General features: G+C 32.4%; 1 protein-coding gene, 1 long non-coding RNA gene and 1 other non-coding gene across 3 annotated transcripts; 2 read left to right on the forward strand and 1 right to left on the reverse strand.

Annotated features, from left to right (window-relative positions):
• The first annotated feature begins 33,121 nt into the window (after positions 1-33,121).
• Positions 33,122-33,295, forward strand: MIR172A (microRNA MIR172a). Its single transcript, NR_120797.1, has one exon. It is a non-coding gene; the product is annotated as a microRNA MIR172a (primary transcript).
• A 17,824-nt stretch (positions 33,296-51,119) lies between these two features.
• On the forward strand, positions 51,120-56,798 carry LOC127151470 (uncharacterized). The gene is made up of 2 exons (XR_007824460.1): positions 51,120-51,649; positions 53,263-56,798. It is a non-coding gene; the product is annotated as an uncharacterized LOC127151470 (long non-coding RNA).
• A 7,858-nt stretch (positions 56,799-64,656) lies between these two features.
• LOC103500230 (probable E3 ubiquitin-protein ligase RHC2A) lies at positions 64,657-66,859 on the reverse strand. The gene has a single exon (XM_008463467.3). It carries the CDS (start codon positions 66,467-66,469, stop codon positions 65,318-65,320), a length of 1,152 nt encoding a protein of 383 aa, XP_008461689.1. The 5' UTR covers positions 66,470-66,859; the 3' UTR covers positions 64,657-65,317.
• Positions 66,860-72,089: the final 5,230 nt, after the last annotated feature.

Genomic DNA, 72,089 nt, shown 5'->3' on the forward strand with positions numbered 1-72,089 from the left:
GCAAGAAAGTAGGCTCACTGAAAGACAAGAAGCAAGAAGAAAAACAAGTTTCTACTTTAATGGGTCTATTCGAGGAGTCAGTGAGAGGGTTCGAGATCGTATGATGCGAAGTAACTCTAATTTATAAGAAGGTGATGCTCAAAGAATGATCGAAGGTAAGCACTCTGATTGGAATCAGTCTGTGACCAGCCGATGATTGAACTCTTTCATTCATAATAGAGCTTTTAAAGAAAGGGATTGTATAGATAAAGTTTGAATTGCTCAATGCAGAAAGATGTATCTGATCAAACAAAGAGTGCAAATAAAAGTTTTTCATGTCCATTCACGTGTGGTCAGTAGAGGCGCTCGGGAATTCATTTTACTCTAGGATAATTTCTTCTTATGTCTGAGCTTTTCTTTCAATCAAGAAATCAACCACGTGAGAGGAAATAGATCTCATGAAATAGCTTATCTTAAGAACCTAGGATCGATCTCACGATATAACTTTGAAAGAGAAGCATATGCAAGACGAACTGCAAAAACAAGACCAAGGGCGACTTCAGTCTCTCCTCAAATTCTTATCTAATCTGTCTATCTATAACGATTCTAACTTGCACTCATGTCTCAACCCTTGCTCATTGATTCAGCTAACGATTCTGACTTGCACTCCTGTCTCAACCCTTGCTCATTGATTCAGCTAGAATCTTAGACTCCTTTTAGTCGAGCCTCCAGACCCCTCAAATTCAATCAAGTTTTGAACGTCTTTCTTTTTTAGCTTTATAGACCAAAACCATAGATTTGAGCCTTCCCTCGCCTAATATTTGACAAGGTTAGATTTTTCTTCTTGGAATGTGAATTTGAAAGGGAAGAGAGTCGGGTTTCGACTAAGAAACTTGTTGGGAGTCAAAGAATGAAGAAATCAATAAGCAAGGACGATGGAAGCCTCAGCAGCAAAGAGCAGCAACTAAACTTGAAAAAACTGAGAATCTTCCACAACTGCTACTACAGAAAGAATCGCCATAAGAAAGGGTCCTTTCCCTTGATGACTCGTTCACTCATAACCCTATGGTCTCTTCCTCAAATTCCTCATCCCTCTTCTCACAATCGAGCCACTTTCGCCCCTCTCCTTTCATATTCACATGGATTTCTCAAATTTGTTGATAAGGAGTTTGAAATTCGTTGCTCCTCTTCTTATCATTTTAAGTCGAGCTATTTCAAAAAAAAAGGGCTCCAAAATCCTAATAAGGGATAAGGACTTTCGCCCTGAAATTTTGAGATAATTCTTTGATACTTTATGTTTTGAGTCGAGTTATTTCCAAATATAAAGGCTTCTCCACAGAATAAGGGATAAGGACTTCACTTTCAAGTCCTGACCTTTGTATCCTTTTATTTTGAGTCGAGTTATTTCATAATGCACTCCTCCTAAGAATTAGCAATTCGCTACGCCTCTCTCCTTCCAATCCTTAGTCGAGTGGCTTCGCCCCTCTCCTCTCCTTCTTAGTCGAGTTTCTTTAAACCGCCCCATGGGAGTCGAGTTATTTCATAACCTACGGATGGACGGTTATTTTTGAAAGCCACATGAATTTAAAAGGAGAAGTTCAAGGTTAGGAAGGGGAGGGTCATAACCCACAATAAAAAAGAAAGACTTATCCTTCAAAGGAGTGCAAGTCAGAACCATTAGATTTAGAGGACTTGTGAAATTCTACTAACCCGTCAAGAGGATGGAGGACGACTCAAAGAATTTGAGTCATCTCTTATTATCTTAATAGAGAGAATAGGTATATAATATATCTTGTTCTTTTTTAAGTTTTGGGATAGGGTCCAGAACGATCAAAAGCATGTCGTTATGTCGTATATTAGGTTAAGTTGTATATAAAGGATCAGAGTGACCTCGGCTCTCGCAATCTTCGCCTTCTTTCCAGAAAAAGACCGTAGCGCAAAGGTAAGCAGCAATAGGTAACTTGAAGGAGATTTAGGGGCTGAACTGATAGAGATTAAACGAGCAGGGAGGAAGAAATACTGAAATTCTACCCTAATTACAATTAATTAACAAAAAAAACTATAAACCGAAATAAGGTTAAAATTAGGGTTTTTTAGGAAAAACTTACGTTCAAATCTCCGATTGATGCTTGAACCACCACTAGAATTGACCTACTATTTTCTGGACTCAGAACCGGGTTGTGGGACCCATTGGATGAAGGAAATTGGGAGAGAAAAAAAAAGATGGAAAACAAAATGTGAAAAAAAAATTGGGTTTTTAGTTTTTAAAATCAGTAGCCCAATTTTTGTTCTTTTGAAAAAATAACCAACCTTTTTACTTAAGGCCCTAAGAGCCCAATTTATAGAGACTTTATATGCAAGGTTGCATGTGCATGTAAATATTGGATTTAAGATTATAGTATTCATTTTCTCAATAACGACTTTATTGAATAACCTGTTAATCAACATTCGTTAACTAACGGGTCATTCCACTAAAGCCTCGTAGTTGCACTCCTCTCACTATAAATATATTTGTGTCCATTTGATATAACCATGATCAGTAAGAAAAGAGATGGAATTTAGAGAGTTGAGATCTTTTAGGGTTGAGATGAAAAAAAATGTCTTAAATTAAAAAAAAAAAAAACAAAAAGTCTTTCTTAATTTGAAAAATAAGTTATTTATAAGCAAATTACATGCAAAATTACATGTAATTTCTTCATAAGATTTCAACACCTATTTTTCCACTAACCTTTAGTGAAATTACTCACCATTCCAATTTCTCTTAGTGGACTTGGTGTCATCACCATAGCCCACTAAGAGTTAGTGGGATTATTCAACAAATGTTGGATTTTCCCATTAACTTTGGTCAAGGGGCAAAATGGTCATTTGACCATTCTAGTCAAAGTCGAACTTTGACTTTTTTAAGTCAAAAGTCAACATTTTGACTTTTTATCATTTTATCCATCTTGACTAATTCCAATCTCCCAAGCACGAATCTACATTTATTTTTCTAAAATTCAAATCATATTTGAATATAAAGCTGGTCAAAGTTTGACTTTTCAAGGTCAAAAGTCAACATTTTGACTTTTTATAACTTTAACCACTTATATTAATTCTAAGCTTCCAAATATGAATATCTATTCATATTTTAATTATTTAAATCAAATCTCAGCATAAAGCTCTTGATTAAAGCTATAATCGACGACTATATCATATGTACTTGTCAGTTTCTCTTATTTACCTAATTCGAACAACTCGAATTATTTCAACATGTTGTTCTAAATTAATTTCGTATGAGCTAGCAGGGGAACGTAATGGACATATAGATCATGGGCTCCAACAGTCCGAGATGAACTGGTTAAACCCTTTTAGACCAAGCTAATCAACATTTGTTAACTAACGAGCCATTCAACTAAAGTCTCGTAGTTGCACTCCCCTCACTATAGATATATTTCTGTCCATTTGATATAACTATGATCAGTAAGTTGATCCTTCACAAGTTGTTTGTAACCTCGGCTGAGTCAAAATACCGTTTTACCCCCGAGGCTACATCTTGTTCCTTAAGTCCCACTAATTCACTATTGAACAATTGGTTTAAGGTCCAATCTATAACCCGAATCCTTCTTGGGCCAATGAGAGAGTGGGGCCCCTTGTTCAAAACTTGGATTCAGTTCTTAAGAGAACAACTTATCTACTAACCTTAAAGTGGGTAGGAGTGATTTCCGTCTTGCACCCTATGTCCCTAACTATCCATTTGGTCTTACCCCTGAAATGGAAGGCTTGTTGGGCCAGCACCATTGAGCTACCCTCACCCATGCATATTTAAGGATAATATCATTTGAACAGAAGTTCATAGTTAGCTCAAGATTAAGATTAAGTTACCTAGGTCATCATAATCGAAATAGTCAGTTTTTTATATAGTCAACGGTGTTGTAACTTAAAAGTGACTATCTTTTGGTTCCAGTCTTATATAAACTCTTTACATACGATGCCTTCACTTCCATGTCTCTACATGAACGATTTAGGATCACTTCGTTCGTACTAACTACAAAGCGGGCAGCATCCATAGGATTTCCATAATAAGGCGCTCAACCTTATTCATTCACTATAGATCGTTTGGGCTATATATTCGAACTTGATCCAAGTTTATTTCACTACATAAAGTTTAAGTATACACAAGATAACCTTTGAACCTTAGTTTATTGGGTTCAAGATTATAGTATTCTATTTTCACTAATAGATCTTTACTAAACACTTTATTGAACAAAATGTAATTTATACTACAAACTACGAGTTTTATAACATAAATACCAACAAAATCCCACTTGGACTAAAACTCCTAGTGTGAGAAAATAAGTTGAACTTTACCATGAGAGAATTACTTATATGAATACAATTAACTAGGGTATATACCCAAACATTCTCCCACTTGTCCTAGTGCACAAACTCCATAGACCTAAACTCCTTTGGTCACCTTCAAACAATTTCGCCGTGAAGGACTTTGTAAAGCGAACAACCATGATTTGCTCAACTAGTATCGAGGTTACTACAACGACACTATGATGCATAATTACCCAGATAAAGTAGTACACTTTAACTTTACACTTATTCACATTACTGCTCCTCCATTTAGAGTGAATACTAATTTTAATTCAGACTTTCTAGTATTTTTAGAAATAAAAAGCAGTGTATCCGATAAGGATCAAATCCTTAACATTATACACGAGCACATAGTCTTTTAAATTTCTATACTATTTTAGAATATACTTAACGACAATCCAACACTTTTAGAATTCTGCATTATATCTAGGCAACATTTTGTCTATATAAGATATTTGAGACTGGCTAGTATTATGTTCTTGTAGTTCCAAACAATTTGGATCTTAAGAACACATTTTGCATTTTCAAAATTCTTATTTAAAAGTGCATAGCTAGTCATTTCTAAACGCCAAATAGATAATCTACATTATTCATTGCTTTTTCATAAAGTCAATGGATCCTTTTAAACCATCATCAAGTATGACGATTTGGTTTTTGATAAAACCAGGTAATGGTCAGGCTGATAAACAATCCTCCCACTACTTCAAGGCACTCTCAACTTTTAACAAGGATGTAATAACCAGATTCCCTAGTTTTATCAACTACTTTAGTAGACGAATTAGGTTTGTCTATAACGTCTTTGGAAATCCTATTCAATACTAATATACTATGTGGTTTGATGATTTATTATAAAGCAAACCATATCCAACAAGGCTTAGTTTCTTCTTTCTGATACAACGTTCTGCTTTGGTGAACTAGATGCAGAGAGTTGTGACTAGATTTCATGTTATATCAAATAGTCTTGGAATCTTAAGTCCACATACTTTCCACCTCGATCTGATCAAAATTTCTTTATAGTTTTACCTAATTGAATCTTAACTTTAGTCTTAAATTCTCTAAACTTTTCAAGAGAATCAGACTTGTGATGCAATATGTAAACATGACCAAACCCTTGAATAATCAGCAAGAAAATTGATGAAATATTCATACCCTCTTTGAATTTTGACATTCAGTGATCCAAAGAGGTTTGAATATACAAGATCTAATTGTATTTTGGTACTGAAACCTTTTCTAGTAAAAGATCTCTTGGTCATTATTCCTTTTAAGATAAAACTCACATGAAGATAAAGAGTTATCTTCTAACTAATTTAGAAGTCTACTCTTAACTACTTCCCAATCGTATTGAGATTTATGCGGTCCAATCTTTAAGTACCATATATAGGCATTAGAAGAAACCTTTTTGTCTTTTATTGGTCTTAAAAACAAATTTTGCTTCAATCGGTCTTAACTTATAAGTACAATAGAACAAAATTGAATACTTTTTATAGAAAGATGAACATTTCAATTGAAAAAAAAATATTCTATACATTTGTTCTGAAATACAAGAAAGATATATTAAATTTCTCAACTTCTTGAGAAGCATACAAAACATCGTTAAGTATAAAATATCTATCTAAATAACTTCAAATCTCCCACTACTTCAGCCAAGACAACCTCTTTTGTTCCAAACTTTGAGGATGGTCCCGCCTTCTACAAGCTTTTCTAGAACTAGTTTCCTTGTGCTTCCTTCTCAACTTTCTTCTTAGTAAGGTACTTCGAGCAATTTCTCAACCAATGCCCGTCCTCATTGCAATCATAACATTTACCTTTAGCAACTTTCTTTCTTTTACTATTCTTGGGAGTCTTCCCCTTTTTCTTCTTCTTCAAATTTAAAGTTCCAACTCTAGTCTTAGAGGACGATCCTCCTACTAACTCTTTCTTTCTGGTAGCAACATTTGCTTCCACTTCCTTTCCCTTACCCATGGTAAGGTTCTGGAATTGTTGGAGCTCATTTAGAAAAGTGGTCAAAGTGAACTCTATTTTGTTTAGAGACGCGTTTGTTCACACAAGATTTTAGGAGAAATTTAATTCGTGGAATCGAACTTTGTATTGATTTATGTATTGTGGATACAATCTCTAATATTAACTCCTTTGATTCTTTCTCTCGAATACAAAAAGTAAAATTTAGAACTTCGTGGTCTTCGATCTTCAAGAAGTTATAACTACAAGTCAATTCGAGCTTCAATCTTCTGGAATTCAAGGAAAGTTTGATCTTCCAAGTCTTCGATCTTTCAGAAGGATGATTTCGAGGTTGATGATAACTTGCACGTCTTGAGAGTCTTCAGAAGTTTTTGTCTTCAATTCTTCAGAGCTTCGATTCTTCTCTTCAATCTCAAGGTCCCCCAAATGAATGGTAGATGTCTCTATTTATAGAGAAATTTTATGGGTTTTAGGTGGGCTTAGGCCCGTTTGGTTGGGCTTGGGCTTGGACTTATCTGTTTGGACTCAAGCTTGGCCCATTTTCTTGTTGGGCTTGGGCTTGAGCTTATCTGTCTGTTGGGCTTAGACTTGGCCCATTTGCTTATTGGGTTTGGGCTTAAGCCCACCTGGACTCTGGGCTTGGGCCCATTTGCTTGTTAGGTTCGTGCCCTGGCCCACTTGTTTGACGGGCTTGGTCCATTATTTCTTGTCCTAATTTATATTTAGGGTTTAATTAGATCGGGTACAAGAAAACTTAATTATCCAAACTTAATCGAATTACGATTATCACAATGTTTATTGTGATGACGTGGCGGAATTTAATTGGCCAAAATTTATTGCTCAACAAATGCCCCCTTTTCGAGATTCGTACACCTGCATGAGTGGATGAATTTCGAAAACAATAATCTGAGATAAAAAATACAAGCGATTTGTTCTTGATTTTGGCTCCCATTAAAAATGTCAAATTAATCACTATGCATCCGGATATGAGTGATTAAAACACTATGTGAAATTTAATTAATTAATTTATTTTTTTAAATAGTAATTGGAAGATTGAAGCTTAAAAGTAATGAAATTGGAATATTGCCAATTCATGAATGTAACCCGTTGTTTATTATTATTATTATTGACCCTATATGTTAATTTTTTTATTTTTTTTTATTTTTTTTTTGGTAAAATTAGTACTTATTTATTGAATTCCGCCATAATTTAACATTTAAGGTAAAATAAGAAAGATAAAAATGTGTATATGAATGACGATCATTCATTTATAAGTTTTTTTTTATTTTATATATATATATATATATATATATATATATATATATCTTCCTCTTTTGAATTATTATTATTTATATATAATATATAGATACATATTTAAAAAACGGAAGAAAAAAAAAGAAAGAAGAAAAAAGATAAATAAATAAATAAAATCTCAAACTTCTCCAAGATTTAAAGAAAAACTTCTTCAAGATTTAGATGAAGATCTCAACAATTTAAATGTTAAATCTCAACAATCCTAGATATTATTTATTTTTAGTACCTATAAATATTTGAGGCTATATGCAAAGAGGCACAACATTCACATTATTTATTGCCAAAGAGGGAGGAAGAAAAAAAAAGTTTTTCTTTGTTTCTTTTTTTTTTTTATTGCTGATTTTTTTTTCATCCCACTGGTCGCACGCCTCTGTTAGTCCGCGGTGAGAGAAAGAAGAAAAAAAAAAGAGAAAAAAGAAGAAGAAGAAGAAGAGGTGCAGAGAGATGTAGAGGAGAAAAAAGAAAATGGGAAAGGAGAAAGAAAGAAAAAAAAAGAAAAAAGGAAGAAGAAGCAGAGGTGCAGAGAGAAAAGAAAGGGAGAAAAGAAAGAGAGAGAAGAGAAGGGGGGCGGCGGCTGACTTTAGGGTTTTTTGTCTTTTTTTTTTAATAATATCTATTTATAATTTTTTTTACGTATTTTTTTTATAATTTCTAAAAGAAATATTTTTCTCTCTCTTTTTTTTCAACCTTTTTTTTAATGTCTTTTTTTTATTTATATATGATCTCTATAATTTTTTTTTTTACTTTTTATTTTTTTTTCATAAATGTTTATTGCTATTATTATCATTATTGTTTAAAATTAGTTTCTTCCCTTTTTGTTAACTTTCCACTTTGTTCGCCATTTTTTTAGTCTATTATTTATTTATTTATAATTCTTTTTCTTTTCTTTTCTTTTCTTTTCTTTTCTTTTTTATTTAATTTTTCTTTGTTTTCTATATATATATTTTTTTACCTTTTCTAAAAGAAAGACTTTTTCATTTATTTATTTATTTGTTTGTTTGTTAATCTCTTCTTTTTCTTTCTCTTTTTTTTTTATCCCTAGCTTACCTAAATTTTTTTTTCAGGTTCGCACCAACCAGAAGCTCTATCAAAGGTTGGTTCAATTTTTTTTGTTTACTATTAACGATTTTTTTTTCTTCTTCTCTTTTTTTTTTAAAGAAAGAAAAAAAATGGAGATCCCATGCGAGTATATATGAAGTTAGATCTCCTGGATGCCCTGCTTCTGTGATTGTCAACTTTTGGGGTTTGTTCATGATAGACAATGCAACTTTATCATGACGCCCTGCTGCTTCCTCGACGCTTGGGGTTTGTTCGTGATAGACGATGCAACTCTATCATGACGCCCTACTGATTCCTTGACATCTAGGGTTTGTTCATGATAGACGATGCAACTCTATCATGACGCCCTGCTGCTTCCTCGACGGCTGGGGTTTGTTCGTGATAGACGATGCAACTCTATCATGACGCCCTACTGATTCCTCGACGCCTGGAGTTTGTTCGTGATAGACGATGCAACTCTATCATGACGCCTTGCTGCTTCCTTGACGCCTGGGGTTTGTTCGTGATAGACGATGCAACTCAATCATGACGCCCTACTGATTCCTCGACGCCTGGGTTGTGATAGACGATGCAACTCTATCATGACGCCCTACTGATTCCTCGACGCCTGCGGTTTGTTCGTGATAGAAGATACAACTCTATCACGACGCCCTGCGGCTTCCTCGACGCCTGGGATTTGTTCGTGATAGACGATGCAACTCTATTATGACGTCTTGTTGCTTTTTCGACGCCTGGGGTTTGTTCGTGATAGACGATGCAACTCTATCATGACGCCCTGCTGCTTCCTCGACGCCTGGGGTTTGTTCGTGATAGACGATGCAACTCTATCATGATGCCCTGCGGCTTCCTCGACACCTGGGATTTGTTCGTGATAGACGATGCAACTCTATTATGACGTCTTGTTGCTTTTTCGACGCCTGGGGTTTGTTCGTGATAGACGATGCAACTCTATCATGACGCTCTGTTGCTTCTTCGACGCCTGAGGTTTGTTCGTGGTAGATGATGCAACTCTATCATGACGCTCTACTGATTCGTCGACTTTGTTTTCATATACTCTTTGTTCCAAGACAATGTCATCGACACTAACTTGCTTGTGATGATTTACTTTTACAAAACGATGGTTTACTTCACGGAATGATTCTTGTCTGGAGTTCGACATCTCATAATACTTTCTGATAGAAATCAACCCAGAGAAGATGGACTTAGTCTCATTGTGGAGAAGCCGTGGCCTGGCGCTTTTGTAGATCATTGGCCACGCTTAGACAACAACTCAGTTCTTCCCAGATTATTCGTGGAGGTACCCTTGTCCGAGGGAAAAAGCGCATGGGTCTTGCAATCTTCTATTCACAATGAGGCTCCTAATTCTGGCAAAGCTCTCACTCTTGGACAACGTTTAATTGAAGGCCAAACACGTTGGGGTACTGTGACCAAGGTCCCTGGAGAGTTTTGCTTTACTGATTGTTATTGGGAGTGGTTGGAGCTTGTAGTTGGTCGAAATACACGGCTTCTTTACAGTACTCGTTTATATGGCGCCGTAACAGCTTCTTTATACACTTATGATCACAACAGTGATGTTGTTCGAGCATTTTGTGAAGCATGGTGTCCTTCGACTAATACTCTTCATACTATGGCGGGCGAGTTATCCATTTCTTTGTGGGACTTATGGTCCTTTGGGGGTCTTCCCATTAAGGGAGATTTCTACGAGGAAAGGATCCCTTCTTTTAAAGAATTAACCTCCACATCGCGGGACAAGACGAAGTGTCTTCCGACGACCTACCAATATCTTTTCCAGGCGTATTACTCAATAGTTTGTACGCAGAGGAATGATCGCTGGGCATCTTCTAAGAATGACTTCCAAGTAACTATTGGCTCTTGGATTTCGTTTTGGTATCTTGGATCTAGGAGCTATGATAAGCCAACAACGATAAGCAAAAGAAGGCGTCGCGCTCCAAATCTACTCAAAACCCTGATGGTTCGAAGATCCAAGCTCGTTAGTGGTCTTCTAGGGAGAGCATGTTATTTGCAGAACTTGGAGTCAGGGATTATTTGAAGGATGAAACATATTTGGCTGCCTTCTTATCTTGCTGGTTGTGCCTTTTCGTATTTCCTCAGAAAGGATCGTTTCTTCGTCCTGGAGTGTTTAGGGTTGCAAGCTTAATGGCCGCTGGCACTATTTATAGTCTTGCAGTTTCAGTTTTGGCGAACATATACCATGGGCTAGGTTTGATAACCAAAGCCTCCAATCCGATAGGACGCATGAACTTTCACTTTTCCATGCATTACGTCCATGGCTGGTTAACCCATTATTTTGGCACACATTATCCACTTCCCACGGAAATTCGAGGGCCCAAGATGACTAACTTTTCAGGCGAAGGCGGGTCTATTTATTTTGGCGAATATGAGGCACGCGAATTGATCCATAATGGTGCGAGAATTCAGTGGCACGCTAATCTCCAGAACAGAAATAAACATGAACACATGGTTGATACCCATGATTCATCGTTTCTGCAAATGTCATATTTCGTAAGCATGCGTTCTTGCTACTTGTCCTCTCGTTGCGAAAATACCTGGATCATAACATCATACAGTCCATATTGATTTGGACGACAATTTGGCTTTTACCAGGACCTCCCTAATGATACAGGGGGCATGCCACCTGCGATCACACTGGATAATATATTATATCACTGGAGAATATGTACGAGGCGTAACACTTTATCCGAGTTGCCCGCCCATTCGTTAGAGCCTTGCAAGCATGTGACTCAGCGATTTACAGACTGGTGGACCACGAAGCACGGGACCTATTTTGAGGATAACAGACACCATTTGGTGAGTAGTGCCATTCCTCCCCCTTCACAGCCTAGACTACCGAAGAACCGAGGGAGCAACCTGGGTGGTAAAGAAATTCGATTAGTTGAGGCAATGGCTCCTAATCTTTAGGAGGAGGTAAAGGAGCATGAGAGCGATAGCAGTAAAAGTGATCGTCATTGGAAGAGACCTTTGAAGAAAGCGAAGGTATCAGGTGATCATCCCGACGGAAAGGGCTCAAGTGCTTTGGAAGTTCCTGATGTTCCACCACTGGTTTGCACGTTTTCCCTTCTAAAATTTTTTTGTTTTGTTCATCTTCTTCCTAAGTGACTTATTAATTGTTTACTTTTGCAGTCACCATTGAACGATCATCTTGAAGGACTTATAGAGCCAGACATTGATGAATCTTTGACGGGACCTCACGCAGTTGATTCGGCCTTTGAGGAAGTTGGTACCTCAAAAACTCCCGTCAATAAACCGGGTGAACAATCCTTACGCCCATCTGCTCTTCTCGAGGAGATTCGTCGAGACAAGATGACAGTGGGGGGAAAAGACCTTGAGAGCCCTTCATCCAAAGAAGGTGCCTGTCCTAAAGCATCGTTACAAAAAGTTAGCTCAGCACATGCTCCCCTTAAGTTTTCTGAATTACCATTAGGTGTTTCTAATAAACAGACTATGAGAAACCCTGAACCTTCTCAGTGGGTTGGTGAAAAGGTGGTTTCAAATTTCTTCCAGAAAACAGCCTTATGTATGTGGGAGGATATCCAAGATAAGATCATGCAAACTCCTTTTGAATATATCCCCAAACTTAGGCCAGAAATAGCGATGGTTCTCTCCGGGATTGAGAAGATTCATGCGGATGGCCTGACTTCTCTTGAAGAGTATCTAAATAGTTATCTTAAGAGGGTAGACAATTTTAACGATGTGCAATCTTCATATTCTGCACAGTTGTCGTCGACGGACAAAGCTCGTCAATTAAATGAGAAGACATCTGTCATCAAGGAAGCTTTGACTTTGGTGAAACAACTACGAGGAGATGCCAAAGTTATTCAAGAAAGAACCGTAGAGTTATCTTAAGAAAGGAGGGAACTGGACAAGAGACTTCAGAGCATAAATGCTGAGTCTAAACAACTGTCGATCTTATCTTGTGAAAAAGCGGAGGCCATAGACCAACAAGAACTAGAAGTTGCCAAGCTCCAGGATGAAGTCAATACCCTTGAAAGCACCCCTGCTATTACTGAGGAAGCGATTGAGGCACTAGCTACTGTTTGCCAGAGCATGGAAGCTGCACGAGAAGAATTTGAGAATTTCAAGTGGAGGCTTTGATTTATGCCCCCTTTGCCCTCCCCCCCCCCCCCCTTTTTTTTGCTGCGAACCTTTTAGATGTGAAGATTTTTGTTGAATTATAATGCAGAAGGATTTTTTTATATATATATACATTTACATTTATTTTACCATGTTTTCATATGAGCAGACAATGAAACATGACTTTTTTTTTATACATGTGACTGGACTTAAAGTGAACTTTAAGCTGCCTACGTACCCTTTTTATAATATAGGGATCAAGTCATGACGTAGTTCAAAATTTATTTATTTATTTATTTATTTTTTGTTTACATAACTGGATTAGGCATAAAACTTCTTGAGAAATTTGCCGTTGATTGGACCAATTCGTAATCCGTCTTAATCGATGATTTTGTATGCTCCATTCATGAAAACTTCTTTGACAATGTAGGGTCCGTCCCATTTAGGTGTGAACTTATTTCCCGTATGCCTTGTCGTGATAATAGGTCTTCTTACTGCGAGCACTAAATCACTAACTTAAAATGATCGGGGCCTTACCTGTTTGTCAAAGGCTTTTGACATTCATGCTTGATAACATTCGAGTGCTTGTTAAGCTTCCAGTCTCTTTTTGTCAAGTGCTTCTAACTCTTGAAGGCGTAATCTAGCATTGTCTTCAGTAGTTAGCCCTTCTTGAATCGCCATTCTCAAGGACGGAATTTCTTTTTCTAGCGGGAGTACTGCTTCAACGCCATAAACTAAGGAATAAGGTGTAACACCCGTAGGAGTACGATGGGTAGTTCTGTAGGCCCACAATGCTTCCCCAATCTTTTCTTGACAATCTCTTTTTGTCTTGGAGACCACATTTTTAAGCAGACTGCACAAAGTTTTGTTGAATGCTTCTGCCAATCCATTTGCTGCAGCATTGTACATAGAAGACTTGTACTGTTTGAAGTTAAATTTTTCACATAGTTTGTGTAACGCCCCGAAGATCGAGGTAAATTTTAGTAAATCATGTGAATTTTCGGAAATTTAAGATTTTTGTAAAACGATAAAATAATAATATAATAGTAATTATATTATTATTATTAGGTATTTTATTATTTTAGTTTTAATATTTATAACTTTTTATTTCTTATTTATTTAATATTAATACTAACATTATTATTTAATATTATTTTAATTATTTAATATTAAGATTTATTATAAATTATTATTATTTTGTTTTTAATATATATTAATATTTATTATTATTATAATTATTTAATATTAATATTTTATTATTAATAATAATTATTATTTTTTAATTTATATATATATATATATATATATATTATTACTTTAAAAAAAAAAAAAAAGAAGAAGAAGGGAACCCTAGCCCCTCCCGCGCGCCGCCCCCCCCCCCCCCCCCCCCGATTTTTCCTTTCTTCTTCTTCTTCTTCTCCTTCCTTTCCCGACAGCCCATCTCTCCTCCTCTTCGGCTTCTCCCACGCCCGACGCCACCATTTCTTTCGCTTCTTCTTCTCTTCAGTTTCGTCGCCGCCGTCTTCGTGGCCGCACACCACCAACGGATCCCGACTCGGCACTCGTCTTCCGCCCGCGAACGGCCGCGCGACCCCGCAAGCTGCCATCCCCGGCGTTCCTCTCTCTCTTTTCGTCTCTGCCTTCGACCGACGATCTTTCCTTCGTCTCCGCCTTCGACCGACGATCTTTCTTTCATCTCCGCCTTCGACCGCCGTCGCCATCGGAAGAGAAGGGATTGAACCCGAGCCGTACCCGACCCGAGCCGCCAACAATCCCAGCCGCGAGCCGCCAACAATCCCAGCCGCGAGCCGCCAGCAATCCCAGTCCGAGCCGAGTGAGCCGCGTGAGCCGAGCCGAGTGATCCGCGTGAGCCGCGAGCCGAGTGAGCCGAGCCGCGAGCCGAGCCGCGAGCCGAGTGAGCCGAGCCGCGAGCCGAGTTGAGCCGAGCCACAAGCCGAGCTGTGAGCCAAGACCAAGCCGAGCCGAGCCGAGGCCAAGCCGAGCCGAGCCGAGGTGGAGCCGAGCCGAGCCGAGCCGAACGCCTTCAAGCCGAGCCGAGCTCTTTCTTTCACCAAGCCACCTAAGCCTTCCTTCCTCCGCTCCGGGTCACGGTGAGTCTTCGGTGAGGATTGTTTTCGATGAATTCCCTAATGTTGCTACATCCGATTAGAGTTTGAATATTGGAATAAGTTGTGGCCCTACTTTTCTCCCTTGAAGGTAGTACAGGGTTGACGTTTGAGTTCTCGGGTCTCGCAGTAGGCTTGTTTGGAGGTAGTTTGCCTTTCCTTGGGTAAGTCAACGGATGTCGCTTCTGACCTTTCTAAAACGACTTCTACTAAAGTCATCAACTAAAACCTTCGTGTTTTCGTTTTAGGTTGAGCTGTTGAGCGTGGATTCGATCGAGGGGCATAACCGAGTATCAGGTAAGGGTTCTCCTACTACTGGACCTCGGGTCGAGGCCGAAAACGTAGTAATCCACAGGGGATTATACGTTAGTGACTATACTGAATAAGTGTATCTGTGTTGACTGTTAAGTACTGTTATTATGTTTCTGTCTGATGTAACTGAACTGCAACCGCTAATTGTAGATTGAAATTTTAGATTGATGGACGATGATCATGGGATTAGACGGGGAAGGACAGTGAGTTCAGTTGGTTATTTAGCTGTTTGAGTCTTGGGGCTCTTCCATAATGGTATACGAATAGTTGGCGCGTATAGCAACAGAGGGTGTAACGATTTAAGCTTATACTACCTGGCCAGTAAAGCCTTTAGAGAAATTGTAAAATGATGGATGATTGTGATATGACTGTGGTAGACGATTTAGTATAGACCGAGGGGTAACGGTTAGCTTCATCTATGGGGTAGTGTGCCTTACGGATATGTGCATCCTTCGAGAGCACTAGACTGATATGTGTATCCTTCGGGAGCACTAGACTGATATGTGCATCCTTCGGGAGCACTAGACTGATAGGTGCATCCTTCGGGAGCACTAGACTGATGTGTGCATCCTTCGGGAGCACTAGACTGATATGTGCATCCTTCGGGAGCACTAGACTGATAGGTGCATCCTCCGGGAGCACTAGACTGATATGTGCATCCTTCGGGAGCACTGGACTGATATGTGCGTTCTACGGAACCACTAGACTGTTATGTAGGGCACCCCCGAATAGGAAGTTAACTGTTGTCTCCTAACGGGCCCAGTAGTGGGTCCCTTACTGGGTATGTTTATACTCACCCTTTTCTCTTCCTTAACTTTTCAGGTAAGGGCACAGCGAGGGGCAGACCGACGAGAGGCAGGAAGGACGCGTGAAGGCCATATGGACGCGTCTGGTTTTCTTATCGCTTCTGCTATGTATTTTGTCAGAATATTTGACTTGTGCTTTTGGAACTGATGACTTGAGTTTTTATTTGAGACTTTTTATGATTGAATTTAAAATAGGGCCCGAAACTGTCTTTTTGTAATGTTTCTAATGCTTTTAATGAATCGTAACTGGTCCGTTTTAAATTTTATGTTGAATGGTCGAGTTTTGGTATTTGGTAGTGACCTCAGCTTAGTCCGGAAAGTTGGGTCGTTACAGTTTGTCCATCAAAGTGTTAGCAAATTGTCTTCCATTATCAGTTACGATACGATGAAGAATACCATATCTGTAAATGATGTGTGTCTGAACGAAATTTACAATGTTTTCCTTCTTTGCTTCTCTTAATGGCACGACTTCAGCACATTTGGAAAAATAATCAGTTCCTGCAAGGATGTAAGAATGACCAGCTGATGATTTAGGCATGATAGGTCGAACCAGGTCGAGTCCCCAAGCTTCAAAAGGCCATGAAGCTATTGTCGGATGGAGCGACTCTGGTGGCTGATGTATAAAATTTGTATGGAATTGACAAGCCTCAGAATACTTCGCAAAGTGCATCGAATCGTGGATCATGGTAGGCCAGTAGTAACCCATTCTTTTCAACTGATATTGGAGCTTTGGACCAGACTGGTGGGCACCACAAATACCTGAATGAGCTTCCTCTAAGGCCTTTGTCGATTCCTCTTTTCCTAGGCATCGCAGCAGAAGTCCCTCGTATGAGCGTCTGTAAAGTGTGTCTTTGTAATAAATAAATTGCGCAGCTCTTCTACGTATTTCAGCTCTATGTCGAGGATTGGTGGGAAGTTTTCCATGCTCCAAATAGTCTATAATGGGTTGGCGCCAATCTTCTTCATCAATTGCATATACAGATATCACACCAGCTTCTTCATATTGACTTTCAATTAAAGGCACAATCCATTTTTGGCAAAGGGAAATGTTTATTGGTATATCTTCTGAGACTGTTAAAGCAATGGCCAAATTTGCAAGTGCATCAGCTTTCTTATTTTCTGATCTCGGTATATGCTCCAATATTATGCTGTCGAATCTGTCCATCAATCTTCTAGCATAACTAAAGTAAGGCTTCAAGTCTTGATGCTTTACCTCGTACTGATAAGAGAGCTAATTTATGATTAACTTCGAATCACAGAATATTTATATGTACTTTATCCCAAATTCTGAAGCCATTTGGAGGTCGATAATAAAGGCTTGGTACTCAGCAACGTTATTTGAACACAATTCACCGAGTGTGAAGCTATATGGCAACATATGTTTCTCAGGAGAAATGAAGACAATGCCAACACCAGCTCCACTTCTTCGTGCCGCACCATCAAAGAACATGATCCAAGGCTCCATGCTTTCAACAAACAATACTTCCTCATCAGGTAAGTCGTCACATAACTTCCAATTTGATGGAACTGGATGATCAGCCAGGAAATCTTCCAATGCTTGGCCCTTCACTACTTTTTGGGGGATATATACAATATCATATTGTTAGAGTATAATAGCCCACTTTGCGAGGCGTCCCAAGATGACTGGCCTTGATAAGATATATTTGACAGGATCAGCTTTTGCCACTAAGTGTATAGTGAAGGCTTGCATATAATGTCTCAGTTTATCTATTGCAAAGAAGAGGGCGAGACACTTTTTTTCAATTGGAGAATAATTTAATTCAGCTCCTGTCAGAGTTCTACTTAGATAGTAGACTGCACATTCCTTACCCTTATCATTTTCTTGTGCAATTAATGCCCCGAGCGAAGTCTCTTGAGCCGCAATATACAATATTAATGGTTTTTCAGTTGCAGGCGCACTTAAGACCGGAGGGTTGAGCAGATACTTCTTTATGCTATGAAATGCATTTTGGCATGACTGGTCCCAATCAAAGTATCATTAACTTCTCGCGATAGTGTCAACAAATCATTTATGCCTAAAGGAAGTAAATCCTCTGGCTTGGGTGTCTCCTCCATCGCATTTGATGGGAAAGCGTCCTCCTCCGTCGTACTGGTAGTATGACACGAGACTATTTCCATTGGAAAGTTTTTAGGGAAGAAGTCCTTTAGAATTATCGGTCGTCGTGGTCGAGAAAGCCCCTCACTTTCTTCAATAATCGGTAGAAACTTTCTCAGGTTCTTTCTTGTGTTTCTTCTCTGGGACTTACCCTTGCTCCTGTATGTTTGGTACGAGCCAGATTCTTTTTGGGAAAAACTTTGCTTGCGCTTCTTTCGACGCGTTACCAGCGTCCATCCCTCCTCAACATTATCTACTTGTTTTTCTTCTTCCTTGGGGCTATCAGTCCGGAAGTCATTATTTTGTAAATCCTCCGGTGAAGAATATATAACAACAGGTTCCAACGATCCAAATTGGATTAGACTCCCTATAGCAGACAATCTACTATCTGACTGTATGATTACTGTGGCATGATTTGTTTGTGCCACATCATCAAGTTCTAGCTCGATCTTTTTGTCTAGAGCTAACTTTAGAATCAACTCCTTCAACACAAAACATTTTTCAACGGGATGGCTGATGACCCGATGATATTTGCAGTAATTGGGATCGTTTACTCTTCCCATTTCTGCAGGTCGTTTACATTCGGGGAGTTGAATGAGTTGTTTTTCCAGTAGTTGGTCTAACATGTCAGGTAAGTCAGAGTCTAGAAAAGGATAAATTTTTTCTTGCCTCTCTTTTAATGTTGGACGTCTTTTTTCGCCTTCGTCTTGGCGTTTTTCCATTTTCTTTTCCTTTGAGACAAGCTTCAAAGGGGTCGTACTGACGACCATAGCCTCCTTGGTAGCACCCTTCAATACCTTCTGGGTGCTCTTCACTTCTTTCTTTTCTTTTCTAACTTCTGGGACTAAAAGATCATTGTTTCCTCGATTAGCAATACTTAGCTCCATATCATGAGCTCTGGTTGCTAACTCTTCAAAGGTACGGGGTTTTATTCCCTGCAAGATGTACAGGAGTCCCCAATGCATTCCTTGAGTGCACATTTCAACAGCTGATAGTTCGGTTAATCTATCTTTGCAGTCAAGGCTTAATGCTCTCCAGCGATTAATATAGTCAATGACTGGCTCACCTTTTCGCTGCTTGGTTGCAGTTAACTCTATCATGCTAACAATACGTCGGGTACTGTAGAAACGGTTGAGAAAGTCTCTTTCAAGCTGCTCCCAACTATCAATGGATTCAGGCTCCAAGTCGGTGTACCAGTCGAAGGCATTTCCTTTGAGGGTTCGAACAAACTGCTTGACTAACAAATCTCCTCGTGTACCAGCAGTTTCACAAGTTTCGATGAAGTGAGCAACATGTTGTTTTGGATTGCCCTTTCCATCGAACTGTTGAAACTTGGGTGGCTGGTATCCATGTGGCATTCTCATATTGTCAATCCTTTTCGTATATGGCTTGGAATATAAAGAGAATGTTTGAGCAGGTCCACCATATTGAGTTTTGATGGAGTTTGCAATCATCTCTTGCAGCAGTTGGACAGACAATGATGCGATCGAGGTGGAATTTTGTGGTTGACTTTCTTGCATAATCGCTTTCCCTTTGTTAGCATTTTTTATAGTGTGTTTGTAACTTGATTCAGCAGCGTCACGACTTTCAATGTGATTCTTCAACAATGCGATCTCAAAATCCCTTTCTTCAACCGCCTTCATGAGCATATTAACCTTTCTTTCGAGCTCTGCCATTCTGTCTTCGCTTGTATCCACATCAGTTACCATAACTGACATTATATTTGGCTGTGTAACCTCCTCGTTTGAGCGTTCAGACAACGAGTTGTATTCGTCAATCGCAGGATTCTCTTTGATTACAATTCCACCTTTTGGTGGCTTAGAGATTTGCTCCCAAATATTCTTTGCAACTTCAAAAAGAGGCATATCTTCAAATGACTGAATCTCCCTTGAGCGGCTACGAGTGTTTGGCCGTTTGCCGATGTCACTGAGAGCTTTGGAAGTGTTGCCTTGAGATGTCATGATTTTTTTTGGATGTTCTTCAAAAAGAGAAAGAGATGAAAGGTAGAGATGGTCCCACCGAGCGTGCCAAATTATTCACACGAGATTTCAGGAGAAATTTAATTCGTGGAATCAAACTTTGTATTGATTTATGTATTGTGGATACAATCTCTAATATTAACTCCTTTGATTCTTTCTCTCGAATACAAAAAGTAAAATTTAGAACTTCGTGGTCTTCGATCTTCAAGAAGTTATAACTACAAGTCAATTCGAGCTTCAATCTTCTAGAATTCAAGGAAAGTTTGATCTTCCAAGTCTTCGATCTTTCAGAAGGATGATTTCGAGGTTGATGATAACTTGCACGTCTTGAGAGTCTTTAGAAGTTTTTGTCTTCAATTCTTCAGAGCTTCGATTCTTCTCTTCAATCCCAAGGTCCCCCAAATGAATGGAAGATGTCTCTATTTATAGAGAAATTTTATGGGCTTTAGGTGGGCTTGGGCCCGTTTGCTTGTTGGGCTTGGGCTTGAGCTTATCTATCTGTTGGGCTTAGGTTTGGCCCATTTGCTTATTGGGTTTGGGCTTAAGCCCACCTGGCACTCTAGGCTTGGGCCCATTTGCTTGTTAGGTTCGTGTCCGGGCCCACTTGTTTGACGGGCTTGGTCCATTATTTCTTGTCCTAATTTATATTTAGGGTTTAATTAGATCGGGTACAAGAAAACTTAATTATCCAAACTCAATCGAATTATGATTACCACAATGTTTATTGTGATGACGTGGCGGAATTTAATTCGCCAAAATTTATTGCTCAACAGCGTTCGTCTGAAACGGTACAAAACTCTTTAGAAGAGATTGTAAAATAAAGCTCACCTGATTTGCTTCATTGATGGGACCACCATTTACTTCAACAATATTAAAGTGCATCATCATGTCCAAGACATGTTATCTAACAAAGGTCCCTTCCTTCATTTGCTTAGTGTAAATGTACTTAATTGCTTCGTGTCTGAGGGACCATAAAGGTTAACCAAACATCTCCCTCAATGAATCCATAATCTCTTTAGTCGTGGCTAAGGATTCATGTTTTTTTGCCACAACATCAAACATACAGGCACGAATATAGACACGGGTCTTTTCATTGGCCTTAACCCATCGATCATATGCTTGTCGAACATTTCGATTAGCATTTGAGGCAGGGGCTTGAGGACGTTCCTCAGTTAAGACAAACCTTAAATCATCTACGTTTAGTATTGTATTTAGGTTTGATTTCTGAGTCACATAGTTGTCGCCGTTAAGTTTTTTAGAAGCTAAGAGTTGTACTATTGAGTTGTTCATGCTGGAAAAATAAAACATACTCGATTTAGTGAAAAACTATAATCCTTTAAGAACCAATTAATTTAGCAAATATTAATAACGTACCCAATATTATTATGTTTTGCAACGATATTTTAAAGGTTCAGAATAACCTCTACTGAACAGTAGTCGATTACTCCTCCTTTGAACCAAGACAATCTTGATCAAATGCTAACTTTTGAATATCTCATATTTGCTTAGCACTTAGTTATCACTAGTTCAGTCAAGAATATACTAACAACTTAGTAATTCTTTTTAAGTGTAACCCTCCATTTTTATATCTCAGAGATAAGAATCATTATGCTTCCGAAAGTGGAAAGACAATATGAAAACTAATCTAAGAGACCCTATCCATGTATGGAGTTTGCGATTTTCTGAATCCTATAATACAACCCTCCGAAAGGAACGTCGCTCAAGGATAGACAAGTAGGCACATTATAGGAATCTTACGATGCGACCTAATGAAAGAGACTGTGGAATGTGTTGTCACATATCCCTCACCCACTTACTATGAACTAATTCCCATATTCACCTTGATATTGATCCATGCAGATACTCTCCAAAGGGAGTCCGCTCCTATGCACGGCCCAAAGCCCTACATGGACCTCACAGTGTGAATTCTTATGGAAGCTAGACCTAAAAATACACTATTTTTTTCTAGTTAAAGTATTCTAAGACAACTTTTTAAAGGATACTCAGAAAAATAGGATCATATTTAGGTTAACTTAAACATATCCTAATGTCTAGGTGAAACATCCAGTATAACCATTATACCGGATTTAACCTACGATGTCTATGTGATAAACCAGTTTTATTAGCTCACATCTCTCACGCATGCTTATAAAACTAGGTTAATTAGGCTCAACAACTGATTTCAATCTCCAGGTAGCAGGTGTTTCATAAATCGTCAATAAGAACCTCCAACCTTAGCCATCCTATCTGACTTGTTGACAAGATCGAATTAGGCGAGCCTCTTGTAACTAGTTTTACAAAATATCGACCTAATTTTATGCAAAATTGGATTATATGTTTTTAACATAGGTGAGCATGCAACATATCTTTTTTATAGATTTCAAAAGTCTAATTCATTTTATAACACTTATAAAAGAACTAGGTTATACTATAACATTCATTCAACAATATATAACCATTATATAAACAAATTAATTAATATGGAATTTTTTAAATTTTGCTTAACTTTTAATTAAAACATATTCAATTAAACTAAATCATATTTATTTAAATTAAAACATATTTAACGAAATCAAATAGTATTTAATTAAATTAAATAAATCACTAATTAATTAATTCATTCATTAGATCATATTCAATTAAAATTAAATTAATTAATTAAACCATTAATTAATCATATTAATCCATTTCCACATTAATTAATTAACATGCATACTAATATTATGACCATTATAACATACTTTAAAGCATGAACATGTTAACCTATTGTGGGATTTGAAAACAATATGGCGTACATTATTCACATACAATTTAATTTAATTAAAACATACATCACATGCATAACTAATTAAACAAACACCCTAAAATTGATTGATTTTGGCTCCTAAATTAAGTTAACACCTAAATTATTACATTAATAATTTGAAGTAGTACGTAAAAGCTCCCAAATGCTTCGAACCGGCTGGAAAACCACCCAAAATAGCTTGAACCGACCCAAAAACCATTAAACCAGCCCAAGACCCAACAGATTGGGCTTGAACCGGCCCAATCCACCCATAAACCTCCATGCGCGTGCGGGTCGGACCGAACCGGATCGGACGGGGCAGGCACGTGGCTCGGGGCAAACTCGGGTCGGGGCATGGGCGCGCGGGTCGCAGGCTTCCGAATTCAGGGCTGCGCGCGAATCATGGGTTGGGCATTCAAACGGCCAGTGGGCCATGGCGGGCATGGGCCGGGTTTGAAGGCCGGGCGCGTGGGGTAAGGGCCGAATCGGTAAACTGGGCTGCTGAAATGGGTTCCGGCCGGATTCTCGGGTCTGTTGCTCTAAAACGGGTCTGTCCATTTTTTTTTTATCAAATTTCTTTGAATTTCTCTCTCTCGGTGCAACCATTACAGCCTAATTACAACTTTAATGACACTTAAACAAATTACAGACTCTTTTCAAATTAAAATAAGTCATCAACCGAACTAATTGCAAAAATTAATAAAAAAAACAAAGCTTAATTTAATTCTAAAACCACTAATCCATTTTAATTCATCACAAATTTATCAAATAATTTAAAATACCGCTCATACGCAATTGAGTAAAATCAAGCATGCTCTGATACCACATGATAGAAAGCATACAATCGCAGCGGAAACAAGATCGGATATTTACTCTAATTACAACTAAACTAATTTTAGTAATTAACATGTATTATAAGAAGCCTAATTAAATTGAATTAGGGATAAATGAAAAACTTAGCTTTATAGCTTCCCGATACTTCAAAACCTCCTCACAAACACGATCCCGAACCTCCACTAGAGTTGACACGTTAATCTCCAGATTTGGAAACGGGTTGTGGAACCTGTTCAATGAAGGAAAAAAGAGAAAAGGATGGAATTTGGAGGGTTGAGATGTTGAGATGAAAAAAGAAATCTTAAGTTAAAAAATAAAAAACAAAAAGTCTTTCTTAATTTGAAAAATTTCAGCACCTATTTTTCATTGCAAATTTCTTTATAAAATTTCAGTACCTATTTTTCCACTAACCTTTAATGTAATTACTCACCATTTCAATTTTTCTTAGTGGGCTTGGTGTCATCACCATGAGCTTCCACATAGCCCACTAAGAGTTAATCGCATTATCCAACAAATGTTGGATTTTCCCACTAACTTTGGTCAAGGGGCAAAATGGTCATTTGACCATTATAGTCAAAGTCAAAAGTCAACATTTGAATTTTTACCATTTTATACGTCTTGACTAATTCTAACCTCTCGAGCATGAATCCGAGTTCATTTTTCTAAAATTCAAATCACATTTGAATATAAAGCGATTAAAGTTTGACTTTTCAATGTCAAAAGTCAACTTTTTACAACTTTCACCACTTCTTATCTGACGCCAATCTTTCCTCTTATTTCCCTTACTCTTCCTCTCTTCTCTTCTCTTCTCTACTTCATTTTTATTTTTTTCTAAATCTCTTCTCCGTTTTTATTCTTCTTCCACCAAATTCTTCTTCCATTTCATTTTCATTCTTCTTCCACTCCATTTTCATTCTCTTCCACTCCATTTTCTGGACAATCCGTCGTAAGAAAAAAATTCATCTCCATTCTTTTTCCACTTCTATTGGTGTTTACTTAGGTATATTTATTTAATTTTCTTTAATTTTTATTATTTTGTTGTTGTTGTTTTTTGTTAAATTTTTCATAATTTTTGTTGCAGTTGGTTTCCTCAAATCTTCCATTTTTCCTTCGTCACAAAGGTATGCATATTTACTAAATCTATCAGTTAGGTTTGGTATTTAGTTTTATTATTTTTTGAAAAAATTATTTAAATTTAGTTATATTGTTTAAATTTGGATGTAATAATTGGATTTATGTTGTATTTAGGTTGGTTTGTTTAATTAAAAATATTTGAATAAAAGTAATATTATTTGAATTTAATTATATGTTTTTAGGTTGTATTTAGGTTGTTGGTTGACTTAATTAAATGTTTATGTTTGGTTGGTTTATAATAATTGTATTTAGGTAGGTAGTTGGTTTAATTGTATTTGGTTTGGTTTGTTGTTTTAATTAAATTTATGATATTAGAATATGAGAATATTAGATTATGAGAATAATTAACAACAACGACGACGACGACAATGACGACAATAACGACAACAACAACAACAACCACAACGACAACGATAAATATAATGATAACGCTAAAATTTTCTAGATCCCTCGTTCTTTGTCTCTATGTTTTAATGAAAAGAAAATAGGCGTTAAGAGTTGAGATTTAAAAAATGATAATAATAATAACGATGAATAAAATAAAATAAAATAAAATCCTTAAATCTCTTTCATTCTCTCAAGTTTTTTAGAGAGAAGAAAAAGGTTATGATTTTTTTTAATAGAATAATGATTAAAAAAAAGTGGGAAAAGAAATAATGAAATTTTTTTATACATATTTTTCCTTTCCCTCTACTTTTGAAAAGGAGAAGAACAAAAATAAGGATTCAAATCAAATTACTTGTTGTATGAGTTACGGATCATTGGGAATAAATCTCTACCTAAGGTAACCTCCAACTAAGTTTTTCCTTCATTATGTGATTAGATTGTTGGTAAAAAAACAAAGGCAAAAAAATTAAAATTAAAAAAAATAATTAAGAACCCACATTTGCAGATGAATAGATTTCTTCAAAATAATAAAAACTTTTGCAGAGATTCTCCAAACAACTTTTTATCTCTCGTAGAGATTCTCTCTAAGCTAATTTTTTTTCTCTTTCCAAATGACCAAAGGTCCTGTTTATAAACCACGGGTGTACCACAAATTAGGAAGATTTAATAAGCATAAAATCAAATTAAATATTTTTTTTTCTAAAATAGTAAAAATGTGATATTGAAAAATTTTGTTCAAAATAAATTTAATTGTTTTTTTCTAAAATGATAAATCCAATATGATATATTAAAAGATTTTGTATAAAATCTATTAATTTTTTTTCCTACAATGATAAAAAATAAGTCAAATGTGATAAATTGATTTGGTTTTTTTAAAATGATAGATATACTCGTTAATGGTTTTTATTTTTTCTTTTTAAAAAAGATTTAAAAAAACAATTATTATAATATTTTATTTTTCCTTTTAAAAAAATAAAAAAATCGTAGACATTATTACTTTTACTATATATTTTAAAGAATAATAAAAAAATTGTATGATAAAATTAGGTGGCTACAACATGATTTAAGGATGTTATGATTAATATTCATGTCATGTTATGATGTGATGTTATGATGTACTACATGATATAGATTGGGTGTTTTGTTAACTTTATCTATTAGGGTCATACCCATATGGGTGTTCCTCGAGATCACCATATTTTTATGATTGTGTGGTCTGACGGAGTCACCAGTATATCATGAGATGTTATGTATATGAGTACTCCGACAAGGTCACTTACAGCCCGATTGTCTTAAGTGTTTCTTCGAGTTCACTGAAGACCATTTTGTCCTAGGTGTTCCTTCAAGTTCATCGAAGATCAGTTTTGTCCTAAGTGTTCCTTTGGGTTCACAGAAGACCAGATGTATTCCTACGGGATCATTAGATTGCTTGTGTTTGGGAACATGTCAGTTTAGGGGTACTTCTTTACAGGACCATAATGGGAAGTTAACAAACACCTAATGAGACTAGTATTAGGTCCCTTACTGAGTATATGTTTATATTCACTCTTTCTACGTTTAATTTTTTAAGCAAAGGTAGAGGTAGAGGGAGGCGAATGACAAGAAGTGACTGCGACTTACCATAGCGAAACGTTTTGCTTTCGCTTTTACCTTTCAATTTTGATTTTACTTTTTTTTTTTTTTGTTCTTTGACTATTTTTCTTTAAAAGTAGATAGGGCCTGGATTTAAGAGTTTATTTTACATCATATTTCACCATACTTTTATTTATTTATAATTTTAATGAGCATTTAAGATTTTCAGTTGAAGTTAGTGTTGTTTTCTCATTTTGTTAAGAAAGTTTTTATTTTTTTAAATAGTAATGACCTCGGCTTAGTATAAAGAGTTGGGTCGTTACACCCTAAACCCCACATTAAAATGAAATGTTACACAAAAAAAATCACTTGTTCCCAAATCCTCAAATTCACAAATTCCTACAGAAAGAGAGAGATACCGAGTGTGAACCAGACGACAGCAAGATTGAGTTGTTGTTGGTTGAGTTCTTAGAATTGTTAAGACGACCAAAAATTGAAGGACCCTTCGTCTTACTTTTAGCGTGAAATGGAAGAGCGAACGTCAACTTGGGCGAAGTCACGTCGGCAAGAGCGGGATCACAAACTTACGACAGTGGAGGGAGTTGGAGCTGATGACGTGCAGCAGTGGGAGCTAGGGTGCGCGGTTGTGAGAATACAAGTTCGAAATGTTTTAGGGAAAGGAAGAATAGATGCAATCATGGGAATGGAGAGAGAAAGGAAAGCAAATCTGGAAACCTAATTTTTAATATTAAAAATCATTTATATTTTCTTAGTATTCTTTATGTTTTTTTTCAAACGTCAACTAAATGTAGATACCACTTGATGTTTTTAGAGACGTCAAAAAATATGGGTACCTCAAAATTTTTCAAAAATTCGACAACTCCATTTTTTTTTATAAAAATTCTTGACGTTTTAAAAACCAAGAATTTAATAAATATTGCTTGATGTTTTAAAGATGTCAAAAAAGTACATAGCACTTGACGTTTAGAAAACGTCAAGAAAGTCACAAATTCACCCCACCTCCGCCTTTTCATAAAAGATCTCGATATTTTGAAAACGTCAAGAAAAAGGAGATATTACTTGATGTTTTTAAAACGTCAAGGAAAAGTACATATCACTTGACGTTTAAAAAACGTCAAGAAAGCCGAAAATTAGCACACATTCCCCTTTTCATAAAAATTCTTGACATTTTATCTTTGAAATCACCCATTTCTTGACGTTTTTTTAAAAAAACCGTCAAATATTTAAATTCACAAACGTCAAGAGAGTCTGCTTTTCTAATAGTGTAAAGTTCACCTTTTTACATTATCATTGATAGATTACTTTCCAACCGGTGTAAATGTGGCTTTTGTCCGTAGTTTATTGTTGAGTTCTAATAAAATATTAATTAACTATTTCCATTCGACTATATACACAATATTTGGAAAAGGAGAATTATTATGGGTAGCCAAATATTGAAACTATTTATAAGATATATAACAAAAAAACTTAAATAGATTATAGAATTTGATGAATTTTGCTATATTTTGTAAGTAGTTTCTATATTTTACTATTTTTGTAAATACCCCTTTAAAAATATATATATAAATTGTAAGCCCTAGATTCAAGTACCTTTAGGACTTGCAATAACTTGATGAAATAATAAGTTGAGTTAGTGGAAAGGATGAAAAAGAAAATTCTTTGGAAGTAAGTTGATCGAGATAGTTTCAAGTTATTATTTTCGACTTCTTGTTGTTTGTTAGAAAATTTACCGACAAATAGTTTGGAATGAATAAATGATTCAAGAGAAAGTAAAGCATGAAATTTTTTTGGTAATAATCATTGGATTCAAATATTGGTAATTAGTTGAAATTTATAAAAAGGAAAAGAAAAAAAAAAGGAAAGAAAGTGGAATTATTTGTTTTGTTTATATATATGTGTGTGTGTGTGTTAAGTAAATTGGAAAGAGAAGAGAAAGAGGACACAGGGAATGAAAAGAGAGCAATTGATGCCTTCAATCGCTATGAATTTTTCCACAAAATTCTCATCCATCTTTCATTATTTCATTCTTCAAACTTCAGGGGCAGTTCAAGAGAGAGTTTGAAGGAAGAAGAAGAGGAGGTTTACTGGAGCTTTGAGTGTATAAGGAGATGAAGAAAGCTTGACGAAAGAGACAGCCATAGCAGAAGTTTGGTGTACACAGACCATCTCTAATTTTTAAGCCGATTTGAGCTACACAAGAGGAACTAAAAGGTGAGGTTGGATTTGTTTGAAAGTTAACTCCATTTCTAACAATATTTTGTGATGGAAGCTTGAGAAAATTATGATGTTAAGTGGATGAGTTTTAAAGCAAAAGATAGTGTTCAAAAATTTCATGCGATTTCGAGAAGCCTCTGGTTTTTCGAGTAGCTCAAAGTGTACAGATGGAATTAGAAGCTCTATTTGTTATAGATGTAAATCTTATTCAATGCCCTATAACTCTTATGAAGAACTCGTGAGCCAATTCAAACTTGAAATATGTCTAAATGTAGGAGGAAAGTAGGGGTTGTAGAGAATATGATTTTGGAGTACCTGTGTTTTGAGGGTATTCTGGACAAATCTAGTAAGAATCTCATTTTTACTTCCTCAAGTATATTGTAGAGAGTTTCAAAATAAAGAGTTGGATATAAACTACATTAATTTTGGTCAAGTATTGAGGAAATTATGAGTGTTTGAAGTTTAATTTGAATGTTGAATTTGTAAAATTCAGGAAAAATATATGGATTTTGATATATTTTTAAACTACAGAATTTATGATCGTCATTGTTTGTGCATCATCTTAAGCTATTATAGGAAGACTAAACTATTTAAGGTTATAATGCTTGATTTTGGATTATTTAACAGGTCAAGAGGAAATAGGTCGAGTTTACGAACTAGGGAACTAGCTCAAGATAGTGAGTGACACCTTGTTTTAAAAGCTATTATTTAAGCATGGTTTCAAGCTGCACAAGCAATAGTTTGTGAGTAACAGAATAATTTCTAAAGAAGTTTCTAAGCATGTTTTATTCATTGCCATTAAAAGTATGATTTGAGCTAAATGTTTGAACTTTACTAATGTTTAATGTAATTTACAAGCAAGGTTTAGGTATAATTTAATTCAAAGAAATACTCGACAACATGAGTTATGAAAGCATGATGATTTTTAAAGAGATTTATTACAAAGCATGTATTTATTTCAACACGAGATTTCAAAGTATGTTTCAAAGAATGGTTTTATTATTTCTAAAATATATTTGAGCTATCGAAGTCTTAAGTATGAATCAGAACTTCAAACCATGTTTATTCTATATGTCGAGATATCCATGGTCAATGTGCATAGAGTTTCAGGGTTTGGGGCTTTGTTGACCACATAGCCAGCTACCACCAAGTTCAGGTAGGAATAGTATCGAATTTTACTCTAATATCTTGACCGAGTTCAGGCAGGATCATAATATTGATTTTACTCTACTATCTTGACTGAGTTTAGGCATGAAGATATCATAACAGAGATTATCAGACACAATAGTATAGAGCTATCAAACTAACGTAACTGAGTTTCCAGAGTATAGAAATAACAAAAAAGAAGAATAAGTAGAAACTCGTTTTAGAAAGCAAAGAACTATTTATAGAGAACAAGAAAGAGATTTGCTAGGTTAAAATGTTATTAAATATAATGTTTTGAGTTCACAGTATCAAGTTTATGAAATGATTTTCAATTGTCCTAATGTTTCTCTAGGCCAAAAGTTTATGGTTAGCTAATTTAGAAAGCATGTTTTATAAAATTGTCACACTAAGTCTTTCGACTTAACCTTTCAAATATTTTTCCACTTTTCAGGTACAAATTGTGTATTTTTTAGTGTTGAGTTTACTGCTATTGGGCTAATTAGCTTTTAATGGTTAAAAAAATTGTTAGAATATTTTGAGTTTCTCTCCTAGAGTTAGAGTTAGTTGTGGATAATCTTATGGTCTTCATGTAAATTGGAGTTGTTAAATGTCTTTGTATAATTGTTTTATAAAAGTTGATTACTAATGGACTGCACTAAAGTTTTATAAATTGTGTTAATTTGCTTCTAAATACATATTATGTAAAATGTTTAATGTTAAGGATCAACGACGACGTCAATTAACTTTACGTCGTCTCTCATATCGAGAGTGGATGATCTAGGGAGAGACTGTGACTTAAATACTATTTTCTATCCAGAAAATTAATATCGTTGTTATTTAATTAATTTTAATAAAAAAATTAACTTCAAATGACTAACTTAAAATTTATTAAAAAGATGAGGACTATAAAATGAGATATTTGATAAAATAAATAAAAATTATTTAAACTTACATTAGGAGTGGGTTTTGTTTAACTTTCAAGCAAGACATGCTTGAGACTAAGAGTAGTGAAATGGAGTAGAGTAATAGTCTACTCCTTGCTTGGAGCGTTTAATTTTATTATAAATTTCCTATAAATGAATGTAGAATGGCATCGAAGTCCTCTTTTTTATTTTTTATTTTTTTCTGCTGCCAAAGTGGTACATTGATGAGGAAGATTATGATCTCTTTATATAGAAAGTTGTTAATAATCGTATACTTTGCAGAGAGGGTTGTATATCTAACCAAGGATATAATGGGAATATGTTTAAAAATCAAGGGCAAAATGGGAAAATGAAAATTCTCTAGTATCCATCCTTTTAATATATATAGTAGATAGATATGTAGACGTTGTATATATATATGTATGTATGTATATTTATTTAGGCTATATTGGTAGGATGTTATATTATAAATTTATTATAATACGGACATTCCACTTTGTATAAACTAGTATATATATAAAATTTGGGGAAAGGTAAGGGAAGGTATAGTTTGAACTATATTTTCCAAAAACGGTAATTCATGTACGTGAGAATTAATATTTGTATGACAAAAAATAATAGTACAAAAAATAAATTGATCTAAGATAGCCAATATTTATTTTACGCCAAACTACTATAATCTGAACTATAATAATTCAAATACTATAATAATACACAAACTATAATACTTGCACCTTAAACAAAAACTATAAAAATATCCAGGTTATTATAATAATCAATTTTGAGCTCTAAACGCTTTCTAAGTATTTAATTTTGAAAAAAAGATATTTAAAAAAAAAAAAAAGAGAGAGAGAGATATTTAATTAACAATTACTCAAAACAGTTTTTGTAATACTATGCCTTATTTAATTCTAAACCATTTTTTTTATTAAAAAAATTAAAACATTTCCATCCATTAACAAATTAAAGTCCTTATCGAGAGAAAAAGAGAGGATTAAAAGACACTTTCACTCTTCACAGCCTTCAGTACACATTTGGGTCAGTTTTATGTCCTTCTCTCCAAACCCTAAAAATATGGTAAAATTAAATTCAATTTTGTCAGTAATCTATTTTCTTTTCTTGGCTAACTTTAAATTTACAGTTTCATCCTTCTTCTAACTTTTATTCAAAAATTTAACTTAATACTTTTTGCTACACTAACATTAACTCAAATCTACACAACCTTGTCGACTAATAAATAGGGTTTTTGTGATAAAGCATATAGATAACTTAAATTTGAATATTTGTAATGAAATCATGGATAGATATGACGTTGATATATATTAAGGAAAAATAAAAATATTAGATATCATGTTATTCTAATGAATTATACATGTCAATATATATGTATCTTGAAACAAATACCTTTGTGTTTGTATTTATTCATCCCATAGGTTGTGTTCAAGAACATTAACTAGGAAATAAGGAAACCAATTAAATGAAGTAATATGAATCCAACAAAAACACGATTATTTATGTGGTGTTTAATGTGTAGCGAATAGTTGTTTTTCAAGATAAGATGATTTTACTTAAATGGTTAAGGGAATAATTCAACTATATATTGGACTCACTAATTCTAGGAAAACATTTAACGAAAAATGAACAGGACCATTGTCTTCTCTACAAAACTATTTCTAAGCTTTATATATATATATATATATATATATATATATATATATATATATATTTGACATTTTATCTATTTCCATTTGGATGATTTTTATTCTCTTAAAACTATAAGAAAATCTAAAAGCTGTCGACCCTAGTAGATCCTTTTCAATCTCCTGTAATAATAGAAGCTCTCTTTACACCTTTACCTTTCCTTCATCTCTCTTTGCCATCATTTAGGGTTAGGGTTAGATTAGGGTTAGAGTTCTATATCCTAGTAGTCCCTACTGCGGTTAGCGATGGTCATCGGGATCAGATCTCAACCAGCCATTGTTTTCCGACGGAGCATCATCAAGATTCACATGAAATTTCATTCGACTTCGCCGGAGATTGAAGAAATTTTAAAAAATATAAAAAGTTAAAAAAAGAATCAGCAGTCGGCCTCGTGGGAGATATTGATCTAATTTCCAATTGACATGGGAATCTTGATGATGCTGCAGCGGCAATCAATGGTTTAAGAAACTTTTTTGAAACTCTTTCAGAAACTCCATGATTAAAGGTGAATTCCCATCTCTTTTGCCCTTTTTTTTTATTTATTTGTTTTTCAAAATTTTTAACATTACTTTTCTTCTTTCTTATAATTCTTAACAAATTGTATAGTTAAGCTATTGTTGATGGTTTTCATATAAAAGTCAGTAAAGAGTTAGTTAGATAATTTCTATATCACGTAAATGATATATATTTTCATTTTCTTAGTTAAACTTATATAGATCTAAGGATAAAAGATCGAGTCCTTCTAGGGAAGAAGGTGTGTAGGTGTGTTTTTACCACTAATTAAGCTATATTTCATTTCATACTAAATCTAAAAAGTGCGAATTGAGATCGATCTAATTTTGACAATTTTTTCTTTTCCATCAAACTATTTTAGCTTGAAATTTAGCGATCTTTTTATTAATGTTTTGGTTCATTTTCATGGTTTGGAAAGTTAAAAATTGTGGCAGTTTAGGGTTGAATCCCTAAATTTGGGTTGCATATATATTTGCTTCGATCAGTGTTGAAAGAGAAATTTTTGTAATTATGGGTTTGTATTATTATATATTTATGAGATATGTTTTAACCAAAGGAGTTGAGGTATGTAATGGGTGGACTTTTTCTTTTTTTTTTTTTTTAAATGAGTAGAAATATGTTTACCCTTTTTGTTTTATTTTATTTTCTGTTGTAAGAAAAGAAAATATGTTTTAATTTTTTTTATATAAATAAAAGGTGCTTAATTTATTAGAGGAAAGACAGTGGCATTAGTAAATTAATACATCCATCTCCTAAAATTCAAACTTCAGGTAGGATAGTTTAGTACAGCCAAATCTCATTCAGATTACACACTCCGACATTTCTTACTATTTTATCCACAACTTCAACAAAAATTCAAGAGTGAGGTTTCTGGAAACTCTTTGTCAATTCTATGATTTCACACAATTAATTAAGTCCATAATACGCACGCGAAATATTTAGTATATTATCATTCAGATATTGATACATGTTCATTCAAATTTCGGTAAAATGATCTTGGTATATGATTTTATATCAAATCTAAATGATAGATCATTTAAATCTCGATAAACGATCGTTTAAATCTATCACTTATCTATCTGGGATAGATAATGATCTATCTCCGTCCATTTGGGACAAATAGAAAGGGATAGATAGTGATGGTGATCTAACTTTGTGTATCTGGAGTAGATGATTGATCGTTTAGATTTTGGTATACGATCATGTAGTAAAAAAAAACGATGCCAAAGATGAGAGATGACAAAGAATGAAGAAATTCTGGAAAATAAAATGAAAAATTCGCGAACAAGAAAACGTGGAAATATTAAGAAGAAAAAGTTATAACGTGAAGAAGATGTACAAGCATTCAACGCGAAATTCAAAACCAACAATAGCAAATATGAAATTTATGAAAATTCAATGTGGCTTTGTGAGCTTTTAATTTTTATTACATGAATCATAAATATTTTTAGGTTTTGTTCGGTGTAAATTAACCCTTTAAAATAAAAATTATGTTTCTCAAATTTATACCTACAGTCAATCTCCCATTTTTCTCACTACTGTTTTACAGAAAACATTAATTTCATTTTAAAAAATATATTTTGAACTACTTTTTTATTTTTCATTTTTAGAGTGTTTTTAAAAACAAACCAATTTCTTTTAGAATTAAAAAAAATATATATTTTAAAAATTTTTGTTAAGATTTCAACTATTGTAATTAAAAACAATACATAACATTAGAATATGAAAGGAAATATATTTAATTTTTAAAAACAAAAAACAAAATTAATTTTTTTTAATTAAAAACAATATTATTACCCAATAGGCCTTAATTTTTTTAAAAAATTAAACTTATAAACACAATTTATACCCCTCGTAACCAAATGTATTTGTAAGTGTGCTTCAAACATTAACAAAGTTTTGTAAACGAAATTGATGTTTTGGAATTTGGAATTTTAACTATAAGGAAATTCACATGTTTATTTTAGGAAGGAATGGAGATCATCCTAAGATTTTGTGTGATAAACAAACATAAAAAAGAAAAAAAAATAAATTCAAATGCTTATTAAATCAGGGCACCTTGATTTTTAATCCGTACAAAAACAGATAATGATCAAAATACAGAGATTTATAGATAGAAATAGTTTTTAGATATCAAATGATTATCAAACATATTCACATAGTTAGTTCGTGAGCCAACGTTTGAACATAGATTGGATTGGGTGGGGCGGGATTTAGCAGGGCATATGTGTGGTGAGAAATGGTGGCTTTTTGTTAAAGACATATAGCTTCCTTTTTATAAGAGCTTTTTCCAAAGCTGCAACCAATAACTCATCTTCCCTTCAAAAAAGAAGAACATCTGAAATTTCAGTTTGCACATGATAATATATCTATCAAACAGAAAATACACGTCTTTCTATTCTTTATTGTTTCTTTTTTTTAATCTAGAAATAATTTTTGAGAAAGAATTTGGTTAAGAATTCAACTCTTTACTTAAAAAAGAGGTAGATGATTGTAAGCAATTAAGATGAAATAGAATTAATTTTAAAAAAAACGAAAAATGAAAACAGTTGTTACCAAACAAGATATTGATTTTTCACAAAATTATCAACGATCAAGTGTCGATATTTGCTTACTTCCTTTTTCTTTGTTGTTCACCAATTTTTACTCAACAATGTGTGTCAAATGTGTAGTTAACTAATGAACTTGTAAACATTTTTTTAAACAATCCTCAAATTTGTATATATGGGATATATCATCCTACTTCAATTTAATGGTATTTGTGGAACCTCAGATAACTATGGAGCAAAAATTTTTAAATAGAAAAATAAAAGTTTTAAAGTGTGAAAAATATAATTTTAAAATCATAGTTTGGATCAAAAAACAATTCAATATCAATAAAATCTGAATAGGTATGATTTTAAAAAACCTATATATTCAAAGAAAATCGTCAGAAATAACAAATTTGATAAAATATTTACAACATATATCAAAATTTTAAATTCTATCAATAATAGATATTGATAGACAGTGATAGAAATCTATTCGTTTCTATCATTAATAGAATCTAAAATTTTGTTATAGCTCCTAAATATTTTAATTTATTTTACTATTTTTAAAAATACTCCTATGATTAATTAATTAATTTATCTGTTCTTTAGGTATATTTTTGTGTTATTTTAATTACTGATTAATGATGCCGATAGATTTGCTCTTTTATAAGATTGGAAAACATTACTTTGTTATTTTGTAAAATGAAAATTTAGAAATTGTTATTCCTCTAGTCACCTTGGTTATATCTATTCACACGAGGTTCTTCGAAAACAAACATGTTTTGTGGAGTTAAACATATGCTAATGTAGATTTAATACGTTATAGTTTGATCTCTAGTATCTAATCTTTTGATTCTCAACTTTCAATTGAATATGTACACTTTATTTGAAGTAACTGAGCGCATGATGTTCTTAAAGTTCCAGTATTGAAAATATGTTTGAATCTCCAAAAAGAAACTTCAAGTACGTGAAGTGCGCTTCCAGAGTTAGAGAGTCTTCTAATTATTAAGAGAATTCTCTCTGGTGTATGAAGAGGAATATAAATTTTCTAACCCGAGCAAGAAACTCTTCTATTTATAAAGTTCTTTGGTAGGCTTTATGAGCATCAACTCGATTGATCCATGAACCGGGCATACACTTGGGCCCAACTAATTGAACTTGGAAGCTTATTTTGTGTTTAAGCTAAATTGAGCATGTTTCTTATGCTCAATTGGACTTGCTAAATAATAATATTAAATTGGACCAAATTATTTTATTCAATTCAACCATCTTGACATAACTGAGATTTGACCTATTTATCTTCAATTTCAATTAAGACCATATGTCAGTCTTAATTTTAATTCGATGATGTATGATTTTGTCATTAATTTGAGAAATAATATGGCAATTTGTGATTAATCAAAACTTTGTTAGTCTAATAATCTTGCACAACAATGTTCATTAAAGTTTTTTTAAAAAAAAGAAAAGAAAAGAAAGTAACCCTCCTTTGGTTTTTTTAGTTAGTTTCTTTTTTGTTTTTAAATTTCAAAATATTATACATTTATTCCTTAGTTTGAAGTTTAATTTTCATTTGGTTCTTAGATTTCAAAATATTAAATTTTTGTCGAGAAGTTTTAGGTGTACTTTTTATTTTGTCTACAAATTTTAATATTTTATCCATTCTCAAACTTTTGTTGAGGGGCAGCAAAAGCGTGACGGGCCTATAACCCATAGGTCCCAGGAACAAAATCTGGCTCTGATACCTAGTTACAATCTCAACTTTTCAAACACGTAACAGGCGATTGTGCGACACTTGTTCTAACTCGATGAACAAGTTAGCCATCTAAAATCCAAAATTCACGGACAAACTCGCGGTATGATGTAGTCTCCCTTCACGTTTTGAGAGAAAATTGTTTTATAAAACGTAAGAGATAAAAGAAAAGCATTGAAAATATCGTTAAAGAAAGTATTAAAGACTGGAAACTACAAAGAAATCTTAGATTATTGCAAAGAGTACAACAATGCTTGGTCAGAGATTCAACTACTATGTCTCTCCTATGGTACATTTTGAACAATTTTAGCTTTGACAGACTTGCATATGAAAATGCCGAAACGTTACACCCTAGGTCGACGACAACAAAATAAGAGCAATAGGCTAAATTAAGTATAAAACATAAAGATAATGTGGTTTAAGGATGTTCAGGCATGCAGCCATGGACAAATAACGCCTTGGACAAGCATACTCGATACATTAGCTTTGGTTAACTAATTTAATTTAAAATAATTGTGTGAAGATAAATATTTTTAGTTTATGTTAATAGTTATGGATATTATTGAAAATTATTTTTAATTAATTAATGGACACTTACGTAGAAAGGTGAAAATGAGCGTAAATGTTGAAATTGTAGGGATCAAATTGAAAAGAAACTCAATGCTCAAGAACTTATATGATGTTTTCAAACTTTAAGGTAAAAAGAAAAAAGAAAAAAAAACAAAAAATTATATTTTTATTCCCCATGTTTTTTAAGAATATATTTGTTTGGTCCTTAAATTTTAAAAATATATCATTTTAATTTTGTTTATAAGAATATGCCTATTTGGTCTTCGGATTTTCAAAATATACCTTTTTAGTCCATAAGCTTTTAAAAATAGGTTTAAAATGTCACTCAAATAACTTTATTATTTTAATTTAAATAATTTTATGACATTTTAAATTAAAATAATAATTTCTAAAAGTCGTTTCTAAAACTATTTTTTTCTAATTTTGAATATTATATAATTATTTTTAAAAATAAATAAAATAATTCTAAGATCTTTTAAATCTATTTTTTAAAATTTGAAGACTAAAAATATATACTTTGAAAACTCATTAGTTTATTATTATAAACCTAGGTACTAAAAAGTACAATTTTAAACTCAAGGATCGAACACACATATTCGAGACTACCAAGATAATTTTCCAAAGAAAAAGTTAAACTCAAGACTCTAATTCGAAAGTAAAATCTAATTAATTAACCTTAAATCTTGAAATTAACTTTCAAATTAAAATGCATTCTCTTTAATTTGGATCCAATTTGACTAAGAACCAACTCTTTTACTTAAAATAAATATGTAGGGACCCAACCTTCATATTAAGTTGAAGTCATTATTAAAAAGAAACAATAACAGTAGACACTTTGTTGAAAGGAGGGAAACTAAATTTTTATTAAATATGGAATACTAAAACAATGATACATAGACGCGAAAGCAAAACTGAGTCCCCATATGGCATGTCACGGATCCTTATATGTCGCTCGTCAGCTTTCCTCGACCCTTACCTTTACCTGAAATATTAAACATAGAAAGAGTGAGTATAAATATATACTCAGTAAGGGACCCACTACTAGTCCCGCTAAGTGTCTGTTAACTTCTCATTAGAGTCATGTACAGAAGTACCCCTAAACTGGCACATTCCCAAACACATGCAATCTGTGATCCCGTAGGAACATATCTGGTCTTCGGTGAACCCAAAGGAACACCTAGGACAATCTGGTCTTTAGTGTACCCGAAGGAAACACTAAGACAATCGGGCTGTGAGTGACCCCGTCGAATCACTCGTAATCATGTCTATGTCAATGTTAATATCATAATGGACTGGTAATCCTGTCGGACTACACAGTCATAAAAAAGGTGGTGATCCCGAGGGACACCCATGTGGGCATGACTCTAATAGACAAAGTTAACAGAACGTCTATCCATAGCATGTAGCATAACATAACATCACCGTAAACATGGCATAACATAACAATCTAGCATACTTAACCAAATATCGTAATCATAAGCATAACGCAGTCGTCTTCATCAACATACTACCAGTCATAACATGACACAGTCATCAACATAATATCAGTCATCACCATCAACCATCAATATAATGACAATCATTATCAATAGCATCAAGTTATGCATTTTAGCTATCATCAATGCATAATCATAATTACATGTGGTCTCTTAAATTCAGTTCGAAGGTCTAGTAGGAGAATCTCTTACCGGTAGATTTTAACCAAACAAGGTACTCTCTAGGTGACAGTAAAAATTCTCCAATTAACTTGATCCTAATCATAAAAGAAAAACTTAGTATCTTAATTAATAAAAGTAGCAATTAGCTAACATCCAAAAATTCTCTCAAATTAATTAACTTTCTAAAAATTGGGGTTGAAACCAATTCAACTTGATTGAAAAAAATCCAAGATTTAAATCTTAAAAAATTATTTTCCTTTTTCTCCCTTAATAAATATCTTTTCTCCATAATACAATTATCTTTTCTTTAAATAATTATATTTCAACGAATATAATTATCTTTTCCTTTCACACAATAATTATATATATATATATATATATATATATATATATATATATATATATATATATTTCCACATATACATATTACTATCAAATCTCCAACTAACTTTCAACCCACAATTTAATTAAATAACATCCATAATTATTTAATTTAATTCAACTTCAACAACACTAAAAGTCCGCAACTTTACTTAATTCTCTTAACTTACCATTTAATCAAAAACTCAACAAACATCACATGCCAAAACTTCTAATTAATTAAATATTCATTCAACAAATATTTAATTAATTTCAATTCCCACGTAAATCAAATAATTCTCATTAAATGAATTCAAAATAACATCCAATAAATTAAATCTAATTAAATAAAATTAAGATAATTAACTCTAAAATTATCTTAATTTTTGGGACGTTACAAAATATAAATTATTATAAAAACAGGAAAAAAAAACTCAAATTTTAGAAATAAAAAAATTGTAATTGAAACTCACAACTCCCCAATGGTAGACATGTACTTGAGTAATTAATCTATACTTAGATCAGTAGTTACCTACTATAAAACTTTTAGTTACACGATACAAGAAAATCAATAACGTCCAAAAAAATTAGAAGAGTAGCATTCACACGTTTAAATAGTTGAAAAAAGTGAAAGACACCAAGCACTAAACGATCAATTTGACTTTAGTTTCGAATTGTTCCCAAATAAATTTTGTGATATTGGATAGAATGACAAATTTTGGGAGTCGGTTGATTTTATGATAAAAAAAACGAAAATAATAAGTTTTATAGCAAAATTTCCTTTTTTATTTTTGCTTTGTCCGATCTGTAAGGCCATTGGATTTTTGAAACATGTGTATTTTCTCGAAGATCAGAGTATTGAACCAAATCTTTCCTATATGAATCTTTATCCATAATATCTCCAATTAATTATTGTTACCGAACCTTTATATTTAATAAAATTATATTATAATTGAACTATCCTTTAATAAATTTTTATATACTTATTTTCTAAAATTATTAAATATATGTTTAACTAATTCATTATATCTACTTTTTCTTAAGATTTCAAATATATAGGTTTAATAAAGTTTCCTAGATATCTCATTCATTTTTATTATTTTAATCTTGTATTAAACTAATTATATCTATCTTTAATAAATTTTTATTTTTTTCAAAAATATCAAAACACTTTCATTAATAAACTTTATAAAACAGTAAATATTTGGTTACTATATTAGATTCAGTTTCATTTATCTAAAATATGAAAATAACTTTGTTTAATCCATCTAAATGTTTTGACTAATTCAGATATCGTTATATTTCTTAAATAAAATTCAAACTCTTAGTAAAATTTTTATTTTTTTTTCGCATTTTTGTGATTGAAAATTGAGAAAAGAGAAGGTTATCAAACCGTAATTTTGTAGAAAACAGAGAAAAAAACATTTCCATTAGACTGTAGACAATAGAGAAGAGAAGATTTCAAACCGTGATTTTGCAAAAAAAACAACATATGACAGAGAGGCGGAGTTCTAGGGCATCTTTCGATGATTTGTAATATATGTGGTCGTCACACGCTTTTCAATGATTCCGACTCAGTAGATGTATGTTTTTAGGTCGATGGGAGGTCGGTGTTGATCCTCAATGAAGATGAAGAAGATGGAACAATTTGGGAGGGAATTTAGGGTTTTTAGTTTGTTCGAAGTTTTGGGTTTTGTTTTTGAAAAAAAGATAAAAATATTTTGATTTGATGTTGTTTTGAGATGTGTCTTAATAATGGTTTATTTATGTTTCCACGATGATTTTATTTTAGAAAGTATCATTTATAATTTAAGTTCTATTTGTAACAATGTATTGTTCAAAATTTTCGTTTTTCTATTTTTATAATTAAAATAAAATTTAATTATTTTTACAAAGTAAAATTCTTTTTTTTTTTTTTTTTTTTTTTTTGCTATTTATTTAGTTGTCCCAAAATTTTCAAACAAATTTAATTCCTAGAAATCAAAATTTTATTGAGTTTTTATGGGCCTACATATGCTTCGGCCTAGTTACTTTTGAGCCCAAAAATTGGGGTTGGGCTAAAATTATATTAGACTTTGAGTCTTACCGTCTCCCTTTTTTCTTTGCACAATTTTTTTCGTAGGCTTGAATTGAATTGGACTTTGAACCCATCGAAAATCCGAATTGAACTACTAGTCAAATTTCAACGTGTCCAAACTTCATAAAATTTAACCAAACATATTGTTATCATCATATGACTAGAAACATACGACATTCTTCAATTTTCCTTTTACTGATCTCCAAAGTTTAATTTAGGGACACAATAATTTTCAATTTAATTTAAATCTTATAAAATTGACTTTTGCTTAAAATTTAATTTGCATGTTCAAAATTTATTCTCTTAGCATTGGGTGTATATTATAGATACTAGACTTAACTAAAATCTTCTCTTTCATGCCCTCTAGTTTACCTGTTTATGAATAGTAAAAAGAGGGAAAAGTAGTAAAAAAAAAAAAAAAAAAAAGGTGTTCTTATCATTGAGATTAGAAAGAAAACGAAGTGTGATTGTAATAAGTTTTTTAATGAAGCATTTTTTTTTTCTTTCAGTTTTTGGTCTTTTTATTAATTTCTCGATTTAAGAAAAATAAATGAGACGTTTTTCTTTTTCCTTCCAAAAAGTACATATGAAATTAAAATTTTGATTTGTTTGAAACAAAAGGTTTGACTGGAGGGGTTGGAAGTTAGCGGCGACGGTTGAAAGTTGAAAAAAAATAAAGAACGTGGACATCCACGTGGGCGCATGTGTGAGGTAATTAATTAAATTCACCCAATAATAATAATAGTAATATGATAACCAATATTTTGAGTTAGTCATTTTTTAGTGTCTTCACAATCACCATTCCATTCCAGGTCTAACTCTTAACATATACTTTTATCAACGTGTTTGTGTTGTCACTTCAATAACCATTACCAATTCACAAATATATTTTGGCTTCAAAAGTCTTGGATTACCTTAATTGTGCATTAATTAGTTAATTAGTTTTTAAAATTTTAGTTAAATGATAATAATAATAATAATAATAATAATAATAATAATTTTTATATGATAGAATACATGTACAAATATGTTTCCAACCTTCAAAGAGAAAATGTTGACTAACCATATAGGGTTTTTTATATAAACAAACAAATAGTATTTTAATCATGTTAGTTTTATTTATGTTTTATAGAAAAGATAAGACACGTAACTCAATTTTGTTATTTCATACTATTTTAGAAATGAGATAGTTAAAATCGATTAAATAATAATAATAATAATAATAATAATAATAATAATAAAGAAAAAACTAAAACAATAAACAAAAGAAGAGATACATGCATGCAAAATTTTGAATCAATAACACACCTTCAAATTATTAAAGGAGAGTCACATTGTACCACTCTTTAAATATTTAAATTTAATCATGCATAATTGTTATTTAATTCTTTATTTTATTTTCCTCTCTTTATAGTTTTTGTTATTTTTACCTTTTTTTTTTTTTGGAAATTTGTTTTTATTTGTTGTGGTTAATGTGAATGGCTCTCAACACTCAAACATGAAAGAATGAGAGAACGTGAAGCCGTCATGGGGCATCGGTTACTTTCTTTAATTTTGTGTAAAATTTTGAATATTTTTTCTTTTTTCTTTTCCCCCCTAATAATGCCAATATCAATATGTATGGTTTTTCATTTTTTTTTTTTTTGCTTTTATTATCAATAGTTTCGATTCTCTCTATTTCTTCCTAAAAGTAATGAACAAGAGGGATGAATCTTCTCTCTATATATGTATACAAATAATTTCTTTATGGGTGTAATTAGTTGCGAAAAAGATATTTCAACCTTTAATTTTTAATTTTTGAAAAAGAATTATTTGATATCAATTACTGTTGAATCATACAGATCTTGATAAAAGTAACTAAGAGAGAACTATTGCTTACTTGCTTACTTCACGTTCTATTTTTATCACTCAAATAAGTATTCAAGAGAAACTTTGTTCCTTGGAGTTGTTTGGATGAAGGGATTGCGGAGAAGTAGAACTATATGAAAGAAGTGGGTCAAAGAGTTTGTGAATTCCACACTCTTTGTTTGATCTAAGAAAAGTTTGTGCTTCTATGACTAAAAATATCAACTTTATGTCATGTATTAACTTCTTACGTTATGAGTTAAAAGTGAGTTTAGTTCAGTAGTAATAAACTTGATCTTCCACTTTAAACCACTCTAAACGTGATAGTTTAGTGGTAATTAACTTGATCTTCCACTCTAAACGTGAGAGGTTAAATGTTTGATATTCTCCCATCTCTATAATTTTGTATATTAAAAAAACTTCTTACACGCTCTGAGTCCTAAGAGTTGACAATTTTTCAGATTTTACAACTCATATGGAATTCACAACTCTACTACATGTCCCACACATTATTCTCTAAGACCGGCTCTAAAAATAATCCCTAGAGCGTGAAGAGTTAAAAGAAGGTTAACCCCATGAGAGAGAGAAGAAGCAACCCTAAAGGTTAGCCATGGTAACTAAAGAACTACGATAAATTTTGTTTTTGCCAATAACAAACATTGTCAACACCCTTAAAGTTCGTCGGTAGAAGTGTTATACTCCAACGAATTGTGTTAGCGTCGGCAATAAGTGGAATCACCGACGACAAAAAGTATAGCATTGGCGTAGATAGGTTTTTACCGACGACATATTTTTGTACCGTCGGCATATGTAGACATATGACAACGGTGTATTATGATCGTCGGCTTAGGTGGACAAACACCGATGGAATTAAAATTCCTATCGACGATTCTTTTAAAATAAAAGTAGGGTTTCTTTTCCTCCCAATTCTATTTCTTTCTCCCAACATACGCTGCCGTCGAATAATCTTCTCTATACACGATTTTTCCACCACCAACCTCCGCAAGTCTCCATCGACCGCCATCGTGCTTTATTATATTCTTCCCAATTTCGACTCTTCCACCTCAAGAAAACTGCTGCCTTTTCTCATTCGCCCCAAGTCTTAAGGTCTGGGGAGCACCTTTATTCCTCTTTTTTCTTATTTCTTTCTCCAATTCTTCTTCGTAAGTTCAAATTTCCCTTCTTTTGATTCTTATTTTCTTGTCAATTTATCATCTTTATTCATTCTTCTATAATTTCCATGTATGTTCTTGTTTCAATTTCAACTTCTTAGGGTTCTGTTTGCATTGTGTTCATTATTCTTAATTTCATTTAAGAATGCGTACATACCTTTCTTTCTTTTTTTGGTTATTCTTAAATGGGTTTTGTTGTACGTCTTGAATTGCTTGAAATGCCTCTATCGTATTGGAAAATTCTATTTCGTGAGTTTTGATAAACGAATTTGTTGATTCTAGTGTTGCTTTTGCTTAATGGAAAATTGAGACATCATATAAATATCTAGCAGTTTGGTTTTTTTTTTTTTTTTTATTTATTATTTATGTTATGCTTTTGATATCATTCCCACATCCAAGAGTATTGGTTTCTAATTGACAACTGTTTTCTTGAAACCATAATTGAAAATAATCAAGTTCTTCTTTAAATATCCAATCATCTTCTTGTTGCTATCTCTCCTTTTTGATTTTTCCTTTTAGAAGGTTGTTTCAAAAAGATTTCTTATCAATCTTATTCATTGAACTATATATACATATTCATATCATAAAATTTGAATCCATGGATGAATTAACAAATATAGATTATCCATTGAATGAAATTCTATTAAAGCATTAAAGTTCAAAGAGAACATATAATTCCATTTTCTTCTATTGTTGGAATATAGTGATATGAGTGATTTAATGATTCTCGATGATAAACATATTATATATATATATATATATATATATATATATAAAAGATGAATGGTGGTTATCAAAGAAAATTTGGAGATACACCCACTAAATAAATTTAGTTTAATTAATTCATAAAAACACACCAAAATTCTCCAATTGTAATGAATGAGTTGTGTAATTGGGCTTCAATTATTTGCCACATATGGAGATTCAAGAAGATAGAGAAGCAAGGAATGCAACAAAGGAAGAGCTTATGGCAACGAATACAGAGGTTGACAGTTTGAAAGAATTTATCAAACAATTATGACATCACAAGGAGGAATTTCAGAAGAGGTATGCACTATCACTATCATTTTAGAGGAACTTCAAAATAGGTATGCACTATCACTATCATTTTATTCATATGACCTTTATATGAGCATTTGTTGCTATCCTGCAGTTATGGTAGCAACTGTATTACATTAACATTTTAGGGATTGCTTACATTTACCATTGTTTGAATTTGTTGCTATCATGTAGTTATGGTAGTAATTGAGATGTTTTTTGGAGAGATGTTCTCATTTATTATGCAATTTTGCCTAAAATATAGTGAAATGTAAATGTAAATTTGTTTTCTTGAATGTGGGATGAGAAAATATAAGATCGTTTTTTTTATTATTGTTTTGGTTATGTAAAGTTTGATTATTTAGTATGTAATTTGTTATGTTTTAGTTGTAGAGAAGGTTTAGATTTGAAGTTTAGATTTATTTTTTGAATGTGGGATGAGAAAATGTAAGATGGTTGTCATTGTTGTAAGTTATTATTGTTTTAGTTATGTAAAGTTTGATTATTTGGTATGAAGTTGTTATGTTTTGGTTGTAGATCAGAAAGGTTCATCAACATAGGTTTAGATTTGAAGTTTAGATTTGGTTGTAGATCAGAAATATAGTTTTGTTTTTGTAAGTTATTGTTGTTTTTGTTATGATTTTGGTTATGTAAAGTTGGATTAAGGAGTTTAGTATATGTAAGTTGTTATGTTTTGGTATGTAGAGAAAGGTTAATGAACGTAGGTTTAGAGATGAGAAAATGTAAGATGGTTGTTTTTGTTATGTAAAGTTTGAGTTTGATTATTTAGTAGGTAAGTTGTTAATGTTTTAGTTATAGAGAAAAATGTGTAACTTGTTATTCTAAGTTTATTTTTCAAGAAATTAAAGTATGTAAAATGTGTGTGTGCATGCGTAGACGAATATACTGTTTTGGCTTATATTAATTATGTAAGAAAGAATCGTAACTTTTATTGAAACATTAAATGAATTTTAGTATTTTCTATTTCTATAGTTTGAATTGTGTTTAAGTACAAACCAAAAGAATTGTGGAAAAACAATACAAATGTAAAATATATATTAAAAAAAAAAACAAGCTTCTGCCCATCAAATATTTTAAAGCGTCAGCATTTCATAGATTTGCCAATGCAAATTATAACTGTCGGCGTAATAGATCTACACTGTCGGCTATAAATGTCGTCAGCAATACGGGGATATGCCGATGACATTCTTACACCGTCGGCGTAATAAATGGCCACGAAATATTTTGACCGTCGGTGAATACCCCTTTCGCCAACGGTTAATTTCTAGTGTCGGTATAGTTCAATTCGTTCCATTTCGTCGACAATTTCAGTATTTGCCGACGATCTTTTTTTGTTGTCGGTGTAAGCTCTTCCGACAGACCTACGCCAACAATTTGTGCCAACGACTTAATATTATTGGCAAAAGAAAAGCCAACGAATTTTATCATCGACAAAAGGTGAATTTTTTGTAGTTCGAAATCCACGAAAGTTGACTAAAACATAAAAGAATTAAGTTAGAGTGTTCAATTGCATGAACCTAATGAGATTTGTTGACTAAGTTATATATTATGACAATTCTCGTCATATCTATTACTAATGAGTTGATCATGAGCTGATCAAGTACTTGTGAAGTTAAGTAACTATATGACAAAAGATATTTTCACGTAATCATAAGAGATGACACATCACATTGGTAAGAAATCTTACTGTAATTTTCTAAATTGGAATTGGTAATTTTCTTGTAGCGTATATACACACTAAACCATCAAACATTAAAATGATGTAATATGATATTGATGTTTTATCCATTAAGGTTAATTATTCACTAGCATTGTTATGTTTTTTGAATTGATTGTTTGGATGAAGGGAATATCAAGGAAAAGATTAAAAAAATGTAAAAATTAAAAGAAAATTAATATATAGTATATAAATATAATATAAAAAAATTGCAAAAAAAAAAATAGAACATTTAACAAAATATTTATACATTCATTTAAAAATTAAGTAGAATGAATTTTGCTTTTTAGTGATTTTTTTTATGAAGTAGTCAATTTTTTTTGTTTTTGAAAAAATCAATATATATACACTTTTGAGGATGGAACTTTTTGTATTAAATTTTTTAAAAGTTATTAGTTAATATAAATGAGAATGGCCCATCTAACTTAATGGTTTCACTTTTGTTAGATCTAAAATATTTAGTTGAACATAAAAGTAGATTGTGTAGGAACAACATATCTTAATTCTGAAAAAAGAAATTATTTAGTTTCTGTTTAAAATAATATTTTTTAAAATAAGAACAACTCAACTCATATATAACTGTGTTAGTGACGAAAAGATAAAGGGGTCAAAAATTTTATTATTAAAATTTTCATTTCTCTTTCTTTAAAATATATTACCAAGTTATAGATTAATTCAAATAATAGCACAATATATTAATGTGTATAATAATAATAGTAACAATAATAATATAAGTTTATTCCCAAATATTAATAATTAAATATAACAAATATGAATGTGCATCAATTTCGCATCATATATATACATATAAAATCTTGATAAAAGTTGATCAATATCAAAGTAAAATAATGTTTTATACCTAATTTTTAAAATCAATTAATTATAATACACAATAAAATCACATTTAAAATTCATAAAAATTTTAGGTCCACAAACCCTATTGTCCATTAAAGAATGTCATTATGACCAACAATATTTTTTTAAAAAAAATATTATCTTGATGTCCAACTTGCAATTTTTGTCTCTTAATTAAAAGCATGAAATAAATGAAAGAAAATAAAGCTGCTTAACAAATATAAACAAATATAATATTTTCATTGATTTATTTAAAGAGAGTTGTTGTTCCCTAACCTTTGAACATGCCATAATCTTTGGTGGTTTATTGCCTATTCCTTCTATTTTATTTTTCATTATTTGTTATTAATAAAACCTTATGCAAATTAATGAGTTTAATTACATGATTATATAATTTTCCCAATTAAAATTACAAAAAACAAAAAGACAAATTAATTATTTGATTTTTTTTTTTCTTATTGTAAGTTGGTGGAAATCATCATTAGTGTATGATTGAATTTTGGTCTTATTTGTTCCTATAATTATTAATTTTAGTGCACATTAATCTTATTGTATTATCTAATAAAACTTTATCAAAGTTTCTACATAATCTTTCCAAATCTACTTTTTAATTAACTTTTCTATTGCAATTGAAAATATTATATGCTACGGAGAAAGTTAATCAATTGGCCATGTTATTACGTTAGATTGACAAAGTTGATTGGAAGGATTTTAAATGATTTATATTGATACATAGAAAATGTTTTATTCTGTGCACTCCCGTCTTTTCAAATATTTTTTTTTTTTTATCGAAAACTCTAATGATATATTTCTCCTACTAAAATAAATCGTTACAACATATTAGTCGAGGCGATCTAAAAGTTTAGTTTATAAACGTTCAGCCGCGTCTATTTGGTATATGAACTTTAAGCAACGTTTAATTAGTCTTTTGAACTTAAGGTAAAATGTGTCTAACCATATCTTTAAATTACTTTCAATTTTGTGTTAAGTAAGATCCTAAATCTTCATTTTGTATCTTATGAGTTTTTAACCTATAAAACATTTTTTTAAAATTCACAAATCTACTTGACACGAAATTGAAAGTTTAGGGTTACATAAGATAAATTTTCATTTCATATTGAATAGCTGGCTAATTTTTAAAAGTTTCAAATATGACCAGGATTTGTTCAACACAAAGCTAAAATTAATTGGCAAAACGAACATAGCTTAACGACAGGCATAGATCTCGTACTATCAACATCGATGTTAGATGTTGGATTTCCTATCCTTCACATTGTAAAAAAAAACACACACACACATACAAAATTGAAAGTTTAAAGCGGACTTATTTTTTTATAAAAATAATAATAATAATTAAGATTATTGAGTGAGAGTGTGGGAAAAAAGATTATATGTGTAATGATAATTAGTGAGAGAGGAATAATAATTAGGAGGTGAAATTGTAGAGAATGAGACATAATTTTGATTTGCACTCAAAATCATCTTTGAGGATTTTCTTGTCTCCCTTTTTTATATTTTTTATTCTCTAAACTTGGATTTCACCCTCACAAATCTTTGTTTCCAATTTATTTATTTGTTACTTATTTATTTCTTTTAAAAAAATATATATACAATTTGCCATTGTCATCTTCAAAAGGGAAAGCAACCGAAAAAAAATAAGTACTTTTCAACTTTTCATCATGTAGTCAACGTCATCATAATTTTTTTTTTAAAAAAAAATTAATTGACACAAAATCTACTTTTACTACTTTAGATTTTTAAAAAATCATAATAAATCTGAAAATTAGTTTTGTTTTTATGTAAAGAAAAAATGTTTTTTTTTCACAAAGTTAAAAGGGATGAAACCATTGAGCGGTAACAAGAATATGGTAAAGCAAAGTAAATATTTAATGCTCATGGATTAAATGAATAGCCATAAGGTTATAGTTATTCATTTAGTCTTATACCATTTTAAAAAGAAAAAAGAAAAAGACAATAAATTTTTTGGTAAAATATTGTCAATGTATTTAGGAGAACACAATGTAATTGACAATATTTTCAATTTTTATACATTAGTCATCACCTCAATTTCTAACCTATTATAACAAAAATAATTCTAATAATAAATTTTGAACAAATTAAAAATATAAATTTCAAAGTTCAATTCCAAATTTAAGAGTATTTTTGTATAATATTAAATTTACTTAGAGTAGAGAGTATTCAAAAAGTCCAACAATTAATTTTGAGATTGAGGTCAAATTGTGGTACCCAGATAGTAAAATTAGCTTCTCTAGGCCGGATGATAGTAAAGTTCGTAAATTTGTTTGAAGTTCAAAATTAGGTAAGCAAAAGAGAAAGAGAATGATGAAGGGAGAAATTGGGATTCATGAATCTGAAACAAATGAACACAATTTGGGCATTGGTACTTCACTTTCAGCGCCTTCACTTCTCTGTTCATTGAAGAAGGGCAGTGGTTCAGGAATTGAGGTTTTAAGCAGGAAGGAAACATGTCTTTTTGGGGGAAAGTGAAAGCTTAGAAGCCCAACCATGGACCGACCACTGTTTTAAATGAGAATCCACGATTTGGGTCACTGAACAATTATCAGAATCAATCATTTGCGGGGGTCAAACAAAAAAGTGTCCTCAAGGTGTTCGATCAAAGGCCTATGAGACAATCCAAGGGACAACAATATCTTGTGCTTGTTGGGAAACTTGTCTGGTGAGGTTAGTAGTACCAAACAACTACTTCTTTTTAAACCCTTTTTCTTTATTTTGTTTTTTCTCAGGATTCAACCATTGCTTATATCTAAAATGTTTGGAGTGGATAATTTTTTTGTTTGGGGACTAAGTGCGTTTAATCCCAGAAAACTAGCAAATTGCACATGTTTTGAGATTGTAAAATCCCCATGGAAATGGGAACTGTTGAGAATCTGAATATATACTTTGTTTTGATACATTGGTTTGCTCTGTGTTAAAGTCATCTCACTTGCATTCTTCCTGTTTCTTTAGTTTTATTTTTTCAGCTCAATGAGAAATTTGATGGTCTTTTAGGCTGATTTCTTTGCTATTTGAGAATCTTGTGTGTTTAGACTTTGACCCATTTTGTTGTCAGTAGGATTACTGAAATTAGTTAGGTGGGTAATCTTTTAGACCAGTTTAAGGTTTAGATTAAATTTACATCTACACATGGGATCATGTGCTTCTGTTTTTCGGGCAGCCAGAGAGAGAAAGGTTTGACTTGACCAAATGGGGGAATAAAATCCTTGTTTGTATAATCTGAAGTTAAATTAACATCCTAACATTTTCTCATTAAATTTAGTGTTGTCCATGCATGCATATGCAAAATATACTAATTTAGCTTATTTTATTCTTATTGACATTCATATAATGTATAAACAAAAGTGTTAGGTATGGTTTATAATGTATAATGAACTAGTAATAGGCACAGAAAACGAGATCACCTTTTTTAAATAAAATTCTATATTTTCAGAAGTTTTTTTTTCAGAGAATATTTTTTTTCTTATTAGTTTGTTGGATTAAAGTAATCTGAAGAGTTTCATACTAATTTAGATGAGAATCCTCTTCTAAAACAAACAAAAAATTATTTAAAACAGTGATTTCTTAAATCATCTCATCAAATATTCTCTTGAACAGATGATCTTAGAAGGGTCTATATCTCTCAATTAATTAATAAACCCAAACTTTAATACACTGTTCAATGGTAAAGCAGCTATGCCTTGAAAGAAACTTTTCAACCGCAGTAATAATATGTTAAAGGGAAAAAAGATGAAAACAAAAGGGAGTTTAAATGCTTTTTTATGAGCTGGTAAGCACATCCAAGAAGAGAGATAAACTTCCTATTGACTTAATTAAAAACACGTGACCTCTGTTTTGTTGTGTCCATAAATTATCCCTCCAAGTTAATCATTCACCTGACTTTTTTATCTTAACATTTCATTGGTTAAAGAATCGATATTCTTTGTGTATTGATATCTAGAAATCAAGCCATCTATCTTAACTGCTAAAGATAGACATTTGATCCGAACAGTCCAAAAGATAAAAAAAGAATTTCAACAACCAAAGGAATCATACAAAAGCTAAAGAGAGCATCTTGAATTCTATATACAAGACATGAACATGACAAGATTTGCAATATGAATCCTCTGTTATTTAAAATGTCTATAATGTCTTAACCTTTACATATGAAATCCCATATGGAATCAAGAATTATTTTTTTTATTGGAAAACAGAGCTAATTAGCTCTAACCTTCAATAACCCCCAAATGATTGCTCTTTCACTTCTTTAATTATTTAGTTGCTTTTAGCTCTTCATGCAGAGAATGAGCCAAAAGCATACGGTTTTTTTTCCCACTCTTTTCCTCCCTTTCTGCTAGCAATTTCAAGCGTTTCTATTTGCAGCTGGAAATGTTTCAAATGGTTAGTCAAAGATTCCTCGTTCATCCAATGAGCAAAAAAAACGGGAACAGAAAGCAAAGAGAGAGCTACTGATCATTTTCATGCTTACTTTCTTTTCTTTTATTTTAATCATATAATCATTTTCATCTTTGTTTCTCTGTCATTATGTAAGAAATTAATGTCAGCCGTTGTCGTGACATACATAATCGTGTCTTAATATATAATTTCTTCAAATTGTAATAGTTTTCCATTTTGTTGTCCCCTTTGGTTTTTGCTTTAAAGAGGGCAGTTGCATGTTGATCAAATAGATTTTAACTATTTATAAAGTCTATTGTAAACTATTTAATCTCGACTTTCATTTTACATTTTTTTCTCCAAAGTCATTTTTCAATATACTGTCAACACGTGAGCTAGGCCTCACAGTAAAAAAAAAAAAAAAAAAAAAAAAAAACAGAAAAATAAAAACTAGGCACTCGCATTCCTCCATCATGGCCGCATGGACAATGAAAGAGACTTGGCCACACAATTCAATACATCCCGATAAGCTTGGCCATTTTCTTTTTCCAACTATTCCCTTGATCAAGTTCCACATTCTCTGAGATATATCTAGTTCATGCCTTTGAGAAGTTTTGATTTGTTTAGTATGAGATTGAAAAGTTTGAAACCTATGCCTGGATTTATGAAGAATTCTAGAAGTATGAGGTCATCAAACTTAGCTTATATTTAGCTTTAAATTTATGGTTTGTGTGAGCTATTGTTTAGTTTGGTTTTTTGAGATGATATAAGCTGGATTGCAAAACTTCAGTAATCTTATAAAATTAGCGAGCACTAAGTCAAACTAAGCTCAATAAGTTGCTCACAACGATTAGTTTGTACTCTATTTTTAAGGTTTGAGGATCAAATTTCTCCTACCACTCTTGTTGTACTCAAAATGACAGCAAAATGACAAACAAACTAAACATGAACAAGTGTAAGTGGGAATTCTTAGGTAGTTCAAAAATTGGGAAGCAATCCCTTAAAGAGACGCATTACACAAGGCCTCCTTCAAAACCTTTCACTGGTCTGTATGCCTTTGAGGTCACCATGTACTATGGTAACTTGAACGAATCCCACACGGGAATATCAAACTGTCTCACAACTTTCCTACTGTACCAATGAACTTGGATTATTTTCTCGACGCCTCTAGATAGCAGTGGATTGTTTCTATAATTAGATAATGTTTTGTAGTGATCAAGAGGAGCCATATATGGATACAAAAGAGATGTAAGATGTGAGGAGGATTTCAAATTGGATAGGGAAAGAAGAATGAGATTGGGATTGCGAATGGGAAGAAGTTGCGTAGAGTAGACCAAAGAGACTTGACATATCACATCAGGGGGTTGTTGTGTTTGTTGAATATGTGTATAGGCAGGCATGATAAAGAAAAAGGAAAGAAGTGAAAATTCATTATGGTGAATCCTCAGGCTCATAACCCCCTCGTCTTGTTCAGAAAAGAAAAAAAAGCTCAAAATGCCAAATCTTTTTTGATTCATCATTCAAACCCCTGATATGTCACTCTTCATCAATTCTCCCCCTTTACTTTTCTAATTCTGATTGATCTAGCCCCCACCATGCCTACCTGACCCCACCAATCCCTCCCTCTCTCTTTCTCTCTTACTTACTGTCAAACACCTCTTTTCATTTCAACTTCTCTCCTAAAAATTTTTCACTTGGGATTGCCAAAAGATTGTGGACATCTTTCAAATCTCTGTGTCTGAAAAAGTATTATGAGACTTCTTTAGCTAATTTGGTTCTTTGGATTTGAGGGTGTTCCATAAGAATACAACAGATTGGTTTGCTTTGTTGTGTGAAAAAAGCGAGCGTAGTGTTATGTTAGAGACATAATTCCCATCACTTGATGTAAAATTGTTAATTTCCATTTTCAATGTATATAGTCAAAACTAGCGTGTGAGATATAATTTGCCTTCCTAATGATTGAAAATCTTAGAAAATTTATTAGGAGTTAAATGTCATTTGGCTAAACCTTAGTTTTGAACAAAACACTTCAAGATGCTTGGTCTTTCAAGATTCTAGTTTTCTGACATTTACTTGCAGTTTGTAAAGTCATTATCTTGGATAAGTGGATCGAATTCACACAAATGTAGAAAACTTCAACCTAAAATCATCTCATATCCAACTTCTTAAACATCGTTAGAAGATGATATCAATAAATGAAGCTAACGAAACAATTACCTTGAAATACTGGCAATGGTGTAAAGAAGCCAACTTTTACAATCCCTAGACTTTTCTATTTTTTTCTTTTACAGTTACTGTCACTAATCCCTTTTCTCTGTTTACAATTTCAGTGGGTTAATTAGCAGAGCTCCATGACGTGTGCTTTGGAAACCCTCCTCCATTAAAATAATCCCTACTCGAATTAGATTCTTTATTTTCAAAAATATTATTTATATATATATATACACATACTCATAATTCATTAAAAAATATATAAATATAAAAAAGATATTATTATAATGGCGCATCTCTGGATAGGGAAAGGAAAGAAAACCAGGTGTGTGATACCCACTGCCACGCCCCTTTCTTTTAACCTGTTTAAGGGCCCCTTCCCCTTATAAATACCGCCGGAGCCTCTCTCCCTAAACTAAATTAATCCACTCTTTCTCTCTCTCTAAACCGCTCTTCAGTCTTCATTCACTCTCTACAACCTTCCATTTTTGTCAAAGCTCCAACCTTTCCTTAAACCCACTTCACACTTCACTCAAAAAATGACTTCTATTTCTTCTGCCGCCGCAGCAGCAGCGGCCGTTCCGCCGCCGTTTTACATGGAGGAGAAATGGAAGCTGCCAAAGAAAGGAGCTCCGGCTAGAACTCGATCATCTTCTTCCTCGTGTCCTCTGATGAGAAATTCTTCTGACAGGAGATGTTCTTTTACACGAAAATGTGCAAAATTGGTGAAGGAACAAAGGGCTCGATTTTACATCATGAGGCGATGTGTTACCATGCTCATTTGTTGGCATAACTACAACGATTCCTAGAATCTCACTCCTTTATTGTTCTTCCCTTTTAAGAGAAAAATCAGAATCAGTATCAAAACCAGAATCAGATCAAATCATTTGGGTTTTCTTTTTCTTTTTCTTTTCCTTTCTGGAGAAAAATGCGATGTTCTATCTCCTCTGGTCCTGAAAATGGGAGCTATAGTGGCCAAAGCCCAGATGGGATTTTCCAGAAACATTGCAAATCCGGATCTTTGAGAAAGCTTAGAGAGGAATTTTATACTTGTAAATAGTTATATGATGTAGTATTGGAATCGTTTGGAATTTAAATTTTGTTTTTTGTTTTTTGTTTTCTTTAGTCTGATGGGTGAGACTGAGATTTGTAGGGTTCTTTATTGACAAAGCATTGATCTCTGTAACTTCTTCCATTGTTTTTTCTCTAATCAAATGAAATTTCGTCGTCATTATCTTCTTCTTCATCCTTATATCTCTCTGAATTTCTATTGTTACCTCTGTTTTGGTTCTGAGTCATTCTCAGAGTTCCTCTCTCTATGATTTTAGAGAGAGAGAGATTCAGTTGGTTGAATCACACCAAAACAAAGGCAGCTAAGCTAGGTTTAAGCTGGAGATGGATCTATCTCTGGGGTTCTCTGACATAGCAAAGGAAATCATTATAAAAGCTCAAATTTAGAGAAAATGAATTATTTGGATATTTGTTAAGATTGAATGAAAAATTCGGCTCTACAGTGATTAAAGGTGGTGTAAGAAATTCATGATCCCCAATTTAGAGAAAAAGATGTTATGGATATTAGTTATATTAAATAGATGAAGCTCAAAGGCACAGCAAGGAAGAACAGGCTTTGCAGTGATTAAAGTTGTGCAAGAAATTGGAACAAGTAACCTCAAAATCATTTGGATTAGATCAAAGGAAAAATTTTTGCAGTAAAGGAGAAAAAGGAGAAAAAAGGGATTTAAGTAAAGATTGACCAAATAGCTGGAGAAATAAATAATAAAGCCTGGAGGATATGAATACATATTGTACCTCTCCTAATCCACAGTTACATTTGTTGCCTATAGGACTCTAAGCCTTTTACCTTTTTCCATCTTTAAAACCATTTTTTCCCTCTTATTTCTGCAGTTATTATGGTAAAAAAGAACCACCAAAGATGAGCATTTCCCTTTCTTTCTATTAAATAGGTTAAAGTTTTAAATTTGGTCTAAGTGAGTTACATCACAATTCCATACAAGATCATAACATCTAATTTCATCTTTCTCCATTCAAATGTTTGGGCCCCTCTAACTTGTTGAAGTTATCAGAGTAGTCTATTACAGTCCACTCCAATTATGATAATTGGATTACATTTAGTTATGACATACATTTGGCTACAGTAATACTATTATACTATATATAATCTCTTTTTTGTTATGTTGTTCATTGTTTTCTATCTCTATCACTTTTTTTTTCTATTGTAATAGTTTACTATTTACTAACATATTATATTAATCTACAATCCAACACACAGATTATTATATCTTGGGGTTGTAATGGAACGAGCTTATAATGTAATGTAATGTACAATCCAACACACAGATTATTATACTTTGAGCTTGTAAAGGAACGAGCTTATAATGTAATGTAATCTAAAATCCATGTTTCGATTGAGTAATTTATGCTCTATATGTAATATCAAACTCATTATGTACCCATGATTATAAACACGATCTTTACTTATAGTGTTTGTACGCTTCACGGTCTCATTTCTGTTTCTCCCTCAATTTCTCACTCATTCCAATACTCCAAATGTCTTCTCAATGATATAACATGTTAGGGAATAGAGGTAATGATAGAGAACTTGTTCAATACAAAATAAAGTTTGAAGGTCAAATTTATAAGAAATGCCAATTAAACCTATGCACCATTTTTTGTTATACGTAAAATTACGGAAGAAGCAACCAACACTAGATATATAATACAACTTGCAATACTTGTTTAGGTCTTGAAATTGCAAGTTTAGGGTAAAAGTTGATATAACTTAGACAAGTTGGAGGGTAAGAAAATTGTTTATTCATATATAATTAAAAGAAGAAGAAAAAAATTAGTAAGCAATGACAATATTTTTGTGTGTAAGTAAATGAAGGGGCAGAGTGTAGGGACATAAGGCAGCGGTAAAGAATGAATTATCATCTGAGAGTTTCTTCAGAAAAGTACAAATAGGTCAAAAGGGTGAGATAGGTCCCTTTCTTTTGGTCTTCCTCCCATTTTACCCTATCTCTTAAATCTTCTCATACCCTAACTTTAGCCCTTCAATCTATTCATCGATTAGCAATACATGTTCTTAAATCAACGATCTTTTATGAGCGAATTATTTATCATCAAGACAGAATTGAAGAGAATGATCATATAGGTGAAAATCTAATTTGTAATTTTGTCCTACAAGATAATCTTGAAGAAACTAAACTCTACAAATTAGATATACTTACGTATTCAATTAATGATCGACTAGTATATTTGACATCAATCATGTTAGCTATTGATTTTACTAAGAATGATGTGCTAAATTACAAGATTTATCTTTAAACTTTGTTCTTTCTTTCAAAAATGTTTCTATTCTTTCAAAAGTTGCAACATTAACCCCCGACACTTCAATAAATGTTTCAAAACTACCCTTAAAGTCGAATATGTTATAACTTTATTAAATGAAGATTGAATTTGACATTAGTATATATAAGGTTAAGGAACCCTAATCTTCATTTTAATAGTCACAACTATTCAATTCTAATTTTTATCTAAAGATTCTAAAATGTATGAAAAGGTTGTTGAAATATAAATAACGAATTAACCAATTATTACAAATTAAATGAGGAAACATTATGGCATGAATGGATGATTTTGGCTTAGAAGTCCATGAAATATACCTCATTAAAAAAAAGAGAGTGAGGGAGAGGATTTAGGGAGATAAAGTTAATAAAATTCCACTATTTATAACTATAATTTTTGTAAATTTAGACTAGTCAATCTCATTCCCAATGCCATTATATTTACAAGTGCTCAATGAAAAGAAGAAAATTGATTCCATAAAATCTTTGATTTTCCCCCCTCCTTTTAAACACTTTTAATTTCTCCAAAGTCAAGTGAGAAAATCTTCTTTTACTATACACAATCATCTTCTTTATCCCTCAAATCTACCAAAAAAATTGACCCAAAAAAAAAAATAAAAAAAGGACCAACTTTCAAATCTTATAAATAATTACAATTTTCCCTTGGCGTGCCTAAGTAGGACCAAACTTAAAATCAAAATAGTGCATTTTCTCTTTTGTTAAAGAAAAAAAAACCCCTTTTATGTTTGATTTTAGAGTGTGCTTGACTCAATGATTGAAGAACAAAAAAAAAAAAGGGGTTTAAGAATCACAATAATAATAACCTACAAATCCCTAATGCAATCTTGTGTTTATTCAAAAGAGCACACCACACCACTTTTGTTTTTCCCATTTTTCAAATTTTTATGTGCACTAAACACTAAACTCACATCTCTTTCTTTTCACATTTATATGAAGTGAATCCCAAAAAGGGGTTTCTTTCTTCTCCCCTCAAAGGAGAGCAAGAAAGTGAGCTTTGTTGTTACCAATTGGGAGATTTTAGAAATTGAAATAATCTCTTTTATTTTTTTATTTTTTCCTTTCTTCATGGGATGATTAGTTACTTGTGGTGTTTATTCGAGAAATCTCGAGTCTAAGTTATCTTTGAAAAATGGAGTTGAATATACTTCTATAATTGGACAAAGTAGATCAAGCTATTTTTTTTTTTAATATTATAAAAAGTGATACAATGCATCGATAGAGAATGATAACAATCTATAAATGTCTACAATATATATCGTGGATAGAATCGAAAATTTTGATAAATATAGACTAATTTTTTGGATGAGAAGAAGTTTGAGTAATAATTGATAATTGGTGTGTGAATTGAGAAAATGTGATGGGTAAATGAAAGTTGTAATAATAATAATTCCCATAGTCATTGATTGACACAATAATCATTTGTATGGATCCACCACCTAAGCTCTATATACATAAAAGCATTTCTCAAGGTCAAACAAATCCTCCTCCCACCACTTTCTTTTAACCCCTAAACCCTTTTTATCATTCAAATTCAATGGCCCCACAGTATGTTTTTATCGTATCTATTTTCACTTTTTGTTTTTAAAAATTAAACCTACAGTATGTTTTTAAAAAGTATAACAATTTTCTTTTAGAAAAACATAATTTTGTAAAAAAACTAGCGTAGAATCTAACTATTATACTTAAAATAAATACAAAGCATTATAATGAAAATGAAATAAAAAATGGTGCTTTTAATTTTGAGTGGGGTAAACTTACGTTTCCTTCCCTCTCCCTAAAATAAGCTAAATTTAATATTTAATATTTGCTATTGACATGGGGCCATTATGGGCCCTACGAAATCTAATCCTAATAAAGTCCCATGGGCCTTTTCGCAATAGTAGTGGCCCATTATGGGCCCATCTCGGAACTTGAACCATAAACGGCGTTTTCTCCAATTAAGCTATGGCCGTTACCAAGGGAGGGCTTCGAAATCGAAGACTTCAACACATTACGTGGCGTAATGTGGTTGGATGTCAGCTTTTGCTGTTGATCAACGTTTTGTTTGGAATCGGACACACGTCACGGGTTTTTGGCTCCCGATGACACGTGGAGCCCAGCGTCAGAGTACACGTTGCATTCCTTGTTTTGCTGTTTGTCCAAACTCTCTTTAATTTAAAATACATTACAATATTATTTTTCTTTCAATATTTTTAAATTTCATTTCAGTACCATTTTAGTTTATGTGTGATTAGTCTCTCCTAATTAAGATTTATTGATAATATATTAGATAAAATAAAAACAATAACTACATCATTACGTAAATAAATTTTCTAGGGTGTGTTTATAAGTACAATGCTAAATGTTTTTTCGATTTTCAACGATATAACAACAACTTTCTAATTTATTAATGTGATATGTTTTCATGGTGTATTATTTTTTTCCTCTCATATTGTGTTGAGACCAACTTGCGGTAATCTCATTTATAAAATCATTACATCTATATTCTTAGGCAAAATCTTATTCACCACTACACCAACTTCCTTGGTGGTTCATATAATTTTTTTCTCCAATGTAGAATATATGTTCTAATTCTTAAATTTCAGTGTTCTTACAATTGTACCTAACTTCAAAGATGTTTCCTAACTTAGTCTACGTATAATTTAAAAATTTCAATTTCATTGCTTACATTTTTTATTTTAAGTTAGGGTCATTAGTTTTTGAATGACAACTACAATATTTACGAATATAACAAAACTAGACGATAGACATATATTAATGTTTGTGATGGATAGATTGCAACATTTTACTATGTTTATAAATATTTTTGTTTGTTTTGTTATATTTGAAAACTACTTTTTAAGCTATGTTTATATCGTTCGTAAACTTTCAATTCTTCTTTGACTTAAAAAAATTAGGTTAAATTGTAGAAATCAATTTTCCATTTTGTTCCAAAAATGCTCATAAAACTTTCAACTTTTCATTAGTGCCCTAATTCTTTTCTTCTTCATTTTTTTTTTAAAAGAAAGAGTCTAAAAATACATTTTCTAGCCATACATGGAATCATGAACAAAAGCTGACTAACATCTCTTACAATAACATCTTCTTTTAGTATATATTTTTATTCTTTTATTTGATACATATTGATTAATTTAAATTAATTACATGAAAATTGAATCTATAGGTTATAAACAATAATGTTTGCACTGATTTAATAAATTAATGTATTTTTATTTTAGTTTAGTAAATTAGTTTACATATATACATATATATATATATATCCATACTTGATTTTAAATAAATGACATTTTTAAATAAACGAAAAAAAACCTATGCAATAGAACTATTAATAAACTAATTATATCTATAGAACCTATGCAATAGAACTATTAATGAACTAATTATATCTGAAGTTTAGCTGATGATGATTATGATTAATATAATATAAATTCATTTTTTAATAATTTTATAATTAGTTTATCATTAATTAATTAAAATTTATTAATTTTTTCTTTGACTAGTACATCATGATTATATACATTCATCAATTTTATTCTATCGAATTACCCATTTCGCGAATACTTATTATTAACAATTTAATTAATAATATCATTTGATTGTTTTAAGTAATTCTTTCCCTACAAAATTTCAAAACAACTAGTCTATTAAAATTTTATAGTTTTCGTAATTAATTTTACAAATAAAATATAATATTCCCATCATAATTTCCAACAATCTGATTCTCAACAATCTTCAATTTCCAGCAATTTTATCCTCGTCTCAATTCCTACGACCCGTTAATGATGCAAACAAATTTTCTTCCCTTCCTATTATTCAATTCGTTCCAAGTTCTTTTGAATTGAAAAATAACCAAATCTAAGTCTAACTCAGACAAATACACTCGTTTTTCATGCTCTTGTACCCTGGTTCAATCTTTAATTAGATCAAATACTACATTCCAAAAAATTTCGGACGAACCCCATTGAATTGCCAAATAAAAACAAAATGATTGATTAAAGAAATATCATTTTTGATGGTTGAGAAACCTTTCGAACCGACTGAAAAAGAACAGAAAAATGTTAAACATAAATTGATGGGAAGAGAAATGGGAGAAAAATGGGACGAGTGTTCACAAACAATTTTCATCCCTTAGGTAAAGTATATTCGAACTTTTTTTTAAGGTTATCACAGGCAGATTTCGATTTCCAAATGCTTCAAATGAAGAGATATATCTAAAAATTGTCAAGACATAACAAGGGTCAAAACATTTTTTCTTTTTGATATTAGAAACCAATTTAAAGGCCACCAAAAAAAGAAACATGTCTTATACAAGTATCAAAATAATATATTATTATCCAAGAAGTTAGCTTTCTTTTCTGATTTGAAGAATACCAACCCAGCAAGAAAGAATACTTCTCTTCCTCAATACAACTCTTACACACCTACCTAATTGTTGTTTGAGGATGCTGCCTTAGTAACTCTCAAAACACCAACTCTCTACCTATACTTTCCTCAACTAGAAGTTAGGTTCCAATATAGCAGTTGTCTTCTCAGAGGACCCGTACACCAGAAAACTGCCAAACTGATCTACCGACCCAACGAATTGAAACTGATAAAGTCTATAAGAATTGAAATCGAACCCACAGACTCATCTTTTGTTTTATATCTCATCAAACCAGACCGACAAGATTCCCTCACTTCCATTGGTTCCATGGTTCCTTCTGATTCCAACGAAGGAGTCTTTTCTGTAATCCTCCGTCTAAACCATTACCAAAAATCTCAATGACAAAGAAATACAACTACTTCATGTCCCCCTTTGAAAGAGAAATCTACAAGTTACTCTATAAGCTTTTTAAAAGTCTATAGCTACATCTCATATAAATGAAGGCATCCAGAGAATATGCACTTGCGAAAGGGACAGTAGGGACATGCTAAAAATTCCCCTACTTGGACCAAATAAATTTAGAGCTATTACTAATATTTATAACCAGTAACCAGGAGTAAGAACTTACCCCCCTACACTCTACAGCATCCACACCTGTCCCAGGACTTGAACACGGGAGACATCGAGGGCTTTTGGTATTAAGCTCACTTCAGATTTTGGATTTGAGACCTCAGAATCAGGATGGAGTTATACAAAACACACACAAAAACTAGGATTTGTTGATTGAACAAAAATTAACCATCAATCCTGTACTCTTCGGTACTGGATAGTTTTCTATTATAATTTAGCTCCTAATTGCAGTCTACCAACACAACTGTTAGAAAACAATAGCGTTGCATGGTCTTTTATCTTACAGATTGATGTTTGGCAACATAATTTCAAAATCAATCCAATCAAAATTTCGATGCCAGACCTTTTCGAGAAAAGTTCCTATTATTGAAATAATCAGGAATTACTGTTTGTCTCATTAAGAACAGTTTGCTTCTTGCTCGACACGAGATAAAAGGTACGAAACCAATGATTCAGCAAATATAAGAATAAGCTAAGAATATAACTCAGATCATCAATCTCCCTAACACTACAATAGACACAACCAATAGGAATCTAAATCTATTATCAATCTGAACCCTCTACAATGATTCAGCAAATAGAAGAATAAGCCAAGATCTCAGACCAATTACTAGGAATCTAAATCTAATCACCCGATTCTAATATAAAGGCACATAACAGGCTATATGGAGAACTCTTGAATTTAAATATGAAACCTGCTTAATAACCAGTTGAATACAAACGCCAATAAAGCAATTTATTTCTAGCAATATACATCATCATTACAAGCATAAGATGTGAAAAACAATAGTCAAGCAAGTAATTAACTAGATGCAGTATTCATCACGTGCATCACAAGAGCTCACATATTCTTTAAAATAACCGAATCATATTAAGAAGGAAAAAAAAACTGAGCCTAACAACATATTTAAGTAGTAAATACTTGATAGCAGATATTGTAAAGATACGAAGTTGCAAGTGCTCTAGCTCCATCTCTGAGACTGGTTTCTAAAAGACTATATTAATGGGTTGTGCACCTTGCTCTACTAAAGAACCTTCAAGCATTTAAATGTAAACCTTGTGTGTTCCATCATTTTCTAATGCAGTAGGAGGTACCTCTCTTCTTTTCTTCTGCTCAAGGATGACTGCATTTATTTTCCACATTTCTATTGCAATATCTCTTATCAAATAACCCAAAAAGGAGAAAAAAAAATCTTTCTTCACCCGAGAAACTCTGATTTTTATCAATATAAAGCTGGGAGAACTGCCTCCATTCCCACCCAAATTCAAATTTTGCTATTTACAGCAATAAATAAGCCTGCCCCTCAAAGTCCCAATCCCAGCTAGAACTTCTTCAAGTAATTAACTTTTCTAACCAACCAAATTCCCAAATCACCAGCTGATTGTTCCACTGTTAACCTCCATAGACCATGTGCGCCGTCTCCTTGGCTCGCTATTGAAATGTGGGAGTGGTCTACTACTCCTCGAAGGACCAGAATCACTTGTGGAGTTTGAAGTAGATGCAATTGACCTCATTGATCCGCCAAAGCAAGCAAACATATTGCGAATCATTCGGCCCCACCCGCCTCTCTCCCTACCCCTGCCTCTCGAAGCAAATGATACTCTTCTGGGAAGACCACCATTAGTAAAACCACCATCCACTTCAGTGTAAACAACCGGAAGCTCTCTCTCCCCACCTCTTCTGCCGCCATGAAACCGCCCTACCGCAAACCCCCCACCCGGTAACCTCCAAATGGTTAAGCCAACATTCTCCTCCCCATTCGAGGTCACAGATCCCCCATTTTCGCCACTTTCAGCAGCATCCAGAGAGTTCTGATTATCAGATGGCAATTCATGGCGACAAACTGGACAAGAATTTCGAAGGGAAAGCCAAGGTAGAATACAATCACAATGATAAATATGCTTACAGGGCATCTCCCGAGCTTCGTTTCCCAATTCGAATGCTTCTTTGCAAACAGCACAGTGTGACTCAGTTGCCAAATGATTTTCACAGATTTGAATAGTGGGCATTGATTCAATAGCAGCCTTTGACGCCGGCGGATTCTCAAACCGCCCAATACCGTTCATTTCAATCTGAGAAAGTTGTTCCAGAAGCCTATCAAACCCAGACCCCAACAAAAACTCGGACATACTCGGTGGCAGAGGTCTCAGGCCAGAACCACCACCATCATCATAATAAAGCTCAAACCGACGACTTTCTCCAGCTTCACTCCCATCAGACGGCCCACGAAGAACAATCACAGGATTAAAAGGGGAGCGATCCCCTCCATTCCTCCGAGATCTCCTCAGCCCAGATCCCAAATTCTGCCCCGAATTCGAGCGGTTGCCGATCATATACATTGCCGCAGCCGGAAACCTCCTCCGCGGTGCCGCCTCCACGTTCACCAACCTCGATGGCTGTTCGATCTGTTCAACGAATCCACTATTACAATCAGGGCACACAACTGAATCCTGATTAGAAACCCTAACAAAGTGACTGCATCGGTAACACCAGTAGGAAGACGCCGCCGCCATGGACGACATCAACAAAACTCAATCAAACCAATCACCAACCCCACAAATCGAAGAACCCCACAAAATTTCAATCCTACCAAGACCAGAAAACAACAGAAACGAACAACCCCAGAAACAAAAATAAAACAGAACGCCCCCCACAATCAAAATGTCGGCCACGAACCCCAAAAAGAAAAGAAGAAATCAAATTAAAAACAAAAAAGAAAGAAAAAGGGGGAAATAAAAAAGAAGAAGAAGAAGAAGAAGAAGAAGGTTGAATTGAATTGGGGGAGTGTGAATTGGGAAATGGGGAATTCGATTAAAGAACCCTAGAAACAGTGGGGCCAACGAAATTGGGGTGGAAAAGGTTTGAAAGGCGGAGGATTTGATTTTGGGAATTTTGTAAAGAAAACAGAAAATGGAACGAACTGAATTATAAGGGAAAAATTGGCTGCAGACGGTAAAACCGCGTCGTCTCCGTTACTGTTGGCGTCTTACCAACGCTTTTTTCAGTTTGGGGACACGTGGTCCCAATCTGCTTCGTTCAATTTAACGACGTTACCAGATGTTGCAAAATGCTGTGTACTTCCCCCGACTGACCAGCCGTTTGCCGCTTCAAATTTTAACTTTTCAACGCGTGGACGTCTACTTTTTTATTCCCTTCATTTTATCCAAATCAATTTTTTTTTAAAAAAAAATTAAATTATAAATTTTATGTTATTTTATAATATGATATAAAATAATTTATAAATAATTAATTCAAACATGTTTTATTGGTGGTGTTACAGTTTACACTATCCACCCACTTGTACAGTTTTTCACCCATAAATTTTGTTTACATTTATAATTTTTAATATTACTATTTCTTTTTATTTTATAAGTGTTAGCTTCCTAAAATATGTTTTTGAACATTTGTTTTTACTTGGTCATGTTGCGGGTCAAACTGTGACCAAGGCTTTGACCCAAGAGGTGAATGGACCTCCAAAAACTTTTCTCACTTACATCGATAAAAAGAGGTCTTTGAACGATAAATTAGCTGTATTGAACTCGAAATCTCTAGCAAAGAGGAGATGATGGTAGGGTTGAGCCAATTCTCGCCACCTAACTACTTCAGCATATTCACACATTAGGTTACAAACACCACACTCCAAGAGCCATATAATAAATATTTAGGTTTCTGAAACTCGTAGAAGTCATCAATTGGTGTTCTAGTCCTATACACTTGATTTTGTGAATTTAACTATCATAGCCTATGTGTTGTGACATTGTACTAGTGTGGTATCTTGAACAAATGAATTTGTTTCAAACTCAATTGCGTAAGGACAAACTTGACAAGATTCACTTACAATAAGTTTAGACTTTCAAAATTACAAGTTTAGTTCCCAAACATTCAGAATCTAAAATTTTCATTAAATATAAAATTTAAATTTATATGATTAATAGATTAATTAATATTTTAAAATTTTGAATTTGTCAACTTACTACATAATTAAAAGTTTAGAAACTTTATAATTTAACATCATTCAAATTGATTTCTTCTTTATGAACTTCTTTACCTATCTCCTTTTTCTCTTCAACTTTTGGAGTGTTACAAGTGTTTTAATCATCGAGGTTCAAAATTATAATGGATATAAAATATACTATTTTTATATTGATGATTTCACAACTAATTCCATTTTTTTAGTATATCAGTTAGGATTGGCGGATTCAAATATCATACCTCTAGAAATAAGTGTTGATTAAACAAAGCTTACTTTAACATATCCTTATGTTTTTTAACATATGCGTTTCTTAATCGTTAAAACCAATTTGAATTTAATCTATCACATAATTCTTAAGTAACACGATGCTTAATTTATTTAATTAATCAAGCATAAAATTAAAACTTTTATTCAACGAATACTCTTTAAAAATATATAAATTAAATAAATATAATTTCGAAAGTTTATTAAAGTATAATACATATATTATTTCTTTAAAGTTGAAAATTGGATTTTTATTATTGATTTTATTTAAATGTTTAGAATTTTATGTGAACCGAACAGATGAACATAATCTGTTCATTCAAAGTTTAAAAGCATGAAAACAATTTTATAACTCCAAACTCTAATAGTTATAAAGTTTGAATCATATTTAAAATCCAAAACTTTCAAATGTTTGTGTTTTGATTTTCCAACTTTGAAAAATCAATTAGTTTAGTTTTTATAATTATTTTGTATATAATCAATATATATAGACACATGTTTTGTTCATTAAGTAGTTAAATATTTAAAGTTGCATCAACTAAATCTTGGATCTCAATATGGATCCATTTTTATGTTAAAAAATTAAATACATTTTTATAGTTGTAGCTAAAAGAATTTGAATTTGGAAATAAGAACTTTTTACTTTTTCTTTTTTACCATTTTAACTAACAAATACAACTAAACCGACGTGAAAGTATTAGCCTTAAATTTTGATATTTTTATGACAATCGACCTTTGCTACTTTTTTTATTTTTCAAGATCAAAAGTTCAAATCTCACACAAATATTTGTTGTAATAAAAAATAATGAAAATAAAGTATTTAAATATTGGAATTAATCAAATGAGAGTTCATCTTTTATTTTCGAAGTTGTCAAGTTTTGTATAAAGTGTTTAATTTAAAAAATAAGTTATTTTAGAACAAATTTAAAGTGTTTAAGAATTAGACAAATATAACTTTTTGAACTTAGTGAGGACCCACTTAGCTTGACTTAAAAATGAATTTGAATTTGTCAAAAAAAAAACTCATTTATTTAGGAGAATTGTCAAAATAATAAAATTGACAAAATATTTACACTTCATGGACTTTTTGTTTAGTAGAATTTGGGTATGAAGTGTAAAGATTTTGTTTTTAATTATTCTTTGGAAAATTAACATTCGTAAATGTAATAAAACCAACAAATATTTATGGTCATAACAAAAAAAATGCCTATGAAACCAGTAAAATGTTTTCATAATTCCCATATTTGCTCTTGTGTCACTTCTCTTTGCGATTTCTTCAGGTCCTTTTTAAGATTTTCTTTTTTCTATTTTGAAATGATTTATTATTCCATTTAAATTTTATTTCCTCTTCATCATTTATGGTAAGATTTTTTAAAGTTATTTCACGATTGTTTCTTTTCTTCATTTTCTTTATATTCGAGAATATAAAAATCGTTTAAATATCATTCTAATTGATCAACACGGTTGTTTATCATTATCAGCACGCTCGTTTACCATAGTCAATGCGATCGTTTAAATTTGAAGCTTATTTTTTCCATCGTTTAAAACAAACTACACGATCGTGTTGACATTATCTAAGTAATCGCTTACCATAATCAACATGATCGTGCTGATCACAATAGTTTACCATGGTCAACACAATCATTAGATTCAAAGTTTGTAACAATCATTTACATTGGACTACACAATTGTTTACCATAATCAACACGATCATTTACCATGATCAACAACAATCGTTTACCATGGTCAACACAATCATTTATCCTGGTAAACATGATCGTATAAGGTATTTTATTTCACTGCATGATTGTCTATCCTTGTAATATATCTTAAATGATCGTGTAGTTATGGTAGAGAGGATAGTGTGGCCGATCATGTATTACTAAAGTATATTATTTAAAATGAACTATAGGATCGTGTATCATGATCTAAACAATCGTAGATCCTTCATTCAGACTGTAGTACACAATTGTCTAGAAGAAGATTACGTGCGTGTTAACTGAAGTATTTTTGTTATTTTATATTATGGGCTTATGTGCTTTTTTCTTTCTAAAATTGTTCTATATGGTGTAAACATTTTACAGCTTTGTTCTATCTTTTAAAAAAGTCTCTTAAAAACCTATTTTATTTAAACGTTTTTTTAGTTTAAAATACGCTCCGACGTTATTTTGAGTGGTTGTCAAACATTTCTTTTTTTAAAAAAAAAATTTTAAAAACTAATCACTTGAATATGTATTTCAAACCTACTCTCTAACAATTTCTAGCCGCTATTTAATTTTCTAAGTATTTACTAAGTTTTGGAAAAAGTTGTGGAAAAAATTCCATGAGTTTGGTAAATTTCAAACATTTTCGTAAAAGGTATAAAAATAAAAATGAGTAAAAGTATATAAACAAAAATTGAGCAAATACAGAAACCAACCTAATGTTTCAATATTAATTATGATGAAGTTTAAGCTTATTATTGGATATCAATAAAAGAGTGCATTATTTGTATAACATTGTCTATTTATAATTTATGTCCCAAATAATAGTCCCTTCTTAGTTTACCATCATCCTATAAGAATGGTACATTAATTAATATATGAATATCGAAGAATGTGGTACTAAAAAAGCAATTCTCAAAGTTATCACTTTCAAGCTTACATAATTTATTGCATTCAAAGGCTACAATAATGGCTTTGACCAACAAAGTAGTTATCATAAGAGTATCTCTCTCTCTCTCTCTTTTTTTTTTAATCTTATTTTAATTTCCAAAGTTAGGTCACTTCTTTCTACTTTCTCTCTTTCTATGTTCAATATTCCTTCAATAAAAAAGAAAAAAGAAAAAGAAAAATTACTTTGGAACCTTGCAAAAGTAAATTATTTGATTGTTATTAAAGAAGGTTGAATATTCCTTTGTTTGAAAATCTCAATTAATGGTGACTCTATTTATAGTAAATTGTACAAAATATTCTTTGCTCTTAATTCCTCACTACTTTAATGGAGAATTTGTTCACATTTTCATGACAACACACCTTTTCAGTTCTTCAACGTTTAGAGATTTCAATTCCCCAACTTTCATTTTTTATTCCATATTTGTTTCATTTTTTTTAAAAAAAAATCTCTTCATATCTTTTTTTTAAGTATTTTAAAATTTGGTTCCTATACATTTTGCAAAAAAACAAAAAATATATATATATATATAGATTAGAAGATGGTTTTAGTTTCAAAATTTTGTTAAATTTTGGTTTGGAACGATTTAGTCCATGCATTTTTATATATTACTAAAAAAATTTGGTTTATCACAGTTTAGTCCATTTAGTTTCAACTTTATATTACTCTAATCCCTCAATTTTAGCATGTCACAGTTCAGTCTTTTCATTTTAAAATTTGTAACAATTTAGTTCTCATAATTAAAAAATTCATCAAAACTTATTTTCAATATTTATTATTCTACGATGTCATTACAAGAAAATTGCTATTTAGTGACGTAACAAATTTTTGTTAGTAAAAAGTCATTTATAGTGACACAAAAAAAATATGTCATAAAAGATTATTATTAGCGACACATTTTAAATTTGCGTCACTAAAAGAATTAGCAATACAATAGATGTTGCTAAAAATCTAAAAAATTCCCCCTTCATCTCCCTCCTCTTTTTTTTTTCCATTAAACAATTTTAATTAAAAAAACTCTTTCCCCTACCCATTACCAACCCGAAAAGCTTCCATCTCCACCTCCTTTCCTCCACGGTCGAACTACACATCTGCACGAATTGAGGCGACCGGCGACGAATCTGCACAACGACGTATCTTCACGACGATGACGACGCTTCTATGGCCACACGACGACCACGAATCTGCACCAGACCGAACAAACTAACCAAGCTGAACGAACGAACGACGATGTAGCTGAACCAGGCCGAACG

This window comes from Cucumis melo, chromosome 10 (assembly GCF_025177605.1).
Source record: "Cucumis melo cultivar AY chromosome 10, USDA_Cmelo_AY_1.0, whole genome shotgun sequence".
Classification (NCBI taxonomy): domain Eukaryota; kingdom Viridiplantae; phylum Streptophyta; class Magnoliopsida; order Cucurbitales; family Cucurbitaceae; genus Cucumis; species Cucumis melo.

Excerpts from the sequence above, each read along its gene's own strand:
- LOC103500230 (XM_008463467.3), bottom strand. The coding sequence starts at position 66,469 with ATGTCGTCCATGGCGGCGGCGTCTTCCTACTGGTGTTACCGATGCAGT.